Below are 72,089 nucleotides of genomic sequence, written 5' to 3' on the forward strand. Positions count from 1 at the left end.
ACTGGGCTTTAAAAGCCCGTGATTGGCCCAGAAACATCAGCAAATCCAATGAGGGGGCAGGAGTCTTCTGGGAACGTGATTGGAGTGACTATGGAGACCAGGTTCCAATCAGAAGTGAATACGCCCCACAGTATATAAGATAGCCCCGCCTAACCCCTAGCACAGTGTAGGGTCTTTGGGTATGTGCCACTTCGTCACTTCCCCGATGAAGGTCAGTACCTGGTCCCAGAATGTCATGATATAGGGAGAGGACCAGAACTTGTGGCAAAGAGAAGGTCTTTCCGCGGAACATAACGGACAATTATGAGCATCCTGAATCATTTTGTTTAGAGGTACATTAGGCATTCACAGGATACAGAAGTAAGTGTCGGCCTGTATAGTCCCCAAATATTAGCCCACATGGGTTTAACTGACAGCTAATAATGTAGTATTCTGTGGCTGAAGGTACATTAGGCATTCACAGGATACAGAAGTAAGTGTCAGCCTGTATAGGCCCCAAAAATTAGCTCACATGGGTTTAACTGACAGCAAAGAACGTACTGTATTTGATGGCTGGAGGTACATTAGGAATTCACAGTATACAGAAGTGTCGGCCTGTATAGGCCCCAAAATTAGCTCACATGGGTTTAACTGACACCAAAGAACGTAGTGTATTTGATGGCTGGAGGTACATTAGGCATTTCCAGTATACAGAAGTAAGTGTCGGCCTTTGTAGACCACAAAAATTAGCTCACATAGGTTTAACTGACAGCAAGGAACGTAGTTTTTAAAGGATGGAAGTACATTAGGCATTCACAGGATACAGAAGTAAGTGTCGGCCTGTATAGGCCCCAAAAATTAGCTCACATGGGTTTACCTGACTGCTAAGAACGTAGTATTCTGTGGCTAAAGGTACATTAGGCATTCACAGGATGCAGAAGCAAGTAGAAAATGTTAGGTGCCGACCCTAAATGCCAGTAAGCCAAGAAAGGTCCTGCCACATCCCTAAGGACATATGAGAAAAAAGTGTATCAAGTGGTATTGGTGTTCCAATACACCAGAGCCTAAATGAGCCCCACAGGGAACTGTGTATTCTGAGGAAACACCCAACCTGGGACTTTGTAGGCACTAGGCAGGAGTTACTTGGCATGAATAGATAAATAGAAGACCAATTTAATATATAATGATTTTATTAATACATGTGTACAAAATTGTTAAAAAAGACACAGATGCAAAGGCATCAAAAGACAGTCAATATAGAAAATATGTGATAAATAAAATTATGAACCATATCCTAGAGTAGTGGGGTCACCCAGGTCCAACATGTTTCGCCGACTCTGCAGACTCTGACTTAAAAAGGCTTTTTAGACACTTGGAGACCAAAATAGAGTCATTTTGACCAAAAACTTTTTTCAGGCCATTGGAGTCCAAATGGCCTGTTTTAGACAAATCAAGTCTAAAAATGGCTTTTTAAGGCTCTAAAAGACAAAAATACAGTCATTTTGACAAAAAAAATTTCAGACCTTTGGTGACCAAATGCCGTTATTTTGACTAACAAAAGGTTTTTAGACACTTGGAGACCAAAATAGAGTCATTTTGACCAAAACATTTTTTCAGGCCATTGGAGCCAAATGTCTAAAATCTTGTCTAAAACCGGCTTTTTAAGGCTCTAAAAGACAAATATATAGTCTTTTTGACTAAATTTTTTTTCTGACCTTTGGTGACCAAATGCAGTTATTTTGACTAAAAAAGGATTTTAGACACTTGGAGACAAAAATAGAGTCATTTTGACCAAAACATTTTTTTCAGGCCATTGGTGCCCAAATGGCCGGTTTTAGACAAATCTGGTCTAAAACTGGCTATTTAAGACACTAAAAGACAAAAATACATTCATTTTGACTAATTTTTTTTCAGACCTTTGGTGACCAAATGCAGTTATTTTGACTAGAAAAAGGCTTTTTAGACACTTGGAGACCAATATAGAGTCATTTTGACCAAAAAACTTTTTTTAGGCCATTGGAGCCAAATGTCTAAAATCTTGTCTAAAACCGGCTTTTAAGGCTCTAAAAGACAAAAAATATAGTCATTTAGACTAAAAAAAATTTCAGACCTTTGGTGACCAAATGCAGTTATTTTGACTATAAAAGGCTTTTTAGACACTTGGAGACCAAAATAGAGTCATTTTGACCGAAAATTTATTTTCAGGCCATTGGAGCCCAAATGGCCAGTTTTAGACAAATCTTGTCTTAAACCGGCTTTTTAAAGCTCTAAAAGACAAAAATACATTCATTTTGACTTAATTTTTTTCAGACCTTTGGTGACCAAATGCAGTTATTTTGACTAAAAAAGGCTTTTAAGACACTTGGAGACCAGAATAGAGTCATTTTGACCAAAAAATGTTTTTCTGGCCATTGGAGCCAAATGTCTAAAATCTTGTCTAAAACCAGCTTTTTAATGCTCTAAAAGACAAAAATATAGTCATTTGGACTAAAAAAAATTTCAGACCTTTGGTGACCAAATGCAGTTATTTTGACTACAAAAGGAGACCAAAACAGAGTCATTTTGACCAAAAAGTTTTTCAGGCCAAAATTTTTTTTCAGGCCATTTTTTTTTCAGGCCATTTTTTTTCCAGACCATTTTGACCAAAAAAATTTCAGGCGATTGGAGCCCAAATGGCCAGTTTTAGACAAATCTCTAAGGCTCTAAAAGACAAAAATACATTCATTTTGACTAAATCTATTTTTCAGACCTTTGGTGACCAAATGCAGTTATTTATGATAAAAAAGGCACTTTAGACACTTGGAGACCAAAATAGAGTCATTTTGACCAAAAAAAATTTCAGGCCATTGGAGCCAAAATGTCTAAAATCTTGTCTAAAACCGGCTTTTTAAAGCACTAAAAGACAAAAATACAGTCAATTTGAATACATTTTTTTTCAGACCTTTGGTGACCAAATGCATTTTGACTAGAAAAAGGCTTTTTAAACACTTGGAGACCAAAATAGAGTATTTTGACCAAAAAAACTTTTTTTCAGGCTATTGGAGCTCTATTTTGGTCTCCAAGTGTCTAAAAAGCCTTTTTTAGTCAAAATAACTGCATTTGGTCACCAAAGGTCTGAAAAAAATTAAGTCAAAATGAATGTATTTTTGTCTTTTAGAGCTTTAAAAAGCCGGTTTAAGACAAGATTTGTCTAAAACCGGCCATTTGGGCTCCAATGACCTGAAAAGAAATTTTCGGTCAAAATTACTCTATTTTGGTCTCCAAGTGTCTAAAAAGCCTTTTTTAGTCAAAATAACTGCATTTGGTCACCAAAGGTTTGAAAAACTTTTTTAGTCAAAATGACTGTATTTTTGTCTTTTAGAGTCTTAAAAAGCCAGTTTTAGACAAGATAACGGAATTTTGCTCTCCAATGGCCTTAAATTTTTTTGGTCAAAATGACTATTTTGGTCTCCAAGTGTCTAAAAATCCCTTTTTAGTCAAAATAACGGCATTTGGTCACCAAAGGTCTGAACATATTTTTTTGTCAAAATGACTGTATTTTTGTCTTTTAGAGCCTTAAAAAGCTGGGTTTAGACAAGATTTGTCTAAAACTGGCCATTTGGGCTCCAATGGCCTGAAAAGATATTTTCGGTCAAAATTACTCTATTTTGGTCTCCAAGTGTCTTAAAATCCTTTTTTAGTCAAAATAACTGCATTTGGTCACCAAAGGTCAGAAAATAAATTTAGTCAAAATGACTATATTTTTGTCTTTTAGAGCCTTAAAAAGCCGGTTTTAGACAAGATTTTAGACATTTGGCTCCAATGGCCTGCAAAAAATGTTTTGGTCAAAATGACTCTATTTTGGTCTCCAAGTGTCTAAAAACCTTTTGTTAGTCAAAATAACGGCATTTGGTCACCAAAGGTCTGAAAATTATTTTTGTCTTTTAGAGCCTTAAAAAGCTGTTTTTAGACTTGATTTGTCTAAAACAGGCCATTTGGGCTCCAATGGCCTGAAAAAAGTTTTTGGTCAAAATGACTCTATTTTGGTCTCCAAGTGTCTAAAAAGCCTTTTTAAGTCAGAGTCTGCAGAGTCGGCGAAACATGTTGGACCTGGGTGACCCCACTACTCTAGGATATGGTTCATTATTTTATTTATCACATATTTTATATATTGACTGTCTTTTGATGCCTTTATATCTGTGTCTTTTTTAACAATTTTGTACACATGTATTAATAAAATCATTATATATTAAATTGGTCTTCTATTTATCTATTTATCATGCCAAGTAACTCCTGCCTACAAAGTCCCAGGTTGGGTGTTTCCTCAGAATACACAGTTCCCTGTGGGGCTCATTTAGGCTCTGGTGTATTGGAACACCAATACTACTTGATACACTTTTTTCTCATATGTCCTTAGGGATGTGGCAGGACCTTTCTTGGCTTACTGGCATTTAGGGTCGGCACCTATCATTTTCTACTTGCTTCTGCATCCTGTGAATGCCTAATGTACCTTTAGCCACAGAATACTACGTTCTTAGCAGTCAGGTAAACCCATGTGAGCTAATTTTTGGGGCCTATACAGGCCGACACTTACTTCTGTATACTGTGTGAATGCCTGATGTACCTCTAGCCATCCAATAATACGTTCTTTGCTGTCAGTTAAACCCATGTGAGCTACGTTTTGGGGCCTAAACAGGCCGACACTTACTTCTGTATACTGTCAATGCCTGATGTACCTCCAGCCATCAAATACACTACGTTCTTTGGTGTCAGTTAAACCCATGTGAGCTAATTTTTTGGGCCTATACAGGCCGACACTTCTGTATACTGTGAATGCCTAATGTACATCCAGCCATCAAATACAGTACGTTCTTTGCTGTCAGTTAAACCCATGTGAGCTAATTTTTGGGGCCTATACAGGCTGACACTTACTTCTGTATCCTGTGAATTCCTAATGTACCTTCAGCCACAGAATACTACGTTATTAGCTGTCAGTTAAACCCATGTGGGCTAATTTTTGGGGACTATACAGGCTGCCACTTACTTCTGTATCCTGTGAATGCCTAATGTACCTTCAGCCTCCAAATACTACATACTTAGCTGTCAGGTAAACCCATGTGAGCTAATTTTTGGGGCCTATACATGCCGACACTTACTTCTGTATACTGTGTGAATGCCTAATGTACCTCTAAACAAAACGATTCAGGATGATCATAATTGTCCGTTATGTTCCGCGGAAAGACCTTCTCTTTGCCACAAGTTCTGGTCCTGTCCCTCTATCACGACATTCTGGGACCAGGTACTGACCTTCATCGGGGAAGTGACGAAGTGGCACATACCCAAATATATTGCTCCTGTTCGGTTACTGGGACAAACTTCGGGTGAATTAATGCTGACCTGGGCGGCGGGTCCCCCTCTCGGCCGGGCCCTCCTTCCCGGCCGGGCCCTCGGACCACGCCCGAAGTGCCCGACCACTCAGTCCGCCCCTGGGTACAGGAACTGGGCTTTAAAAGCCCGTGATTGGCCCAGAAACATCAGCAAAAGCCAATGAGGGGGCAGGAGTCTTCTGGGAACGTGATTGGAGTGACTACGGAGACCAGGTTCCAATCAGAAGTGAATATGCCCCACAGTATATAAGATAGCCCCGCCTAACCCCTAGCACAGTGTAGGGTCTTTGGGTATGTGCCACTTCCAGTACCTGGTCCCAGAATGTCGTGATAAAGGGAGAGGACCAGAACTTGTGGCAAAGAGAAGGTCTTTCCGCGGAACATAACGGACAATTATGAGCATCCTGAATCGTTTTGTTTAGAGGTACATTAGGCGTTCACAGGATACAGAAGTAAGTGTCGGCCTGTATAGTCCCCAAATATTAGCCCACATGGGTTTAACTGACAGCTAATAACGTAGTATTCTGTGGCTGAAGGTACATTAGGCATTCACAGGATACAGAAGTAAGTGTCAGCCTGTATAAGCCCCAAAAATTAGCTCACATGGGTTTAACTGACAGCAAAGAACGTACTGTATTTGATGGCTGGAGGTACATTAGGAATTCACAGTATACAGAAGTGTCGGCCTGTATAGGCCCCAAAATTAGCTCACATGGGTTTAACTGACAGCAAAGTACGTAGTGTATTTGATGGCTGGAGGTACATTAGGCATTTCCAGTATACAGAAGTAAGTGTCGGCCTTTGTAGACCACAAAAATTAGCTCACATAGGTTTAACTGACAGCAAGGAACGTAGTATTTAAAGGATGGAAGTACATTAGGCATTCACAGGATACAGAAGTAAGTGTCGGCCTGTATAGGCCCCAATAATTAGCTCACATGGGTTTACCTGACTGCTAAGAACGTAGTATTCTGTGGCTAAAGGTACATTAGGCATTCACAGGATGCAGAAGCAAGTAGAAAATGTTAGGTGCCGACCCTAAATGCCAGTAAGCTAAGAAAGGTCCTGCCACATCCCTAAGGACATATGAGAAAAAAGTGTATCAAGTGGTATTGGTGTTCCAATACACCAGAGCCTAAATGAGCCCCACAGGGAACTGTGTATTCTGAGGAAACACCCAACCTGGGACTTTGTAGGCACTAGGCAGGAGTTACTTGGCATGAATAGATAAATAGAAGACCAATTTAATATATAATGATTTTATTAATACATGTGTACAAAATTGTTAAAAAAGACACAGATGCAAAGGCATCAAAAGACAATCAATATAGAAAATATGTGATAAATAAAATTATGAACCATATCCTAGAGTAGTGGGGTCACCCAGGTCCAACATGTTTCGCCGACTCTGCAGACTCTGACTTAAAAAGGCTTTTTAGACACTTGGAGACCAAAATAGAGTCATTTTGACCAAAAACTTTTTTCAGGCCATTGGAGTCCAAATGGCCTGTTTTAGACAAATCAAGTCTAAAAACGGCTTTTTAAGGCTCTAAAAGACAAAAATACAGTCATTTTGACAAAAAAAATTTCAGACCTTTGGTGACCAAATGCCGTTATTTTGACTAACAAAAGGTTTTTAGACACTTGGAGACCAAAATAGAGTCATTTTGACCAAAACATTTTTTCAGGCCATTGGAGCCAAATGTCTAAAATCTTGTCTAAAACCGGCTTTTTAAGGCTCTAAAAGACAAATATATAGTCTTTTTGACTAAATTTTTTTTTCTGACCTTTGGTGACCAAATGCAGTTATTTTGACTTAAAAAGGATTTTAAGACACTTGGAGACAAAAATAGAGTCATTTTGACCAAAACATTTTTTTCAGGCCATTGGTGCCCAAATGGCCGGTTTTAGACAAATCTGGTCTAAAACTGGCTATTTAAGACACTAAAAGACAAAAATACATTCATTTTGACTAATTTTTTTTCAGACCTTTGGTGACCAAATGCAGTTATTTTGACTAGAAAAAGGCTTTTTAGACACTTGGAGACCAATATAGAGTCATTTTGACCAAAAAACTTTTTTTAGGCCATTGGAGCCAAATGTCTAAAATCTTGTCTAAAACCGGCTTTTAAGGCTCTAAAAGACAAAAAATATAGTCATTTAGATTAAAAAAAATTTCAGACCTTTGGTGACCAAATGCAGTTATTTTGACTATAAAAGGCTTTTTAGACACTTGGAGACCAAAATAGAGTCATTTTGACCGAAAATTTATTTTCAGGCCATTGGAGCCCAAATGGCCGGTTTTAGACAAATCTTGTCTTAAACCGGCTTTTTAAAGCTCTAAAAGACAAAAATACATTCATTTTGACTTAATTTTTTTCAGACCTTTGGTGACCAAATGCAGTTATTTTGACTAAAAAAGGCTTTTAAGACACTTGGAGACCAGAATAGAGTCATTTTGACCAAAAAATGTTTTTCTGGCCATTGGAGCCAAATGTCTAAAATCTTGTCTAAAACCAGCTTTTTAATGCTCTAAAAGACAAAAATATAGTCATTTGGACTAAAAAAAATTTCAGACCTTTGGTGACCAAATGCAGTTATTTTGACTACAAAAGGAGACCAAAACAGAGTCATTTTGACCAAAAAGTTTTTCAGGCCAAAATTTTTTTTCAGGCCATTTTTTTTTCAGGCCATTTTTTTTCCAGACCATTTTGACCAAAAAAATTTCAGGCGATTGGAGCCCAAATGGCCAGTTTTAGACAAATCTCTAAGGCTCTAAAAGACAAAAATACATTCATTTTGACTAAATCTATTTTTCAGACCTTTGGTGACCAAATGCAGTTATTTATGATAAAAAAGGCACTTTAGACACTTGGAGACCAAAATAGAGTCATTTTGAACAAAAAAAATTTCAGGCCATTGGAGCCAAAATGTCTAAAATCTTGTCTAAAACCGGCTTTTTAAAGCACTAAAAGACAAAAATACAGTCAATTTGAATACATTTTTTTTCAGACCTTTGGTGACCAAATGCATTTTGACTAGAAAAAGGCTTTTTAAACACTTGGAGACCAAAATAGAGTATTTTGACCAAAAAAACTTTTTTTCAGGCTATTGGAGCTCTATTTTGGTCTCCAAGTGTCTAAAAAGCCTTTTTTAGTCAAAATAACTGCATTTGGTCACCAAAGGTCTGAAAAAAATTAAGTCAAAATGAATGTATTTTTGTCTTTTAGAGCTTTAAAAAGCCGGTTTAAGACAAGATTTGTCTAAAACCGGCCATTTGGGCTCCAATGGCCTGAAAAGAAATTTTCGGTCAAAATTACTCTATTTTGGTCTCCAAGTGTCTAAAAAGCCTTTTTTAGTCAAAATAACTGCATTTGGTCACCAAAGGTTTGAAAAACTTTTTTAGTCAAAATGACTGTATTTTTGTCTTTTAGAGTCTTAAAAAGCCAGTTTTAGACAAGATAACGGCATTTTGCTCTCCAATGGCCTTAAATTTTTTTGGTCAAAATGACTATTTTGGTCTCCAAGTGTCTAAAAATCCCTTTTTAGTCAAAATAACGGCATTTGGTCACCAAAGGTCTGAACATATTTTTTTGTCAAAATGACTGTATTTTTGTCTTTTAGAGCCTTAAAAAGCTGGGTTTAGACAAGATTTGTCTAAAACTGGCCATTTGGGCTCCAATGGCCTGAAAAGATATTTTCGGTCAAAATTACTCTATTATGGTCTCCAAGTGTCTTAAAATCCTTTTTTAGTCAAAATAACTGCATTTGGTCACCAAAGGTCAGAAAAAAAATTTAGTCAAAATGACTATATTTTTGTCTTTTAGAGCCTTAAAAAGCCGGTTTTAGACAAGATTTTAGACATTTGGCTCCAATGGCCTGCAAAAAATGTTTTGGTCAAAATGACTCTATTTTGGTCTCCAAGTGTCTAAAAACCTTTTGTTAGTCAAAATAACGGCATTTGGTCACCAAAGGTCTGAAAATTATTTTTGTCTTTTAGAGCCTTAAAAAGCTGTTTTTAGACTTGATTTGTCTAAAACAGGCCATTTGGGCTCCAATGGCCTGAAAAAAGTTTTTGGTCAAAATGACTCTATTTTGGTCTCCAAGTGTCTAAAAAGCCTTTTTAAGTCAGAGTCTGCAGAGTCGGCGAAACATGTTGGACCTGGGTGACCCCACTACTCTAGGATATGGTTCATTATTTTATTTATCACATATTTTATATATTGACTGTCTTTTGATGCCTTTGCATCTGTGTCTTTTTTAACAATTTTGTACACATGTATTAATAAAATCATTATATATTAAATTGGTCTTCTATTTATCTATTTATCATGCCAAGTAACTCCTGCCTACAAAGTCCCAGGTTGGGTGTTTCCTCAGAATACACAGTTCCCTGTGGGGCTCATTTAGGCTCTGGTGTATTGGAACACCAATACTACTTGATACACTTTTTTCTCATATGTCCTTAGGGATGTGGCAGGACCTTTCTTGGCTTACTGGCATTTAGGGTCGGCACCTATCATTTTCTACTTGCTTCTGCATCCTGTGAATGCCTAATGTACCTTTAGCCACAGAATACTACGTTCTTAGCAGTCAGGTAAACCCATGTGAGCTAATTTTTGGGGCCTATACAGGCCGACACTTACTTCTGTATACTGTGTGAATGCCTGATGTACCTCTAGCCATCCAATAATACGTTCTTTGCTGTCAGTTAAACCCATGTGAGCTACGTTTTGGGGCCTAAACAGGCCGACACTTACTTCTGTATACTGTCAATGCCTGATGTACCTCCAGCCATCAAATACACTACGTTCTTTGGTGTCAGTTAAACCCATGTGAGCTAATTTTTTGGGCCTATACAGGCCGACACTTCTGTATACTGTGAATGCCTAATGTACATCCAGCCATCAAATACAGTACGTTCTTTGCTGTCAGTTAAACCCATGTGAGCTAATTTTTGGGGCCTATACAGGCTGACACTTACTTCTGTATCCTGTGAATTCCTAATGTACCTTCAGCCACAGAATACTACGTTATTAGCTGTCAGTTAAACCCATGTGGGCTAATTTTTGGGGACTATACAGGCTGCCACTTACTTCTGTATCCTGTGAATGCCTAATGTACCTTCAGCCTCCAAATACTACATACTTAGCTGTCAGGTAAACCCATGTGAGCTAATTTTTGGGGCCTATACATGCCGACACTTACTTCTGTATACTGTGTGAATGCCTAATGTACCTCTAAACAAAACGATTCAGGATGATCATAATTGTCCGTTATGTTCCGCGGAAAGACCTTCTCTTTGCCACAAGTTCTGGTCCTGTCCCTCTATCACGACATTCTGGGACCAGGTACTGACCTTCATCGGGGAAGTGACGAAGTGGCACATACCCAAATATATTGCTCCTGTTCGGTTACTGGGACAAACTTCGGGTGAATTAATGCTGACCTGGGCGGCGGGTCCCCCTCTCGGCCGGGCCCTCCTTCCCGGCCGGGCCCTCGGACCACGCCCGAAGTGCCCGACCACTCAGTCCGCCCCTGGGTACAGGAACTGGGCTTTAAAAGCCCGTGATTGGCCCAGAAACATCAGCAAAAGCCAATGAGGGGGCAGGAGTCTTCTGGGAACGTGATTGGAGTGACTACGGAGACCAGGTTCCAATCAGAAGTGAATACGCCCCACAGTATATAAGATAGCCCCGCCTAACCCCTAGCACAGTGTAGGGTCTTTGGGTATGTGCCACTTCCAGTACCTGGTCCCAGAATGTCGTGATAAAGGGAGAGGACCAGAACTTGTGGCAAAGAGAAGGTCTTTCCGCGGAACATAACGGACAATTATGAGCATCCTGAATCGTTTTGTTTAGAGGTACATTAGGCATTCACAGGATACAGAAGTAAGTGTCGGCCTGTATAGTCCCCAAATATTAGCCCACATGGGTTTAACTGACAGCTAATAACGTAGTATTCTGTGGCTGAAGGTACATTAGGCATTCACAGGATACAGAAGTAAGTGTCAGCCTGTATAAGCCCCAAAAATTAGCTCACATGGGTTTAACTGACAGCAAAGAACGTACTGTATTTGATGGCTGGAGGTACATTAGGAATTCACAGTATACAGAAGTGTCGGCCTGTATAGGCCCCAAAATTAGCTCACATGGGTTTAACTGACAGCAAAGTACGTAGTGTATTTGATGGCTGGAGGTACATTAGGCATTTCCAGTATACAGAAGTAAGTGTCGGCCTTTGTAGACCACAAAAATTAGCTCACATAGGTTTAACTGACAGCAAGGAACGTAGTATTTAAAGGATGGAAGTACATTAGGCATTCACAGGATACAGAAGTAAGTGTCGGCCTGTATAGGCCCCAATAATTAGCTCACATGGGTTTACCTGACTGCTAAGAACGTAGTATTCTGTGGCTAAAGGTACATTAGGCATTCACAGGATGCAGAAGCAAGTAGAAAATGTTAGGTGCCGACCCTAAATGCCAGTAAGCCAAGAAAGGTCCTGCCACATCCCTAAGGACATATGAGAAAAAAGTGTATCAAGTGGTATTGGTGTTCCAATACACCAGAGCCTAAATGAGCCCCACAGGGATCTGTGTATTCTGAGGAAACACCCAACCTGGGACTTTGTAGGCACTAGGCAGGAGTTACTTGGCATGAATAGATAAATAGAAGACCAATTTAATATATAATGATTTTATTAATACATGTGTACAAAATTGTTAAAAAAGACACAGATGCAAAGGCATCAAAAGACAATCAATATAGAAAATATGTGATAAATAAAATTATGAACCATATCCTAGAGTAGTGGGGTCACCCAGGTCCAACATGTTTCGCCGACTCTGCAGACTCTGACTTAAAAAGGCTTTTTAGACACTTGGAGACCAAAATAGAGTCATTTTGACCAAAAACTTTTTTCAGGCCATTGGAGTCCAAATGGCCTGTTTTAGACAAATCAAGTCTAAAAACGGCTTTTTAAGGCTCTAAAAGACAAAAATACAGTCATTTTGACAAAAAAAATTTCAGACCTTTGGTGACCAAATGCCGTTATTTTGACTAACAAAAGGTTTTTAGACACTTGGAGACCAAAATAGAGTCATTTTGACCAAAACATTTTTTCAGGCCATTGGAGCCAAATGTCTAAAATCTTGTCTAAAACCAGCTTTTTAAGGCTCTAAAAGACAAATATATAGTCTTTTTGACTAAATTTTTTTTCTGACCTTTGGTGACCAAATGCAGTTATTTTGACTTAAAAAGGATTTTAAGACACTTGGAGACAAAAATAGAGTCATTTTGACCAAAACATTTTTTTCAGGCCATTGGTGCCCAAATGGCCGGTTTTAGACAAATCTGGTCTAAAACTGGCTTTTTAAGACACTAAAAGACAAAAATACATTCATTTTGACTAATTTTTTTTCAGACCTTTGGTGACCAAATGCAGTTATTTTGACTAGAAAAAGGCTTTTTAGACACTTGGAGACCAATATAGAGTCATTTTGACCAAAAAACTTTTTTTAGGCCATTGGAGCCAAATGTCTAAAATCTTGTCTAAAACCGGCTTTTAAGGCTCTAAAAGACAAAAAATATAGTCATTTAGACTAAAAAAAATTTCAGACCTTTGGTGACCAAATGCAGTTATTTTGACTATAAAAGGCACTTTAGACACTTGGAGACCAAAATAGAGTCATTTTGACCAAAAAAAATTTCAGGCCATTGGAGCCAAAATGTCTAAAATCTTGTCTAAAACCGGCTTTTTAAAGCACTAAAAGACAAAAATACAGTCAATTTGAATACATTTTTTTCAGACCTTTGGTGACCAAATGCATTTTGACTAGAAAAAGGCTTTTTAAACACTTGGAGACCAAAATAGAGTATTTTGACCAAAAAAACTTTTTTTCAGGCTATTGGAGCTCTATTTTGGTCTCCAAGTGTCTAAAAAGCCTTTTTTAGTCAAAATAACTGCATTTGGTCACCAAAGGTCTGAAAAAAATTAAGTCAAAATGAATGTATTTTTGTCTTTTAGAGCTTTAAAAAGCCGGTTTAAGACAAGATTTGTCTAAAACCGGCCATTTGGGCTCCAATGGCCTGAAAAGAAATTTTCGGTCAAAATTACTCTATTTTGGTCTCCAAGTGTCTAAAAAGCCTTTTTTAGTCAAAATAACTGCATTTGGTCACCAAAGGTTTGAAAAACTTTTTTAGTCAAAATGACTGTATTTTTGTCTTTTAGAGTCTTAAAAAGCCAGTTTTAGACAAGATAACGGCATTTTGCTCTCCAATGGCCTTAAATTTTTTTTGGTCAAAATGACTATTTTGGTCTCCAAGTGTCTAAAAATCCCTTTTTAGTCAAAATAACGGCATTTGGTCACCAAAGGTCTGAACATATTTTTTTTGTCAAAATGACTGTATTTTTGTCTTTTAGAGCCTTAAAAAGCTGGGTTTAGACAAGATTTGTCTAAAACTGGCCATTTGGGCTCCAATGGCCTGAAAAGATATTTTCGGTCAAAATTACTCTATTTTGGTCTCCAAGTGTCTTAAAATCCTTTTTTAGTCAAAATAACTGCATTTGGTCACCAAAGGTCAGAAAAAAAATTTAGTCAAAATGACTATATTTTTGTCTTTTAGAGCCTTAAAAAGCCGGTTTTAGACAAGATTTTAGACATTTGGCTCCAATGGCCTGCAAAAAATGTTTTGGTCAAAATGACTCTATTTTGGTCTCCAAGTGTCTAAAAACCTTTTGTTAGTCAAAATAACGGCATTTGGTCACCAAAGGTCTGAAAATTATTTTTGTCAAAATGACTGTATTTTTGTCTTTTAGAGCCTTAAAAAGCTGTTTTTAGACTTGATTTGTCTAAAACAGGCCATTTGGGCTCCAATGGCCTGAAAAAAGTTTTTGGTCAAAATGACTCTATTTTGGTCTCCAAGTGTCTAAAAAGCCTTTTTAAGTCAGAGTCTGCAGAGTCGGCGAAACATGTTGGACCTGGGTGACCCCACTACTCTAGGATATGGTTCATTATTTTATTTATCACATATTTTATATATTGACTGTCTTTTGATGCCTTTGCATCTGTGTCTTTTTTAACAATTTTGTACACATGTATTAATAAAATCATTATATATTAAATTGGTCTTCTATTTATCTATTTATCATGCCAAGTAACTCCTGCCTACAAAGTCCCAGGTTGGGTGTTTCCTCAGAATACACAGTTCCCTGTGGGACTCATTTAGGCTCTGGTGCATTGGAACACCAATACTACTTGATACACTTTTTTCTCATATGTCCTTAGGGATGTGGCAGGACCTTTCTTGGCTTACTGGCATTTAGGGTCGGCACCTATCATTTTCTACTTGCTTCTGCATCCTGTGAATGCCTAATGTACCTTTAGCCACAGAATACTACGTTCTTAGCAGTCAGGTAAACCCATGTGAGCTAATTTTTGGGGCCTATACAGGCCGACACTTACTTCTGTATACTGTGTGAATGCCTGATGTACCTCTAGCCATCCAATAATACGTTCTTTGCTGTCAGTTAAACCCATGTGAGCTACGTTTTGGGGCCTAAACAGGCCGACACTTACTTCTGTATACTGTCAATGCCTGATGTACCTCCAGCCATCAAATACACTACGTTCTTTGGTGTCAGTTAAACCCATGTGAGCTAATTTTTTGGGCCTATACAGGCCGACACTTCTGTATACTGTGAATGCCTAATGTACATCCAGCCATCAAATACAGTACGTTCTTTGCTGTCAGTTAAACCCATGTGAGCTAATTTTTGGGGCCTATACAGGCTGACACTTACTTCTGTATCCTGTGAATTCCTAATGTACCTTCAGCCACAGAATACTACGTTATTAGCTGTCAGTTAAACCCATGTGGGCTAATTTTTGGGGACTATACAGGCTGACACTTACTTTTGTATCCTGTGAATAACTAATGTACCTTCAGCCTCCAAATACTACATACTTAGCTGTCAGGTAAACCCATGTGAGCTAATTTTTGGGGCCTATACATGCCGACACTTACTTCTGTATACTGTGTGAATGCCTAATGTACCTCTAAACAAAACGATTCAGGATGATCATAATTGTCCGTTATGTTCCGCGGAAAGACCTTCTCTTTGCCACAAGTTCTGGTCCTGTCCCTATATCACGACATTCTTGGACCAGGTACTGACCTTCATCGGGGAAGTGACGAAGTGGCACATACCCAAATATATTGCTCCTGTTCGGTTACTGGGACAAACTTCGGGTGAATTAATGCTGACCTGGGCGGCGGGTCCCCCTCTCGGCCGGGCCCTCCTTCCCGGCCGGGCCCTCGGACCACGCCCGAAGTGCCCGACCGCTCAGTCCGCCCCTGGGTACAGGAACTGGGCTTTAAAAGCCCGTGATTGGCCCAGAAACATCAGCAAATCCAATGAGGGGGCAGGAGTCTTCTGGGAACGTGATTGGAGTGACTATGGAGACCAGGTTCCAATCAGAAGTGAATACGCCCCACAGTATATAAGATAGCCCCGCCTAACCCCTAGCACAGTGTAGGGTCTTTGGGTATGTGCCACTTCGTCACTTCCCCGATGAAGGTCAGTACCTGGTCCCAGAATGTCATGATATAGGGAGAGGACCAGAACTTGTGGCAAAGAGAAGGTCTTTCCGCGGAACATAACGGACAATTATGAGCATCCTGAATCATTTTGTTTAGAGGTACATTAGGCATTCACAGGATACAGAAGTAAGTGTCGGCCTGTATAGTCCCCAAATATTAGCCCACATGGGTTTAACTGACAGCTAATAATGTAGTATTCTGTGGCTGAAGGTACATTAGGCATTCACAGGATACAGAAGTAAGTGTCAGCCTGTATAGGCCCCAAAAATTAGCTCACATGGGTTTAACTGACAGCAAAGAACGTACTGTATTTGATGGCTGGAGGTACATTAGGAATTCACAGTATACAGAAGTGTCGGCCTGTATAGGCCCCAAAATTAGCTCACATGGGTTTAACTGACACCAAAGAACGTAGTGTATTTGATGGCTGGAGGTACATTAGGCATTTCCAGTATACAGAAGTAAGTGTCGGCCTTTGTAGACCACAAAAATTAGCTCACATAGGTTTAACTGACAGCAAGGAACGTAGTATTTAAAGGATGGAAGTACATTAGGCATTCACAGGATACAGAAGTAAGTGTCGGCCTGTATAGGCCCCAAAAATTAGCTCACATGGGTTTACCTGACTGCTAAGAACGTAGTATTCTGTGGCTAAAGGTACATTAGGCATTCACAGGATGCAGAAGCAAGTAGAAAATGTTAGGTGCCGACCCTAAATGCCAGTAAGCCAAGAAAGGTCCTGCCACATCCCTAAGGACATATGAGAAAAAAGTGTATCAAGTGGTATTGGTGTTCCAATACACCAGAGCCTAAATGAGCCCCACAGGGAACTGTGTATTCTGAGGAAACACCCAACCTGGGACTTTGTAGGCACTAGGCAGGAGTTACTTGGCATGAATAGATAAATAGAAGACCAATTTAATATATAATGATTTTATTAATACATGTGTACAAAATTGTTAAAAAAGACACAGATGCAAAGGCATCAAAAGACAGTCAATATAGAAAATATGTGATAAATAAAATTATGAACCATATCCTAGAGTAGTGGGGTCACCCAGGTCCAACATGTTTCGCCGACTCTGCAGACTCTGACTTAAAAAGGCTTTTTAGACACTTGGAGACCAAAATAGAGTCATTTTGACCAAAAACTTTTTTCAGGCCATTGGAGTCCAAATGGCCTGTTTTAGACAAATCAAGTCTAAAAATGGCTTTTTAAGGCTCTAAAAGACAAAAATACAGTCATTTTGACAAAAAAAATTTCAGACCTTTGGTGACCAAATGCCGTTATTTTGACTAACAAAAGGTTTTTAGACACTTGGAGACCAAAATAGAGTCATTTTGACCAAAACATTTTTTCAGGCCATTGGAGCCAAATGTCTAAAATCTTGTCTAAAACCGGCTTTTTAAGGCTCTAAAAGACAAATATATAGTCTTTTTGACTAAATTTTTTTTCTGACCTTTGGTGACCAAATGCAGTTATTTTGACTAAAAAAGGATTTTAGACACTTGGAGACAAAAATAGAGTCATTTTGACCAAAACATTTTTTTCAGGCCATTGGTGCCCAAATGGCCGGTTTTAGACAAATCTGGTCTAAAACTGGCTATTTAAGACACTAAAAGACAAAAATACATTCATTTTGACTAATTTTTTTTCAGACCTTTGGTGACCAAATGCAGTTATTTTGACTAGAAAAAGGCTTTTTAGACACTTGGAGACCAATATAGAGTCATTTTGACCAAAAAACTTTTTTTAGGCCATTGGAGCCAAATGTCTAAAATCTTGTCTAAAACCGGCTTTTAAGGCTCTAAAAGACAAAAAATATAGTCATTTAGACTAAAAAAAATTTCAGACCTTTGGTGACCAAATGCAGTTATTTTGACTATAAAAGGCTTTTTAGACACTTGGAGACCAAAATAGAGTCATTTTGACCGAAAATTTATTTTCAGGCCATTGGAGCCCAAATGGCCAGTTTTAGACAAATCTTGTCTTAAACCGGCTTTTTAAAGCTCTAAAAGACAAAAATACATTCATTTTGACTTAATTTTTTTCAGACCTTTGGTGACCAAATGCAGTTATTTTGACTAAAAAAGGCTTTTAAGACACTTGGAGACCAGAATAGAGTCATTTTGACCAAAAAATGTTTTTCTGGCCATTGGAGCCAAATGTCTAAAATCTTGTCTAAAACCAGCTTTTTAATGCTCTAAAAGACAAAAATATAGTCATTTGGACTAAAAAAAATTTCAGACCTTTGGTGACCAAATGCAGTTATTTTGACTACAAAAGGAGACCAAAACAGAGTCATTTTGACCAAAAAGTTTTTCAGGCCAAAATTTTTTTTCAGGCCATTTTTTTTTCAGGCCATTTTTTTTCCAGACCATTTTGACCAAAAAAATTTCAGGCGATTGGAGCCCAAATGGCCAGTTTTAGACAAATCTCTAAGGCTCTAAAAGACAAAAATACATTCATTTTGACTAAATCTATTTTTCAGACCTTTGGTGACCAAATGCAGTTATTTATGATAAAAAAGGCACTTTAGACACTTGGAGACCAAAATAGAGTCATTTTGACCAAAAAAAATTTCAGGCCATTGGAGCCAAAATGTCTAAAATCTTGTCTAAAACCGGCTTTTTAAAGCACTAAAAGACAAAAATACAGTCAATTTGAATACATTTTTTTTCAGACCTTTGGTGACCAAATGCATTTTGACTAGAAAAAGGCTTTTTAAACACTTGGAGACCAAAATAGAGTATTTTGACCAAAAAAACTTTTTTTCAGGCTATTGGAGCTCTATTTTGGTCTCCAAGTGTCTAAAAAGCCTTTTTTAGTCAAAATAACTGCATTTGGTCACCAAAGGTCTGAAAAAAATTAAGTCAAAATGAATGTATTTTTGTCTTTTAGAGCTTTAAAAAGCCGGTTTAAGACAAGATTTGTCTAAAACCGGCCATTTGGGCTCCAATGGCCTGAAAAGAAATTTTCGGTCAAAATTACTCTATTTTGGTCTCCAAGTGTCTAAAAAGCCTTTTTTAGTCAAAATAACTGCATTTGGTCACCAAAGGTTTGAAAAACTTTTTTAGTCAAAATGACTGTATTTTTGTCTTTTAGAGTCTTAAAAAGCCAGTTTTAGACAAGATAACGGAATTTTGCTCTCCAATGGCCTTAAATTTTTTTGGTCAAAATGACTATTTTGGTCTCCAAGTGTCTAAAAATCCCTTTTTAGTCAAAATAACGGCATTTGGTCACCAAAGGTCTGAACATATTTTTTTGTCAAAATGACTGTATTTTTGTCTTTTAGAGCCTTAAAAAGCTGGGTTTAGACAAGATTTGTCTAAAACTGGCCATTTGGGCTCCAATGGCCTGAAAAGATATTTTCGGTCAAAATTACTCTATTTTGGTCTCCAAGTGTCTTAAAATCCTTTTTTAGTCAAAATAACTGCATTTGGTCACCAAAGGTCAGAAAATAAATTTAGTCAAAATGACTATATTTTTGTCTTTTAGAGCCTTAAAAAGCCGGTTTTAGACAAGATTTTAGACATTTGGCTCCAATGGCCTGCAAAAAATGTTTTGGTCAAAATGACTCTATTTTGGTCTCCAAGTGTCTAAAAACCTTTTGTTAGTCAAAATAACGGCATTTGGTCACCAAAGGTCTGAAAATTATTTTTGTCTTTTAGAGCCTTAAAAAGCTGTTTTTAGACTTGATTTGTCTAAAACAGGCCATTTGGGCTCCAATGGCCTGAAAAAAGTTTTTGGTCAAAATGACTCTATTTTGGTCTCCAAGTGTCTAAAAAGCCTTTTTAAGTCAGAGTCTGCAGAGTCGGCGAAACATGTTGGACCTGGGTGACCCCACTACTCTAGGATATGGTTCATTATTTTATTTATCACATATTTTATATATTGACTGTCTTTTGATGCCTTTACATCTGTGTCTTTTTTAACAATTTTGTACACATGTATTAATAAAATCATTATATATTAAATTGGTCTTCTATTTATCTATTTATCATGCCAAGTAACTCCTGCCTACAAAGTCCCAGGTTGGGTGTTTCCTCAGAATACACAGTTCCCTGTGGGGCTCATTTAGGCTCTGGTGTATTGGAACACCAATACTACTTGATACACTTTTTTCTCATATGTCCTTAGGGATGTGGCAGGACCTTTCTTGGCTTACTGGCATTTAGGGTCGGCACCTATCATTTTCTACTTGCTTCTGCATCCTGTGAATGCCTAATGTACCTTTAGCCACAGAATACTACGTTCTTAGCAGTCAGGTAAACCCATGTGAGCTAATTTTTGGGGCCTATACAGGCCGACACTTACTTCTGTATACTGTGTGAATGCCTGATGTACCTCTAGCCATCCAATAATACGTTCTTTGCTGTCAGTTAAACCCATGTGAGCTACGTTTTGGGGCCTAAACAGGCCGACACTTACTTCTGTATACTGTCAATGCCTGATGTACCTCCAGCCATCAAATACACTACGTTCTTTGGTGTCAGTTAAACCCATGTGAGCTAATTTTTTGGGCCTATACAGGCCGACACTTCTGTATACTGTGAATGCCTAATGTACATCCAGCCATCAAATACAGTACGTTCTTTGCTGTCAGTTAAACCCATGTGAGCTAATTTTTGGGGCCTATACAGGCTGACACTTACTTCTGTATCCTGTGAATGCCTAATGTACCTTCAGCCTCCAAATACTACATACTTAGCTGTCAGGTAAACCCATGTGAGCTAATTTTTGGGGCCTATACATGCCGACACTTACTTCTGTATACTGTGTGAATGCCTAATGTACCTCTAAACAAAACGATTCAGGATGATCATAATTGTCCGTTATGTTCCGCGGAAAGACCTTCTCTTTGCCACAAGTTCTGGTCCTGTCCCTCTATCACGACATTCTGGGACCAGGTACTGACCTTCATCGGGGAAGTGACGAAGTGGCACATACCCAAATATATTGCTCCTGTTCGGTTACTGGGACAAACTTCGGGTGAATTAATGCTGACCTGGGCGGCGGGTCCCCCTCTCGGCCGGGCCCTCCTTCCCGGCCGGGCCCTCGGACCACGCCCGAAGTGCCCGACCACTCAGTCCGCCCCTGGGTACAGGAACTGGGCTTTAAAAGCCCGTGATTGGCCCAGAAACATCAGCAAAAGCCAATGAGGGGGCAGGAGTCTTCTGGGAACGTGATTGGAGTGACTACGGAGACCAGGTTCCAATCAGAAGTGAATATGCCCCACAGTATATAAGATAGCCCCGCCTAACCCCTAGCACAGTGTAGGGTCTTTGGGTATGTGCCACTTCCAGTACCTGGTCCCAGAATGTCGTGATAAAGGGAGAGGACCAGAACTTGTGGCAAAGAGAAGGTCTTTCCGCGGAACATAACGGACAATTATGAGCATCCTGAATCGTTTTGTTTAGAGGTACATTAGGCATTCACAGGATACAGAAGTAAGTGTCGGCCTGTATAGTCCCCAAATATTAGCCCACATGGGTTTAACTGACAGCTAATAACGTAGTATTCTGTGGCTGAAGGTACATTAGGCATTCACAGGATACAGAAGTAAGTGTCAGCCTGTATAAGCCCCAAAAATTAGCTCACATGGGTTTAACTGACAGCAAAGAACGTACTGTATTTGATGGCTGGAGGTACATTAGGAATTCACAGTATACAGAAGTGTCGGCCTGTATAGGCCCCAAAATTAGCTCACATGGGTTTAACTGACAGCAAAGTACGTAGTGTATTTGATGGCTGGAGGTACATTAGGCATTTCCAGTATACAGAAGTAAGTGTCGGCCTTTGTAGACCACAAAAATTAGCTCACATAGGTTTAACTGACAGCAAGGAACGTAGTATTTAAAGGATGGAAGTACATTAGGCATTCACAGGATACAGAAGTAAGTGTCGGCCTGTATAGGCCCCAATAATTAGCTCACATGGGTTTACCTGACTGCTAAGAACGTAGTATTCTGTGGCTAAAGGTACATTAGGCATTCACAGGATGCAGAAGCAAGTAGAAAATGTTAGGTGCCGACCCTAAATGCCAGTAAGCTAAGAAAGGTCCTGCCACATCCCTAAGGACATATGAGAAAAAAGTGTATCAAGTGGTATTGGTGTTCCAATACACCAGAGCCTAAATGAGCCCCACAGGGAACTGTGTATTCTGAGGAAACACCCAACCTGGGACTTTGTAGGCACTAGGCAGGAGTTACTTGGCATGAATAGATAAATAGAAGACCAATTTAATATATAATGATTTTATTAATACATGTGTACAAAATTGTTAAAAAAGACACAGATGCAAAGGCATCAAAAGACAATCAATATAGAAAATATGTGATAAATAAAATTATGAACCATATCCTAGAGTAGTGGGGTCACCCAGGTCCAACATGTTTCGCCGACTCTGCAGACTCTGACTTAAAAAGGCTTTTTAGACACTTGGAGACCAAAATAGAGTCATTTTGACCAAAAACTTTTTTCAGGCCATTGGAGTCCAAATGGCCTGTTTTAGACAAATCAAGTCTAAAAACGGCTTTTTAAGGCTCTAAAAGACAAAAATACAGTCATTTTGACAAAAAAAATTTCAGACCTTTGGTGACCAAATGCCGTTATTTTGACTAACAAAAGGTTTTTAGACACTTGGAGACCAAAATAGAGTCATTTTGACCAAAACATTTTTTCAGGCCATTGGAGCCAAATGTCTAAAATCTTGTCTAAAACCGGCTTTTTAAGGCTCTAAAAGACAAATATATAGTCTTTTTGACTAAATTTTTTTTTCTGACCTTTGGTGACCAAATGCAGTTATTTTGACTTAAAAAGGATTTTAAGACACTTGGAGACAAAAATAGAGTCATTTTGACCAAAACATTTTTTTCAGGCCATTGGTGCCCAAATGGCCGGTTTTAGACAAATCTGGTCTAAAACTGGCTATTTAAGACACTAAAAGACAAAAATACATTCATTTTGACTAATTTTTTTTCAGACCTTTGGTGACCAAATGCAGTTATTTTGACTAGAAAAAGGCTTTTTAGACACTTGGAGACCAATATAGAGTCATTTTGACCAAAAAACTTTTTTTAGGCCATTGGAGCCAAATGTCTAAAATCTTGTCTAAAACCGGCTTTTAAGGCTCTAAAAGACAAAAAATATAGTCATTTAGATTAAAAAAAATTTCAGACCTTTGGTGACCAAATGCAGTTATTTTGACTATAAAAGGCTTTTTAGACACTTGGAGACCAAAATAGAGTCATTTTGACCGAAAATTTATTTTCAGGCCATTGGAGCCCAAATGGCCGGTTTTAGACAAATCTTGTCTTAAACCGGCTTTTTAAAGCTCTAAAAGACAAAAATACATTCATTTTGACTTAATTTTTTTCAGACCTTTGGTGACCAAATGCAGTTATTTTGACTAAAAAAGGCTTTTAAGACACTTGGAGACCAGAATAGAGTCATTTTGACCAAAAAATGTTTTTCTGGCCATTGGAGCCAAATGTCTAAAATCTTGTCTAAAACCAGCTTTTTAATGCTCTAAAAGACAAAAATATAGTCATTTGGACTAAAAAAAATTTCAGACCTTTGGTGACCAAATGCAGTTATTTTGACTACAAAAGGAGACCAAAACAGAGTCATTTTGACCAAAAAGTTTTTCAGGCCAAAATTTTTTTTCAGGCCATTTTTTTTTCAGGCCATTTTTTTTCCAGACCATTTTGACCAAAAAAATTCAGGCGATTGGAGCCCAAATGGCCAGTTTTAGACAAATCTCTAAGGCTCTAAAAGACAAAAATACATTCATTTTGACTAAATCTATTTTTCAGACCTTTGGTGACCAAATGCAGTTATTTATGATAAAAAAGGCACTTTAGACACTTGGAGACCAAAATAGAGTCATTTTGAACAAAAAAAATTTCAGGCCATTGGAGCCAAAATGTCTAAAATCTTGTCTAAAACCGGCTTTTTAAAGCACTAAAAGACAAAAATACAGTCAATTTGAATACATTTTTTTTCAGACCTTTGGTGACCAAATGCATTTTGACTAGAAAAAGGCTTTTTAAACACTTGGAGACCAAAATAGAGTATTTTGACCAAAAAAACTTTTTTTCAGGCTATTGGAGCTCTATTTTGGTCTCCAAGTGTCTAAAAAGCCTTTTTTAGTCAAAATAACTGCATTTGGTCACCAAAGGTCTGAAAAAAATTAAGTCAAAATGAATGTATTTTTGTCTTTTAGAGCTTTAAAAAGCCGGTTTAAGACAAGATTTGTCTAAAACCGGCCATTTGGGCTCCAATGGCCTGAAAAGAAATTTTCGGTCAAAATTACTCTATTTTGGTCTCCAAGTGTCTAAAAAGCCTTTTTTAGTCAAAATAACTGCATTTGGTCACCAAAGGTTTGAAAAACTTTTTTAGTCAAAATGACTGTATTTTTGTCTTTTAGAGTCTTAAAAAGCCAGTTTTAGACAAGATAACGGCATTTTGCTCTCCAATGGCCTTAAATTTTTTTGGTCAAAATGACTATTTTGGTCTCCAAGTGTCTAAAAATCCCTTTTTAGTCAAAATAACGGCATTTGGTCACCAAAGGTCTGAACATATTTTTTTGTCAAAATGACTGTATTTTTGTCTTTTAGAGCCTTAAAAAGCTGGGTTTAGACAAGATTTGTCTAAAACTGGCCATTTGGGCTCCAATGGCCTGAAAAGATATTTTCGGTCAAAATTACTCTATTATGGTCTCCAAGTGTCTTAAAATCCTTTTTTAGTCAAAATAACTGCATTTGGTCACCAAAGGTCAGAAAAAAAATTTAGTCAAAATGACTATATTTTTGTCTTTTAGAGCCTTAAAAAGCCAGTTTTAGACAAGATTTTAGACATTTGGCTCCAATGGCCTGCAAAAAATGTTTTGGTCAAAATGACTCTATTTTGGTCTCCAAGTGTCTAAAAACCTTTTGTTAGTCAAAATAACGGCATTTGGTCACCAAAGGTCTGAAAATTATTTTTGTCTTTTAGAGCCTTAAAAAGCTGTTTTTAGACTTGATTTGTCTAAAACAGGCCATTTGGGCTCCAATGGCCTGAAAAAAGTTTTTGGTCAAAATGACTCTATTTTGGTCTCCAAGTGTCTAAAAAGCCTTTTTAAGTCAGAGTCTGCAGAGTCGGCGAAACATGTTGGACCTGGGTGACCCCACTACTCTAGGATATGGTTCATTATTTTATTTATCACATATTTTATATATTGACTGTCTTTTGATGCCTTTGCATCTGTGTCTTTTTTAACAATTTTGTACACATGTATTAATAAAATCATTATATATTAAATTGGTCTTCTATTTATCTATTTATCATGCCAAGTAACTCCTGCCTACAAAGTCCCAGGTTGGGTGTTTCCTCAGAATACACAGTTCCCTGTGGGGCTCATTTAGGCTCTGGTGTATTGGAACACCAATACTACTTGATACACTTTTTTCTCATATGTCCTTAGGGATGTGGCAGGACCTTTCTTGGCTTACTGGCATTTAGGGTCGGCACCTATCATTTTCTACTTGCTTCTGCATCCTGTGAATGCCTAATGTACCTTTAGCCACAGAATACTACGTTCTTAGCAGTCAGGTAAACCCATGTGAGCTAATTTTTGGGGCCTATACAGGCCGACACTTACTTCTGTATACTGTGTGAATGCCTGATGTACCTCTAGCCATCCAATAATACGTTCTTTGCTGTCAGTTAAACCCATGTGAGCTACGTTTTGGGGCCTAAACAGGCCGACACTTACTTCTGTATACTGTCAATGCCTGATGTACCTCCAGCCATCAAATACACTACGTTCTTTGGTGTCAGTTAAACCCATGTGAGCTAATTTTTTGGGCCTATACAGGCCGACACTTCTGTATACTGTGAATGCCTAATGTACATCCAGCCATCAAATACAGTACGTTCTTTGCTGTCAGTTAAACCCATGTGAGCTAATTTTTGGGGCCTATACAGGCTGACACTTACTTCTGTATCCTGTGAATTCCTAATGTACCTTCAGCCACAGAATACTACGTTATTAGCTGTCAGTTAAACCCATGTGGGCTAATTTTTGGGGACTATACAGGCTGCCACTTACTTCTGTATCCTGTGAATGCCTAATGTACCTTCAGCCTCCAAATACTACATACTTAGCTGTCAGGTAAACCCATGTGAGCTAATTTTTGGGGCCTATACATGCCGACACTTACTTCTGTATACTGTGTGAATGCCTAATGTACCTCTAAACAAAACGATTCAGGATGATCATAATTGTCCGTTATGTTCCGCGGAAAGACCTTCTCTTTGCCACAAGTTCTGGTCCTGTCCCTCTATCACGACATTCTGGGACCAGGTACTGACCTTCATCGGGGAAGTGACGAAGTGGCACATACCCAAATATATTGCTCCTGTTCGGTTACTGGGACAAACTTCGGGTGAATTAATGCTGACCTGGGCGGCGGGTCCCCCTCTCGGCCGGGCCCTCCTTCCCGGCCGGGCCCTCGGACCACGCCCGAAGTGCCCGACCACTCAGTCCGCCCCTGGGTACAGGAACTGGGCTTTAAAAGCCCGTGATTGGCCCAGAAACATCAGCAAAAGCCAATGAGGGGGCAGGAGTCTTCTGGGAACGTGATTGGAGTGACTACGGAGACCAGGTTCCAATCAGAAGTGAATACGCCCCACAGTATATAAGATAGCCCCGCCTAACCCCTAGCACAGTGTAGGGTCTTTGGGTATGTGCCACTTCCAGTACCTGGTCCCAGAATGTCGTGATAAAGGGAGAGGACCAGAACTTGTGGCAAAGAGAAGGTCTTTCCGCGGAACATAACGGACAATTATGAGCATCCTGAATCGTTTTGTTTAGAGGTACATTAGGCATTCACAGGATACAGAAGTAAGTGTCGGCCTGTATAGTCCCCAAATATTAGCCCACATGGGTTTAACTGACAGCTAATAACGTAGTATTCTGTGGCTGAAGGTACATTAGGCATTCACAGGATACAGAAGTAAGTGTCAGCCTGTATAAGCCCCAAAAATTAGCTCACATGGGTTTAACTGACAGCAAAGAACGTACTGTATTTGATGGCTGGAGGTACATTAGGAATTCACAGTATACAGAAGTGTCGGCCTGTATAGGCCCCAAAATTAGCTCACATGGGTTTAACTGACAGCAAAGTACGTAGTGTATTTGATGGCTGGAGGTACATTAGGCATTTCCAGTATACAGAAGTAAGTGTCGGCCTTTGTAGACCACAAAAATTAGCTCACATAGGTTTAACTGACAGCAAGGAACGTAGTATTTAAAGGATGGAAGTACATTAGGCATTCACAGGATACAGAAGTAAGTGTCGGCCTGTATAGGCCCCAATAATTAGCTCACATGGGTTTACCTGACTGCTAAGAACGTAGTATTCTGTGGCTAAAGGTACATTAGGCATTCACAGGATGCAGAAGCAAGTAGAAAATGTTAGGTGCCGACCCTAAATGCCAGTAAGCCAAGAAAGGTCCTGCCACATCCCTAAGGACATATGAGAAAAAAGTGTATCAAGTGGTATTGGTGTTCCAATACACCAGAGCCTAAATGAGCCCCACAGGGATCTGTGTATTCTGAGGAAACACCCAACCTGGGACTTTGTAGGCACTAGGCAGGAGTTACTTGGCATGAATAGATAAATAGAAGACCAATTTAATATATAATGATTTTATTAATACATGTGTACAAAATTGTTAAAAAAGACACAGATGCAAAGGCATCAAAAGACAATCAATATAGAAAATATGTGATAAATAAAATTATGAACCATATCCTAGAGTAGTGGGGTCACCCAGGTCCAACATGTTTCGCCGACTCTGCAGACTCTGACTTAAAAAGGCTTTTTAGACACTTGGAGACCAAAATAGAGTCATTTTGACCAAAAACTTTTTTCAGGCCATTGGAGTCCAAATGGCCTGTTTTAGACAAATCAAGTCTAAAAACGGCTTTTTAAGGCTCTAAAAGACAAAAATACAGTCATTTTGACAAAAAAAATTTCAGACCTTTGGTGACCAAATGCCGTTATTTTGACTAACAAAAGGTTTTTAGACACTTGGAGACCAAAATAGAGTCATTTTGACCAAAACATTTTTTCAGGCCATTGGAGCCAAATGTCTAAAATCTTGTCTAAAACCAGCTTTTTAAGGCTCTAAAAGACAAATATATAGTCTTTTTGACTAAATTTTTTTTCTGACCTTTGGTGACCAAATGCAGTTATTTTGACTTAAAAAGGATTTTAAGACACTTGGAGACAAAAATAGAGTCATTTTGACCAAAACATTTTTTTCAGGCCATTGGTGCCCAAATGGCCGGTTTTAGACAAATCTGGTCTAAAACTGGCTTTTTAAGACACTAAAAGACAAAAATACATTCATTTTGACTAATTTTTTTTCAGACCTTTGGTGACCAAATGCAGTTATTTTGACTAGAAAAAGGCTTTTTAGACACTTGGAGACCAATATAGAGTCATTTTGACCAAAAAACTTTTTTTAGGCCATTGGAGCCAAATGTCTAAAATCTTGTCTAAAACCGGCTTTTAAGGCTCTAAAAGACAAAAAATATAGTCATTTAGACTAAAAAAAATTTCAGACCTTTGGTGACCAAATGCAGTTATTTTGACTATAAAAGGCACTTTAGACACTTGGAGACCAAAATAGAGTCATTTTGACCAAAAAAAATTTCAGGCCATTGGAGCCAAAATGTCTAAAATCTTGTCTAAAACCGGCTTTTTAAAGCACTAAAAGACAAAAATACAGTCAATTTGAATACATTTTTTTCAGACCTTTGGTGACCAAATGCATTTTGACTAGAAAAAGGCTTTTTAAACACTTGGAGACCAAAATAGAGTATTTTGACCAAAAAAACTTTTTTTCAGGCTATTGGAGCTCTATTTTGGTCTCCAAGTGTCTAAAAAGCCTTTTTTAGTCAAAATAACTGCATTTGGTCACCAAAGGTCTGAAAAAAATTAAGTCAAAATGAATGTATTTTTGTCTTTTAGAGCTTTAAAAAGCCGGTTTAAGACAAGATTTGTCTAAAACCGGCCATTTGGGCTCCAATGGCCTGAAAAGAAATTTTCGGTCAAAATTACTCTATTTTGGTCTCCAAGTGTCTAAAAAGCCTTTTTTAGTCAAAATAACTGCATTTGGTCACCAAAGGTTTGAAAAACTTTTTTAGTCAAAATGACTGTATTTTTGTCTTTTAGAGTCTTAAAAAGCCAGTTTTAGACAAGATAACGGCATTTTGCTCTCCAATGGCCTTAAATTTTTTTTGGTCAAAATGACTATTTTGGTCTCCAAGTGTCTAAAAATCCCTTTTTAGTCAAAATAACGGCATTTGGTCACCAAAGGTCTGAACATATTTTTTTTGTCAAAATGACTGTATTTTTGTCTTTTAGAGCCTTAAAAAGCTGGGTTTAGACAAGATTTGTCTAAAACTGGCCATTTGGGCTCCAATGGCCTGAAAAGATATTTTCGGTCAAAATTACTCTATTTTGGTCTCCAAGTGTCTTAAAATCCTTTTTTAGTCAAAATAACTGCATTTGGTCACCAAAGGTCAGAAAAAAAATTTAGTCAAAATGACTATATTTTTGTCTTTTAGAGCCTTAAAAAGCCGGTTTTAGACAAGATTTTAGACATTTGGCTCCAATGGCCTGCAAAAAATGTTTTGGTCAAAATGACTCTATTTTGGTCTCCAAGTGTCTAAAAACCTTTTGTTAGTCAAAATAACGGCATTTGGTCACCAAAGGTCTGAAAATTATTTTTGTCAAAATGACTGTATTTTTGTCTTTTAGAGCCTTAAAAAGCTGTTTTTAGACTTGATTTGTCTAAAACAGGCCATTTGGGCTCCAATGGCCTGAAAAAAGTTTTTGGTCAAAATGACTCTATTTTGGTCTCCAAGTGTCTAAAAAGCCTTTTTAAGTCAGAGTCTGCAGAGTCGGCGAAACATGTTGGACCTGGGTGACCCCACTACTCTAGGATATGGTTCATTATTTTATTTATCACATATTTTATATATTGACTGTCTTTTGATGCCTTTGCATCTGTGTCTTTTTTAACAATTTTGTACACATGTATTAATAAAATCATTATATATTAAATTGGTCTTCTATTTATCTATTTATCATGCCAAGTAACTCCTGCCTACAAAGTCCCAGGTTGGGTGTTTCCTCAGAATACACAGTTCCCTGTGGGACTCATTTAGGCTCTGGTGCATTGGAACACCAATACTACTTGATACACTTTTTTCTCATATGTCCTTAGGGATGTGGCAGGACCTTTCTTGGCTTACTGGCATTTAGGGTCGGCACCTATCATTTTCTACTTGCTTCTGCATCCTGTGAATGCCTAATGTACCTTTAGCCACAGAATACTACGTTCTTAGCAGTCAGGTAAACCCATGTGAGCTAATTTTTGGGGCCTATACAGGCCGACACTTACTTCTGTATACTGTGTGAATGCCTGATGTACCTCTAGCCATCCAATAATACGTTCTTTGCTGTCAGTTAAACCCATGTGAGCTACGTTTTGGGGCCTAAACAGGCCGACACTTACTTCTGTATACTGTCAATGCCTGATGTACCTCCAGCCATCAAATACACTACGTTCTTTGGTGTCAGTTAAACCCATGTGAGCTAATTTTTTGGGCCTATACAGGCCGACACTTCTGTATACTGTGAATGCCTAATGTACATCCAGCCATCAAATACAGTACGTTCTTTGCTGTCAGTTAAACCCATGTGAGCTAATTTTTGGGGCCTATACAGGCTGACACTTACTTCTGTATCCTGTGAATTCCTAATGTACCTTCAGCCACAGAATACTACGTTATTAGCTGTCAGTTAAACCCATGTGGGCTAATTTTTGGGGACTATACAGGCTGACACTTACTTTTGTATCCTGTGAATAACTAATGTACCTTCAGCCTCCAAATACTACATACTTAGCTGTCAGGTAAACCCATGTGAGCTAATTTTTGGGGCCTATACATGCCGACACTTACTTCTGTATACTGTGTGAATGCCTAATGTACCTCTAAACAAAACGATTCAGGATGATCATAATTGTCCGTTATGTTCCGCGGAAAGACCTTCTCTTTGCCACAAGTTCTGGTCCTGTCCCTATATCACGACATTCTTGGACCAGGTACTGACCTTCATCGGGGAAGTGACGAAGTGGCACATACCCAAATATATTGCTCCTGTTCGGTTACTGGGACAAACTTCGGGTGAATTAATGCTGACCTGGGCGGCGGGTCCCCCTCTCGGCCGGGCCCTCCTTCCCGGCCGGGCCCTCGGACCACGCCCGAAGTGCCCGACCGCTCAGTCCGCCCCTGGGTACAGGAACTGGGCTTTAAAAGCCCGTGATTGGCCCAGAAACATCAGCAAATCCAATGAGGGGGCAGGAGTCTTCTGGGAACGTGATTGGAGTGACTATGGAGACCAGGTTCCAATCAGAAGTGAATACGCCCCACAGTATATAAGATAGCCCCGCCTAACCCCTAGCACAGTGTAGGGTCTTTGGGTATGTGCCACTTCGTCACTTCCCCGATGAAGGTCAGTACCTGGTCCCAGAATGTCATGATATAGGGAGAGGACCAGAACTTGTGGCAAAGAGAAGGTCTTTCCGCGGAACATAACGGACAATTATGAGCATCCTGAATCATTTTGTTTAGAGGTACATTAGGCATTCACAGGATACAGAAGTAAGTGTCGGCCTGTATAGTCCCCAAATATTAGCCCACATGGGTTTAACTGACAGCTAATAATGTAGTATTCTGTGGCTGAAGGTACATTAGGCATTCACAGGATACAGAAGTAAGTGTCAGCCTGTATAGGCCCCAAAAATTAGCTCACATGGGTTTAACTGACAGCAAAGAACGTACTGTATTTGATGGCTGGAGGTACATTAGGAATTCACAGTATACAGAAGTGTCGGCCTGTATAGGCCCCAAAATTAGCTCACATGGGTTTAACTGACACCAAAGAACGTAGTGTATTTGATGGCTGGAGGTACATTAGGCATTTCCAGTATACAGAAGTAAGTGTCGGCCTTTGTAGACCACAAAAATTAGCTCACATAGGTTTAACTGACAGCAAGGAACGTAGTATTTAAAGGATGGAAGTACATTAGGCATTCACAGGATACAGAAGTAAGTGTCGGCCTGTATAGGCCCCAAAAATTAGCTCACATGGGTTTACCTGACTGCTAAGAACGTAGTATTCTGTGGCTAAAGGTACATTAGGCATTCACAGGATGCAGAAGCAAGTAGAAAATGTTAGGTGCCGACCCTAAATGCCAGTAAGCCAAGAAAGGTCCTGCCACATCCCTAAGGACATATGAGAAAAAAGTGTATCAAGTGGTATTGGTGTTCCAATACACCAGAGCCTAAATGAGCCCCACAGGGAACTGTGTATTCTGAGGAAACACCCAACCTGGGACTTTGTAGGCACTAGGCAGGAGTTACTTGGCATGAATAGATAAATAGAAGACCAATTTAATATATAATGATTTTATTAATACATGTGTACAAAATTGTTAAAAAAGACACAGATGCAAAGGCATCAAAAGACAGTCAATATAGAAAATATGTGATAAATAAAATTATGAACCATATCCTAGAGTAGTGGGGTCACCCAGGTCCAACATGTTTCGCCGACTCTGCAGACTCTGACTTAAAAAGGCTTTTTAGACACTTGGAGACCAAAATAGAGTCATTTTGACCAAAAACTTTTTTCAGGCCATTGGAGTCCAAATGGCCTGTTTTAGACAAATCAAGTCTAAAAATGGCTTTTTAAGGCTCTAAAAGACAAAAATACAGTCATTTTGACAAAAAAAATTTCAGACCTTTGGTGACCAAATGCCGTTATTTTGACTAACAAAAGGTTTTTAGACACTTGGAGACCAAAATAGAGTCATTTTGACCAAAACATTTTTTCAGGCCATTGGAGCCAAATGTCTAAAATCTTGTCTAAAACCGGCTTTTTAAGGCTCTAAAAGACAAATATATAGTCTTTTTGACTAAATTTTTTTTCTGACCTTTGGTGACCAAATGCAGTTATTTTGACTAAAAAAGGATTTTAGACACTTGGAGACAAAAATAGAGTCATTTTGACCAAAACATTTTTTTCAGGCCATTGGTGCCCAAATGGCCGGTTTTAGACAAATCTGGTCTAAAACTGGCTATTTAAGACACTAAAAGACAAAAATACATTCATTTTGACTAATTTTTTTTCAGACCTTTGGTGACCAAATGCAGTTATTTTGACTAGAAAAAGGCTTTTTAGACACTTGGAGACCAATATAGAGTCATTTTGACCAAAAAACTTTTTTTAGGCCATTGGAGCCAAATGTCTAAAATCTTGTCTAAAACCGGCTTTTAAGGCTCTAAAAGACAAAAAATATAGTCATTTAGACTAAAAAAAATTTCAGACCTTTGGTGACCAAATGCAGTTATTTTGACTATAAAAGGCTTTTTAGACACTTGGAGACCAAAATAGAGTCATTTTGACCGAAAATTTATTTTCAGGCCATTGGAGCCCAAATGGCCAGTTTTAGACAAATCTTGTCTTAAACCGGCTTTTTAAAGCTCTAAAAGACAAAAATACATTCATTTTGACTTAATTTTTTTCAGACCTTTGGTGACCAAATGCAGTTATTTTGACTAAAAAAGGCTTTTAAGACACTTGGAGACCAGAATAGAGTCATTTTGACCAAAAAATGTTTTTCTGGCCATTGGAGCCAAATGTCTAAAATCTTGTCTAAAACCAGCTTTTTAATGCTCTAAAAGACAAAAATATAGTCATTTGGACTAAAAAAAATTTCAGACCTTTGGTGACCAAATGCAGTTATTTTGACTACAAAAGGAGACCAAAACAGAGTCATTTTGACCAAAAAGTTTTTCAGGCCAAAATTTTTTTTCAGGCCATTTTTTTTTCAGGCCATTTTTTTTCCAGACCATTTTGACCAAAAAAATTTCAGGCGATTGGAGCCCAAATGGCCAGTTTTAGACAAATCTCTAAGGCTCTAAAAGACAAAAATACATTCATTTTGACTAAATCTATTTTTCAGACCTTTGGTGACCAAATGCAGTTATTTATGATAAAAAAGGCACTTTAGACACTTGGAGACCAAAATAGAGTCATTTTGACCAAAAAAAATTTCAGGCCATTGGAGCCAAAATGTCTAAAATCTTGTCTAAAACCGGCTTTTTAAAGCACTAAAAGACAAAAATACAGTCAATTTGAATACATTTTTTTTCAGACCTTTGGTGACCAAATGCATTTTGACTAGAAAAAGGCTTTTTAAACACTTGGAGACCAAAATAGAGTATTTTGACCAAAAAAACTTTTTTTCAGGCTATTGGAGCTCTATTTTGGTCTCCAAGTGTCTAAAAAGCCTTTTTTAGTCAAAATAACTGCATTTGGTCACCAAAGGTCTGAAAAAAATTAAGTCAAAATGAATGTATTTTTGTCTTTTAGAGCTTTAAAAAGCCGGTTTAAGACAAGATTTGTCTAAAACCGGCCATTTGGGCTCCAATGGCCTGAAAAGAAATTTTCGGTCAAAATTACTCTATTTTGGTCTCCAAGTGTCTAAAAAGCCTTTTTTAGTCAAAATAACTGCATTTGGTCACCAAAGGTTTGAAAAACTTTTTTAGTCAAAATGACTGTATTTTTGTCTTTTAGAGTCTTAAAAAGCCAGTTTTAGACAAGATAACGGAATTTTGCTCTCCAATGGCCTTAAATTTTTTTGGTCAAAATGACTATTTTGGTCTCCAAGTGTCTAAAAATCCCTTTTTAGTCAAAATAACGGCATTTGGTCACCAAAGGTCTGAACATATTTTTTTGTCAAAATGACTGTATTTTTGTCTTTTAGAGCCTTAAAAAGCTGGGTTTAGACAAGATTTGTCTAAAACTGGCCATTTGGGCTCCAATGGCCTGAAAAGATATTTTCGGTCAAAATTACTCTATTTTGGTCTCCAAGTGTCTTAAAATCCTTTTTTAGTCAAAATAACTGCATTTGGTCACCAAAGGTCAGAAAATAAATTTAGTCAAAATGACTATATTTTTGTCTTTTAGAGCCTTAAAAAGCCGGTTTTAGACAAGATTTTAGACATTTGGCTCCAATGGCCTGCAAAAAATGTTTTGGTCAAAATGACTCTATTTTGGTCTCCAAGTGTCTAAAAACCTTTTGTTAGTCAAAATAACGGCATTTGGTCACCAAAGGTCTGAAAATTATTTTTGTCTTTTAGAGCCTTAAAAAGCTGTTTTTAGACTTGATTTGTCTAAAACAGGCCATTTGGGCTCCAATGGCCTGAAAAAAGTTTTTGGTCAAAATGACTCTATTTTGGTCTCCAAGTGTCTAAAAAGCCTTTTTAAGTCAGAGTCTGCAGAGTCGGCGAAACATGTTGGACCTGGGTGACCCCACTACTCTAGGATATGGTTCATTATTTTATTTATCACATATTTTATATATTGACTGTCTTTTGATGCCTTTACATCTGTGTCTTTTTTAACAATTTTGTACACATGTATTAATAAAATCATTATATATTAAATTGGTCTTCTATTTATCTATTTATCATGCCAAGTAACTCCTGCCTACAAAGTCCCAGGTTGGGTGTTTCCTCAGAATACACAGTTCCCTGTGGGGCTCATTTAGGCTCTGGTGTATTGGAACACCAATACTACTTGATACACTTTTTTCTCATATGTCCTTAGGGATGTGGCAGGACCTTTCTTGGCTTACTGGCATTTAGGGTCGGCACCTATCATTTTCTACTTGCTTCTGCATCCTGTGAATGCCTAATGTACCTTTAGCCACAGAATACTACGTTCTTAGCAGTCAGGTAAACCCATGTGAGCTAATTTTTGGGGCCTATACAGGCCGACACTTACTTCTGTATACTGTGTGAATGCCTGATGTACCTCTAGCCATCCAATAATACGTTCTTTGCTGTCAGTTAAACCCATGTGAGCTACGTTTTGGGGCCTAAACAGGCCGACACTTACTTCTGTATACTGTCAATGCCTGATGTACCTCCAGCCATCAAATACACTACGTTCTTTGGTGTCAGTTAAACCCATGTGAGCTAATTTTTTGGGCCTATACAGGCCGACACTTCTGTATACTGTGAATGCCTAATGTACATCCAGCCATCAAATACAGTACGTTCTTTGCTGTCAGTTAAACCCATGTGAGCTAATTTTTGGGGCCTATACAGGCTGACACTTACTTCTGTATCCTGTGAATGCCTAATGTACCTTCAGCCTCCAAATACTACATACTTAGCTGTCAGGTAAACCCATGTGAGCTAATTTTTGGGGCCTATACATGCCGACACTTACTTCTGTATACTGTGTGAATGCCTAATGTACCTCTAAACAAAACGATTCAGGATGATCATAATTGTCCGTTATGTTCCGCGGAAAGACCTTCTCTTTGCCACAAGTTCTGGTCCTGTCCCTCTATCACGACATTCTGGGACCAGGTACTGACCTTCATCGGGGAAGTGACGAAGTGGCACATACCCAAATATATTGCTCCTGTTCGGTTACTGGGACAAACTTCGGGTGAATTAATGCTGACCTGGGCGGCGGGTCCCCCTCTCGGCCGGGCCCTCCTTCCCGGCCGGGCCCTCGGACCACGCCCGAAGTGCCCGACCACTCAGTCCGCCCCTGGGTACAGGAACTGGGCTTTAAAAGCCCGTGATTGGCCCAGAAACATCAGCAAAAGCCAATGAGGGGGCAGGAGTCTTCTGGGAACGTGATTGGAGTGACTACGGAGACCAGGTTCCAATCAGAAGTGAATATGCCCCACAGTATATAAGATAGCCCCGCCTAACCCCTAGCACAGTGTAGGGTCTTTGGGTATGTGCCACTTCCAGTACCTGGTCCCAGAATGTCGTGATAAAGGGAGAGGACCAGAACTTGTGGCAAAGAGAAGGTCTTTCCGCGGAACATAACGGACAATTATGAGCATCCTGAATCGTTTTGTTTAGAGGTACATTAGGCATTCACAGGATACAGAAGTAAGTGTCGGCCTGTATAGTCCCCAAATATTAGCCCACATGGGTTTAACTGACAGCTAATAACGTAGTATTCTGTGGCTGAAGGTACATTAGGCATTCACAGGATACAGAAGTAAGTGTCAGCCTGTATAAGCCCCAAAAATTAGCTCACATGGGTTTAACTGACAGCAAAGAACGTACTGTATTTGATGGCTGGAGGTACATTAGGAATTCACAGTATACAGAAGTGTCGGCCTGTATAGGCCCCAAAATTAGCTCACATGGGTTTAACTGACAGCAAAGTACGTAGTGTATTTGATGGCTGGAGGTACATTAGGCATTTCCAGTATACAGAAGTAAGTGTCGGCCTTTGTAGACCACAAAAATTAGCTCACATAGGTTTAACTGACAGCAAGGAACGTAGTATTTAAAGGATGGAAGTACATTAGGCATTCACAGGATACAGAAGTAAGTGTCGGCCTGTATAGGCCCCAATAATTAGCTCACATGGGTTTACCTGACTGCTAAGAACGTAGTATTCTGTGGCTAAAGGTACATTAGGCATTCACAGGATGCAGAAGCAAGTAGAAAATGTTAGGTGCCGACCCTAAATGCCAGTAAGCTAAGAAAGGTCCTGCCACATCCCTAAGGACATATGAGAAAAAAGTGTATCAAGTGGTATTGGTGTTCCAATACACCAGAGCCTAAATGAGCCCCACAGGGAACTGTGTATTCTGAGGAAACACCCAACCTGGGACTTTGTAGGCACTAGGCAGGAGTTACTTGGCATGAATAGATAAATAGAAGACCAATTTAATATATAATGATTTTATTAATACATGTGTACAAAATTGTTAAAAAAGACACAGATGCAAAGGCATCAAAAGACAATCAATATAGAAAATATGTGATAAATAAAATTATGAACCATATCCTAGAGTAGTGGGGTCACCCAGGTCCAACATGTTTCGCCGACTCTGCAGACTCTGACTTAAAAAGGCTTTTTAGACACTTGGAGACCAAAATAGAGTCATTTTGACCAAAAACTTTTTTCAGGCCATTGGAGTCCAAATGGCCTGTTTTAGACAAATCAAGTCTAAAAACGGCTTTTTAAGGCTCTAAAAGACAAAAATACAGTCATTTTGACAAAAAAAATTTCAGACCTTTGGTGACCAAATGCCGTTATTTTGACTAACAAAAGGTTTTTAGACACTTGGAGACCAAAATAGAGTCATTTTGACCAAAACATTTTTTCAGGCCATTGGAGCCAAATGTCTAAAATCTTGTCTAAAACCGGCTTTTTAAGGCTCTAAAAGACAAATATATAGTCTTTTTGACTAAATTTTTTTTTCTGACCTTTGGTGACCAAATGCAGTTATTTTGACTTAAAAAGGATTTTAAGACACTTGGAGACAAAAATAGAGTCATTTTGACCAAAACATTTTTTTCAGGCCATTGGTGCCCAAATGGCCGGTTTTAGACAAATCTGGTCTAAAACTGGCTATTTAAGACACTAAAAGACAAAAATACATTCATTTTGACTAATTTTTTTTCAGACCTTTGGTGACCAAATGCAGTTATTTTGACTAGAAAAAGGCTTTTTAGACACTTGGAGACCAATATAGAGTCATTTTGACCAAAAAACTTTTTTTAGGCCATTGGAGCCAAATGTCTAAAATCTTGTCTAAAACCGGCTTTTAAGGCTCTAAAAGACAAAAAATATAGTCATTTAGACTAAAAAAAATTTCAGACCTTTGGTGACCAAATGCAGTTATTTTGACTATAAAAGGCTTTTTAGACACTTGGAGACCAAAATAAAGTCATTTTGACCGAAAATTTATTTTCAGGCCATTGGAGCCCAAATGGCCGGTTTTAGACAAATCTTGTCTTAAACCGGCTTTTTAAAGCTCTAAAAGACAAAAATACATTCATTTTGACTTAATTTTTTTCAGACCTTTGGTGACCAAATGCAGTTATTTTGACTAAAAAAGGCTTTTAAGACACTTGGAGACCAGAATAGAGTCATTTTGACCAAAAAATGTTTTTCTGGCCATTGGAGCCAAATGTCTAAAATCTTGTCTAAAACCAGCTTTTTAATGCTCTAAAAGACAAAAATATAGTCATTTGGACTAAAAAAAATTTCAGACCTTTGGTGACCAAATGCAGTTATTTTGACTACAAAAGGAGACCAAAACAGAGTCATTTTGACCAAAAAGTTTTTCAGGCCAAAATTTTTTTTCAGGCCATTTTTTTTTCAGGCCATTTTTTTTCCAGACCATTTTGACCAAAAAAATTTCAGGCGATTGGAGCCCAAATGGCCAGTTTTAGACAAATCTCTAAGGCTCTAAAAGACAAAAATACATTCATTTTGACTAAATCTATTTTTCAGACCTTTGGTGACCAAATGCAGTTATTTATGATAAAAAAGGCACTTTAGACACTTGGAGACCAAAATAGAGTCATTTTGACCAAAAAAAATTTCAGGCCATTGGAGCCAAAATGTCTAAAATCTTGTCTAAAACCGGCTTTTTAAAGCACTAAAAGACAAAAATACAGTCAATTTGAATACATTTTTTTTCAGACCTTTGGTGACCAAATGCATTTTGACTAGAAAAAGGCTTTTTAAACACTTGGAGACCAAAATAGAGTATTTTGACCAAAAAAACTTTTTTTCAGGCTATTGGAGCTCTATTTTGGTCTCCAAGTGTCTAAAAAGCCTTTTTTAGTCAAAATAACTGCATTTGGTCACCAAAGGTCTGAAAAAAATTAAGTCAAAATGAATGTATTTTTGTCTTTTAGAGCTTTAAAAAGCCGGTTTAAGACAAGATTTGTCTAAAACCGGCCATTTGGGCTCCAATGGCCTGAAAAGAAATTTTCGGTCAAAATTACTCTATTTTGGTCTCCAAGTGTCTAAAAAGCCTTTTTTAGTCAAAATAACTGCATTTGGTCACCAAAGGTTTGAAAAACTTTTTTAGTCAAAATGACTGTATTTTTGTCTTTTAGAGTCTTAAAAAGCCAGTTTTAGACAAGATAACGGCATTTTGCTCTCCAATGGCCTTAAATTTTTTTGGTCAAAATGACTATTTTGGTCTCCAAGTGTCTAAAAATCCCTTTTTAGTCAAAATAACGGCATTTGGTCACCAAAGGTCTGAACATATTTTTTTGTCAAAAGGACTGTATTTTTGTCTTTTAGAGCCTTAAAAAGCTGGGTTTAGACAAGATTTGTCTAAAACTGGCCATTTGGGCTCCAATGGCCTGAAAAGATATTTTCGGTCAAAATTACTCTATTTTGGTCTCCAAGTGTCTTAAAATCCTTTTTTAGTCAAAATAACTGCATTTGGTCACCAAAGGTCAGAAAAAAAATTTAGTCAAAATGACTATATTTTTGTCTTTTAGAGCCTTAAAAAGCCGGTTTTAGACAAGATTTTAGACATTTGGCTCCAATGGCCTGCAAAAAATGTTTTGGTCAAAATGACTCTATTTTGGTCTCCAAGTGTCTAAAAACCTTTTGTTAGTCAAAATAACGGCATTTGGTCACCAAAGGTCTGAAAATTATTTTTGTCTTTTAGAGCCTTAAAAAGCTGTTTTTAGACTTGATTTGTCTAAAACAGGCCATTTGGGCTCCAATGGCCTGAAAAAAGTTTTTGGTCAAAATGACTCTATTTTGGTCTCCAAGTGTCTAAAAAGCCTTTTTAAGTCAGAGTCTGCAGAGTCGGCGAAACATGTTGGACCTGGGTGACCCCACTACTCTAGGATATGGTTCATTATTTTATTTATCACATATTTTATATATTGACTGTCTTTTGATGCCTTTGCATCTGTGTCTTTTTTAACAATTTTGTACACATGTATTAATAAAATCATTATATATTAAATTGGTCTTCTATTTATCTATTTATCATGCCAAGTAACTCCTGCCTACAAAGTCCCAGGTTGGGTGTTTCCTCAGAATACACAGTTCCCTGTGGGGCTCATTTAGGCTCTGGTGTATTGGAACACCAATACTACTTGATACACTTTTTTCTCATATGTCCTTAGGGATGTGGCAGGACCTTTCTTGGCTTACTGGCATTTAGGGTCGGCACCTATCATTTTCTACTTGCTTCTGCATCCTGTGAATGCCTAATGTACCTTTAGCCACAGAATACTACGTTCTTAGCAGTCAGGTAAACCCATGTGAGCTAATTTTTGGGGCCTATACAGGCCGACACTTACTTCTGTATACTGTGTGAATGCCTGATGTACCTCTAGCCATCCAATAATACGTTCTTTGCTGTCAGTTAAACCCATGTGAGCTACGTTTTGGGGCCTAAACAGGCCGACACTTACTTCTGTATACTGTCAATGCCTGATGTACCTCCAGCCATCAAATACACTACGTTCTTTGGTGTCAGTTAAACCCATGTGAGCTAATTTTTTGGGCCTATACAGGCCGACACTTCTGTATACTGTGAATGCCTAATGTACATCCAGCCATCAAATACAGTACGTTCTTTGCTGTCAGTTAAACCCATGTGAGCTAATTTTTGGGGCCTATACAGGCTGACACTTACTTCTGTATCCTGTGAATTCCTAATGTACCTTCAGCCACAGAATACTACGTTATTAGCTGTCAGTTAAACCCATGTGGGCTAATTTTTGGGGACTATACAGGCTGCCACTTACTTCTGTATCCTGTGAATGCCTAATGTACCTTCAGCCTCCAAATACTACATACTTAGCTGTCAGGTAAACCCATGTGAGCTAATTTTTGGGGCCTATACATGCCGACACTTACTTCTGTATACTGTGTGAATGCCTAATGTACCTCTAAACAAAACGATTCAGGATGATCATAATTGTCCGTTATGTTCCGCGGAAAGACCTTCTCTTTGCCACAAGTTCTGGTCCTGTCCCTCTATCACGACATTCTGGGACCAGGTACTGACCTTCATCGGGGAAGTGACGAAGTGGCACATACCCAAATATATTGCTCCTGTTCGGTTACTGGGACAAACTTCGGGTGAATTAATGCTGACCTGGGCGGCGGGTCCCCCTCTCGGCCGGGCCCTCCTTCCCGGCCGGGCCCTCGGACCACGCCCGAAGTGCCCGACCACTCAGTCCGCCCCTGGGTACAGGAACTGGGCTTTAAAAGCCCGTGATTGGCCCAGAAACATCAGCAAAAGCCAATGAGGGGGCAGGAGTCTTCTGGGAACGTGATTGGAGTGACTACGGAGACCAGGTTCCAATCAGAAGTGAATACGCCCCACAGTATATAAGATAGCCCCGCCTAACCCCTAGCACAGTGTAGGGTCTTTGGGTATGTGCCACTTCCAGTACCTGGTCCCAGAATGTCGTGATAAAGGGAGAGGACCAGAACTTGTGGCAAAGAGAAGGTCTTTCCGCGGAACATAACGGACAATTATGAGCATCCTGAATCGTTTTGTTTAGAGGTACATTAGGCATTCACAGGATACAGAAGTAAGTGTCGGCCTGTATAGTCCCCAAATATTAGCCCACATGGGTTTAACTGACAGCTAATAACGTAGTATTCTGTGGCTGAAGGTACATTAGGCATTCACAGGATACAGAAGTAAGTGTCAGCCTGTATAAGCCCCAAAAATTAGCTCACATGGGTTTAACTGACAGCAAAGAACGTACTGTATTTGATGGCTGGAGGTACATTAGGAATTCACAGTATACAGAAGTGTCGGCCTGTATAGGCCCCAAAATTAGCTCACATGGGTTTAACTGACAGCAAAGTACGTAGTGTATTTGATGGCTGGAGGTACATTAGGCATTTCCAGTATACAGAAGTAAGTGTCGGCCTTTGTAGACCACAAAAATTAGCTCACATAGGTTTAACTGACAGCAAGGAACGTAGTATTTAAAGGATGGAAGTACATTAGGCATTCACAGGATACAGAAGTAAGTGTCGGCCTGTATAGGCCCCAATAATTAGCTCACATGGGTTTACCTGACTGCTAAGAACGTAGTATTCTGTGGCTAAAGGTACATTAGGCATTCACAGGATGCAGAAGCAAGTAGAAAATGTTAGGTGCCGACCCTAAATGCCAGTAAGCCAAGAAAGGTCCTGCCACATCCCTAAGGACATATGAGAAAAAAGTGTATCAAGTGGTATTGGTGTTCCAATACACCAGAGCCTAAATGAGCCCCACAGGGATCTGTGTATTCTGAGGAAACACCCAACCTGGGACTTTGTAGGCACTAGGCAGGAGTTACTTGGCATGAATAGATAAATAGAAGACCAATTTAATATATAATGATTTTATTAATACATGTGTACAAAATTGTTAAAAAAGACACAGATGCAAAGGCATCAAAAGACAATCAATATAGAAAATATGTGATAAATAAAATTATGAACCATATCCTAGAGTAGTGGGGTCACCCAGGTCCAACATGTTTCGCCGACTCTGCAGACTCTGACTTAAAAAGGCTTTTTAGACACTTGGAGACCAAAATAGAGTCATTTTGACCAAAAACTTTTTTCTGGCCATTGGAGTCCAAATGGCCTGTTTTAGACAAATCAAGTCTAAAAACGGCTTTTTAAGGCTCTAAAAGACAAAAATTCAGTCATTTTGACAAAAAAAATTTCAGACCTTTGGTGACCAAATGCCGTTATTTTGACTAACAAAAGGTTTTTAGACACTTGGAGACCAAAATAGAGTCATTTTGACCAAAACATTTTTTCTGGCCATTGGAGCCAAATGTCTAAAATCTTGTCTAAAACCAGCTTTTTAAGGCTCTAAAAGACAAATATATAGTCTTTTTGACTAAATTTTTTTTCTGACCTTTGGTGACCAAATGCAGTTATTTTGACTTAAAAAGGATTTTAAGACACTTGGAGACAAAAATAGAGTCATTTTGACCAAAACATTTTTTTCAGGCCATTGGTGCCCAAATGGCCGGTTTTAGACAAATCTGGTCTAAAACTGGCTTTTTAAGACACTAAAAGACAAAAATACATTCATTTTGACTAATTTTTTTTCAGACCTTTGGTGACCAAATGCAGTTATTTTGACTAGAAAAAGGCTTTTTAGACACTTGGAGACCAATATAGAGTCATTTTGACCAAAAAACTTTTTTTAGGCCATTGGAGCCAAATGTCTAAAATCTTGTCTAAAACCGGCTTTTAAGGCTCTAAAAGACAAAAAATATAGTCATTTAGACTAAAAAAAATTTCAGACCTTTGGTGATCAAATGCAGTTATTTTGACTATTAAAGGCACTTTAGACACTTGGAGACCAAAATAGAGTCATTTTGACCAAAAAAAATTTCAGGCCATTGGAGCCAAAATGTCTAAAATCTTGTCTAAAACCGGCTTTTTAAAGCACTAAAAGACAAAAATACAGTCAATTTGAATACATTTTTTTTCAGACCTTTGGTGACCAAATGCATTTTGACTAGAAAAAGGCTTTTTAAACACTTGGAGACCAAAATAGAGTATTTTGACCAAAAAAACTTTTTTTCAGGCTATTGGAGCTCTATTTTGGTCTCCAAGTGTCTAAAAAGCCTTTTTTAGTCAAAATAACTGCATTTGGTCACCAAAGGTCTGAAAAAAATTAAGTCAAAATGAATGTATTTTTGTCTTCTAGAGCTTTAAAAAGCCGGTTTAAGACAAGATTTGTCTAAAACCGGCCATTTGGGCTCCAATGGCCTGAAAAGAAATTTTCGGTCAAAATTACTCTATTTTGGTCTCCAAGTGTCTAAAAAGCCTTTTTTAGTCAAAATAACTGCATTTGGTCACCAAAGGTTTGAAAAACTTTTTTAGTCAAAATGACTGTATTTTTGTCTTTTAGAGTCTTAAAAAGCCAGTTTTAGACAAGATAACGGCATTTTGCTCTCCAATGGCCTTAAATTTTTTTGGTCAAAATGACTATTTTGGTCTCCAAGTGTCTAAAAATCCCTTTTTAGTCAAAATAACGGCATTTGGTCACCAAAGGTCTGAACATATTTTTTTTGTCAAAATGACTGTATTTTTGTCTTTTAGAGCCTTAAAAAGCTGGGTTTAGACAAGATTTGTCTAAAACTGGCCATTTGGGCTCCAATGGCCTGAAAAGATATTTTCGGTCAAAATTACTCTATTTTGGTCTCCAAGTGTCTTAAAATCCTTTTTTAGTCAAAATAACTGCATTTGGTCACCAAAGGTCAGAAAATAAATTTAGTCAAAATGACTATATTTTTGTCTTTTAGAGCCTTAAAAAGCCGGTTTTAGACAAGATTTTAGACATTTGGCTCCAATGGCCTGCAAAAAATGTTTTGGTCAAAGTGACTCTATTTTGGTCTCCAAGTGTCTAAAAACCTTTTGTTAGTCAAAATAACGGCATTTGGTCACCAAAGGTCTGAAAATTATTTTTGTCAAAATGACTGTATTTTTGTCTTTTAGAGCCTTAAAAAGCTGTTTTTAGACTTGATTTGTCTAAAACAGGCCATTTGGGCTCCAATGGCCTGAAAAAAGTTTTTGGTCAAAATGACTCTATTTTGGTCTCCAAGTGTCTAAAAAGCCTTTTTAAGTCAGAGTCTGCAGAGTCGGCGAAACATGTTGGACCTGGGTGACCCCACTACTCTAGGATATGGTTCATTATTTTATTTATCACATATTTTATATATTGACTGTCTTTTGATGCCTTTGCATCTGTGTCTTTTTTAACAATTTTGTACACATGTATTAATAAAATCATTATATATTAAATTGGTCTTCTATTTATCTATTTATCATGCCAAGTAACTCCTGCCTACAAAGTCCCAGGTTGGGTGTTTCCTCAGAATACACAGTTCCCTGTGGGGCTCATTTAGGCTCTGGTGTATTGGAACACCAATACTACTTGATACACTTTTTTCTCATATGTCCTTAGGGATGTGGCAGGACCTTTCTTGGCTTACTGGCATTTAGGGTCAGCACCTATCATTTTCTACTTGCTTCCGCATCCTGTGAATGCCTAATGTACCTTCAGCCACAGAATACTACGTTCTTAGCAGTCAGGTAAACCCATGTGAGCTAATTTTTGGGGCCTATACAGGCCGACACTTACTTCTGTATACTGTGTGAATGCCTGATGTACCTCTAGCCATCCAATAATACGTTCTTTGCTGTCAGTTAAACCCATGTGAGCTACGTTTTGGGGCCTAAACAGGCCGACACTTACTTCTGTATACTGTCAATGCCTGATGTACCTCCAGCCATCAAATACACTACGTTCTTTGGTGTCAGTTAAACCCATGTGAGCTAATTTTTTGGGCCTATACAGGCCGACACTTCTGTATACTGTGAATGCCTAATGTACATCCAGCCATCAAATACAGTACGTTCTTTGCTGTCAGTTAAACCCATGTGAGCTAATTTTTGGGGCCTATACAGGCTGACACTTACTTCTGTATCCTGTGAATTCCTAATGTACCTTCAGCCACAGAATACTACATTATTAGCTGTCAGTTAAACCCATGTGGGCTAATTTTTGGGGACTATACAGGCTGACACCTACTTCTGTATCCTGTGAATGCCTAATGTACCTTCAGCCTCCAAATACTACATACTTAGCTGTCAGGTAAACCCATGTGAGCTAATATTTGGGGACTATACAGGCCGACACTTACTTCTGTATCCTGTGTGAATGCCTAATGTACCTCTAAACAAAACGATTCAGGATGCTCATAATTGTCCGTTATGTTCCGCGGAAAGACCTTCTCTTTGCCACAAGTTCTGGTCCTCTCCCTTTATCACGACATTCTGGGACCAGGTACTGACCTTCATCGGGGAAGTGACGAAGTGGCACATACCCAAAGACCCTACACTGTGCTAGGGGTTAGGCGGGGCTATCTTATATACTGTGGGGCGTATTCACTTCTGATTGGAACCTGGTCTCCGTAGTCACTCCAATCACGTTCCCAGAAGACTCCTGCCCCCTCATTGGCTTTTGCTGATGTTTCTGGGCCAATCACAGGCTTTTAAAGCCCAGTTCCTGTACCCAGGGGCGGACTGAGCGGTCGGGCACTTCGGGCGTGGTCCGAGGGCCCGGCCGGGAAGGAGGGCCCGGCCGAGAGGGGGACCCGCCGCCCAGGTCAGCATTAATTCACCCGAAGTTTGTCCCAGTAACCGAACAGGAGCAATATATTTGGGTATGTGCCACTTCGTCACTTCCCCGATGAAGGTCAGTACCTGGTCCCAGAATGTCGTGAAGGACATATGAGAAAAAAGTGTATCAAGTGGTATTGGTGTTCCAATACACCAGAGCCTAAATGAGCCCCACAGGGAACTGTGTATTCTGAGGAAACACCCAACCTGGGACTTTGTAGGCACTAGGCAGGAGTTACTTGGCATGAATAGATAAATAGAAGACCAATTTAATATATAATGATTTTATTAATACATGTGTACAAAATTGTTAAAAAAGACACAGATGCAAAGGCATCAAAAGACAGTCAATATAGAAAATATGTGATAAATAAAATTATGAACCATATCCTAGAGTAGTGGGGTCACCCAGGTCCAACATGTTTCGCCGACTCTGCAGACTCTGACTTAAAAAGGCTTTTTAGACACTTGGAGACCAAAATAGAGTCATTTTGACCAAAAACTTTTTTCAGGCCATTGGAGTCCAAATGGCCTGTTTTAGACAAATCAAGTCTAAAAACGGCTTTTTAAGGCTCTAAAAGACAAAAATACAGTCATTTTGACAAAAAAAATTTCAGACCTTTGGTGACCAAATGCCGTTATTTTGACTAACAAAAGGTTTTTAGACACTTGGAGACCAAAATAGAGTCATTTTGACCAAAACATTTTTTCAGGCCATTGGAGCCAAATGTCTAAAATCTTGTCTAAAACCGGCTTTTTAAAGCTCTAAAAGACAAATATATAGTCTTTTTGACTAAATGTTTTTTTCTGACCTTTGGTGACCAAATGCAGTTATTTTGACTAAAAAAGGATTTTAAGACACTTGGAGACAAAAATAGAGTCATTTTGACCAAAACATTTTTTTCAGGCCATTGGTGCCCAAATGGCCGGTTTTAGACAAATCTGGTCTAAAACTGGCTTTTTAAGACACTAAAAGACAAAAATACATTCATTTTGACTAATTTTTTTTCAGACCTTTGGTGACCAAATGCAGTTATTTTGACTAGAAAAAGGCTTTTTAGACACTTGGAGACCAATATAGAGTCATTTTGACCAAAAAACTTTTTTTAGGCCATTGGAGCCAAATGTCTAAAATCTTGTCTAAAACCGGCTTTTAAGGCTCTAAAAGACAAAAAATATAGTCATTTAGACTAAAAAAACAATTTCAGACCTTTGGTGACCAAATGCAGTTATTTTGACTATAAAAGGCTTTTTAGACACTTGGAGACCAAAATAGAGTCATTTTGACCGAAAATTTATTTTCAGGCCATTGGAGCCCAAATGGCCGGTTTTAGACAAATCTTGTCTTAAACCGGCTTTTTAAAGCTCTAAAAGACAAAAATACATTCATTTTGACTTAATTTTTTTTAGACCTTTGGTGACCAAATGCAGTTATTTTGACTAAAAAAGGCTTTTAAGACACTTGGAGACCAGAATAGAGTCATTTTGACCAAAAAATGTTTTTCAGGCCATTGGAGCCAAATGACTAAAATCTTGTCTAAAACCAGCTTTTTAATGCTCTAAAAGACAAAAATATAGTCATTTGGACTAAAAAAATTTCAGACCTTTGGTGACCACATGCAGTTATTTTGACTACAAAAGGAGACCAAAACAGAGTCATTTTGACCAAAAAATTTTTCAGGCCAAATTTTTTTTTCAGGCCATTTTTTTTCAGGCCATTTTTTTTCCAGACCATTTTGACCCAAAAAATTTTTCAGGCGATTGGAGCCCAAATGGCCAGTTTTAGACAAATCTCTAAGGCTCTAAAAGACAAAAATACATTAATTTTGACTAAATCTATTTTTCAGACCTTTGGTGACCAAATGCAGTTATTTATGATAAAAAAAGGCACTTTAGACACTTGGAGACCAAAATAGAGTCATTTTGACCAAAAAAAATTTCAGGCCATTGGAGCCAAAATGTCTAAAATCTTGTCTAAAACCGGCTTTTTAAAGCACTAAAAGACAAAAATACAGTCAATTTGAATACATTTTTTTTCAGACCTTTGGTGACCAAATGCATTTTGACTAAAAAAAGGCTTTTTAAACACTTGGAGACCAAAATAGAGTATTTTGACCAAAAAAACTTTTTTTCAGGCTATTGGAGCTCTATTTTGGTCTCCAAGTGTCTAAAAAGCCTTTTTTAGTCAAAATAACTGCATTTGGTCACCAAAGGTCTGAAAAAAATTAAGTCAAAATGAATGTATTTTTGTCTTTTAGAGCTTTAAAAAGCCGGTTTAAGACAAGATTTGTCTAAAACCGGCCATTTGGGCTCCAATGGCCTGAAAAGAAATTTTCGGTCAAAATTACTCTATTTTGGTCTCCAAGTGTCTAAAAAGCCTTTTTTAGTCAAAATAACTGCATTTGGTCACCAAAGGTTTGAAAAACTTTTTTAGTCAAAATGACTGTATTTTTGTCTTTTAGAGTCTTAAAAAGCCAGTTTTAGACAAGATAACGGCATTTTGCTCTCCAATGGCCTGAAAATTTTTTTGGTCAAAATGACTATTTTGGTCTCCAAGTGTCTAAAAATCCTTTTTTAGTCAAAATAACGGCATTTGGTCACCAAAGGTCTGAACATATTTTTTTTGTCAAAATGACTGTATTTTTGTCTTTTAGAGCCTTAAAAAGCTGGGTTTAGACAAGATTTGTCTAAAACTGGCCATTTGGGCTCCAATGGCCTGAAAAGATATTTTCGGTCAAAATTACTCTATTTTGGTCTCCAAGTGTCTTAAAATCCTTTTTTAGTCAAAATAACTGCATTTGGTCACCAAAGGTCAGAAAAAAAATTTAGTCAAAATGACTATATTTTTGTCTTTTAGAGCCTTAAAAAGCCGGTTTTAGACAAGATTTTAGACATTTGGCTCCAATGGCCTGCAAAAAATGTTTTGGTCAAAATGACTCTATTTTGGTCTCCAAGTGTCTAAAAACCTTTTGTTAGTCAAAATAACGGCATTTGGTCACCAAAGGTCTGAAAATTATTTTTGTCAAAATGACTGTATTTTTGTCTTTTAGAGCCTTAAAAAGCTGTTTTTAGACTTGATTTGTCTAAAACAGGCCATTTGGGCTCCAATGGCCTGAAAAAAGTTTTTGGTCAAAATGACTCTATTTTGGTCTCCAAGTGTCTAAAAAGCCTTTTTAAGTCAGAGTCTGCAGAGTCGGCGAAACATGTTGGACCTGGGTGACCCCACTACTCTAGGATATGGTTCATTATTTTATTTATCACATATTTTATATATTGACTGTCTTTTGATGCCTTTGCATCTGTGTCTTTTTTAACAATTTTGTACACATGTATTAATAAAATCATTATATATTAAATTGGTCTTCTATTTATCTATTTATCATGCCAAGTAACTCCTGCCTACAAAGTCCCAGGTTGGGTGTTTCCTCAGAATACACAGTTCCCTGTGGGGCTCATTTAGGCTCTGGTGTATTGGAACACCAATACTACTTGATACACTTTTTTCTCATATGTCCTTAGGGATGTGGCAGGACCTTTCTTGGCTTACTGGCATTTAGGGTCAGCACCTATCATTTTCTACTTGCTTCTGCATCCTGTGAATGCCTAATGTACCTTCAGCCACAGAATACTACGTTCTTAGCAGTCAGGTAAACCCATGTGAGCTAATTTTTGGGGCCTATACAGGCCGACACTTACTTCTGTATACTGTGTGAATGCCTGATGTACCTCTAGCCATCCAATAATACGTTCTTTGCTGTCAGTTAAACCCATGTGAGCTACGTTTTGGGGCCTAAACAGGCCGACACTTACTTCTGTATACTGTCAATGCCTGATGTACCTCCAGCCATCAAATACACTACGTTCTTTGGTGTCAGTTAAACCCATGTGAGCTAATTTTTTGGGCCTATACAGGCCGACACTTCTGTATACTGTGAATGCCTAATGTACATCCAGCCATCAAATACAGTACGTTCTTTGCTGTCAGTTAAACCCATGTGAGCTAATTTTTGGGGCCTATACAGGCTGACACTTACTTCTGTATCCTGTGAATTCCTAATGTACCTTCAGCCACAGAATACTACGTTATTAGCTGTCAGTTAAACCCATGTGGGCTAATTTTTGGGGACTATACAGGCTGACACTTACTTCTGTATCCTGTGAATGCCTAATGTACCTTCAGCCTCCAAATACTACATACTTAGCTGTCAGGTAAACCCATGTGAGCTTATTTTTGGGGCCTATACATGCCGACACTTACTTCTGTATACTGTGTGAATGCCTAATGTACCTCTAAACAAAATGATTCAGGATGATCATAATTGTCCGTTATGTTCCGTGGAAAGACCTTCTCTTTGCCACAAGTTCTGGTCCTGTCCCTATATCACGACATTCTGGGACCAGGTACTGACCTTCATCGGGGAAGTGACGAAGTGGCACATACCCAAATATATTGCTCCTGTTCGGTTACTGGGACAAACTTCGGGTGAATTAATGCTGACCTGGGCGGTGGGTTCCCCCTGTCGGCCGGGCCCTCCTTCCCGGCCGGGCCCTCGGACCACGCCCGAAGTGCCCGACCGCTCAGTCCGCCCCTGGGTACAGGAACTGGGCTTTAAAAGCCCGTGATTGGCCCAGAAACATCAGCAAAAGCCAATGAGGGGGCAGGAGTCTTCTGGGAACGTGATTGGAGTGACTACGGAGACCAGGTTCCAATCAGAAGTGAATACGCCCCACAGTATATAAGATAGCCCCGCCTAACCCCTAGCACAGTGTAGGGTCTTTGGGTATGTGCCACTTCGTCACTTCCCCGATGAAGGTCAGTACCTGGTCCCAGATTGTCGTGATATAGGGAGAGGACCAGAACTTGTGGCAAAGAGAAGGTCTTTCCGTGGAACATAACGGACAATTATGAGCATCCTGAATCGTTTTGTTTAGAGGTACATTAGGCATTCACAGGATACAGAAGTAAGTGTCGGCCTGTATAGTCCCCAAATATTAGCCCACATGGGTTTAACTGACAGCTAATAACGTAGTATTCTGTGGCTGAAGGTACATTAGGCATTCACAGGATACAGAAGTAAGTGTCAGCCTGTATAAGCCCCAAAAATTAGCTCACATGGGTTTAACTGACAGCAAAGAACGTACTGTATTTGATGGCTGGAGGTACATTAGGAATTCACAGTATACAGAAGTGTCGGCCTGTATAGGCCCCAAAATTATCTCACATGGGTTTAACTGACAGCAAAGAACGTAGTGTATTTGATGGCTGGAGGTACATTAGGCATTTCCAGTATACAGAAGTAAGTGTCGGCCTTTGTAGACCACAAAAATTAGCTCACATAGGTTTAACTGACAGCAAGGAACGTAGTATTTAAAGGATGGAAGTACATTAGGCATTCACAGGAGACAGAAGTAAGTGTCGGCCTGTATAGGCCCCAAAAATTAGCTCACATGGGTTTACCTGACTGCTAAGAACGTAGTATTCTGTGGCTAAAGGTACATTAGGCATTCACAGGATGCAGAAGTAAGTAGAAAATGTTAGGTGCCAACCCTACATGCCAGTAAGCCAAGAAAGGTCCTGCCACATCCCTAAGGACATATGAGAAAAAAGTGTATCAAGTGGTATTGGTGTTCCAATACACCAGAGCCTAAATGAGCCCCACAGGGAACTGTGTATTCTGAGGAAACACCCAACCTGGGACTTTGTAGGCACTAGGCAGGAGTTACTTGGAATGAATAGATAAATAGAAGACCAATTTAATATATAATGATTTTATTAATACATGTGTACAAAATTGTTAAAAAAGACACAGATGCAAAGGCATCAAAAGACAGTCAATATAGAAAATATGTGATAAATAAAATTATGAACCATATCCTAGAGTAGTGGGGTCACCCAGGTCCAACATGTTTCGCCGACTCTGCAGACTCTGACTTAAAAAGGCTTTTTAGACACTTGGAGACCAAAATAGAGTCATTTTGACCAAAAACTTTTTTCAGGCCATTGGAGTCCAAATGGCCTGTTTTAGACAAATCAAGTCTAAAAACGGCTTTTTAAGGCTCTAAAAGACAAAAATACAGTCATTTTGACAAAAAAAATTTCAGACCTTTGGTGACCAAATGCCGTTATTTTGACTAACAAAAGGTTTTTAGACACTTGGAGACCAAAATAGAGTCATTTTGACCAAAACATTTTTTCAGGCCATTGGAGCCAAATGTCTAAAATCTTGTCTAAAACCGGCTTTTTAAGGCTCTAAAAGACAAATATATAGTCTTTTTGACTAAATTTTTTTTCTGACCTTTGGTGACCAAATGCAGTTATTTTGACTAAAAAATGATTTTAAGACACTTGGAGACAAAAATAGTCATTTTGACCAAAACATTTTTTTCAGGCCATTGGTGCCCAAATGGCCGGTTTTAGACAAATCTGGTCTAAAACTGGCTTTTTAAGACACTAAAAGACAAAAATACATTCATTTTGACTAATTTTTTTTCAGACCTTTGGTGACCAAATGCAGTTATTTTGACTAGAAAAAGGCTTTTTTGACACTTGGAGACCAATATAGAGTCATTTTGACCAAAAAACTTTTTTTAGGCCATTGGAGCCAAATGTCTAAAATCTTGTCTAAAACCGGCTTTTAAGGCTCTAAAAGACAAAAAATATAGTCATTTAGACTAAAAAAACAATTTCAGACCTTTGGTGACCAAATGCAGTTATTTTGACTATAAAAGGCTTTTTAGACACTTGGAGACCAAAATAGAGTCATTTTGACCGAAAATTTATTTTCAGGCCATTGGAGCCCAAATGGCCGGTTTTAGACAAATCTTGTCTTAAACCTGCTTTTTAATGCTCTAAAAGACAAAAATATAGTCATTTGGACTAAAAAAATTTCAGACCTTTGGTGACCAAATGCAGTTATTTTGACTACAAAAGGAGACCAAAACAGAGTCATTTTGACCAAAAAATTTTTCAGGCCAAAATTTTTTTTCAGGCCATTTTTTTCCAGACCATTTTGACCAAAAAATGTTTTCAGGCGATTGGAGCCCAAATGGCCAGTTTTAGACAAATCTCTAAGGCTCTAAAAGACAAAAATACATTCATTTTGACTAAATCTATTTTTCAGGCCTTTGGTGACCAAATGCAGTTATTTATAATAAAAAAGTCACTTTAGACACTTGGAGACCAAAATAGAGTCATTTTGACCAAAAAAATGTCAGGCCATTGGAGCCAAAATGTCTAAAATCTTGTCTAAAACCGGCTTTTTAAAGCACTAAAAGACAAAAATACAGTCAATTTGAATACATTTTTTTTTCAGACCTTTGGTGACCAAATGCATTTTGACTAGAAAAAGGCTTTTTAAACACTTGGAGACCAAAATAGAGTAATTTTGACCAAAAAAACTTTTTTTCATTCTATTGGAGCTCTATTTTGGTCTCCAAGTGTCTAAAAAGCCTTTTGTAGTCAAAATAACTGCATTTGGTCACCAAAGGTCTGAAAAAAATTAAGTCAAAATGAATGTATTTTTGTCTTTTAGAGCTTTAAAAAGCCGGTTTAAGACAAGATTTGTCTAAAACCGGCCATTTGGGCTCCAATGGCCTGAAAAGAAATTTTCGGTCAAAATTACTCTATTTTGGTCTCCAAGTTGTCTAAAAAGCCTTTTTTAGTCAAAATAACTGCATTTGGTCACCAAAGGTTTGAAAAACTTTTTTAGTCAAAATGACTGTATTTTTGTCTTTTAGAGTCTTAAAAAGCCAGTTTTAGACAAGATAACGGCATTTTGCTCTCCAATGGCCTGAAAATTTTTTTGGTCAAAATGACTATTTTGGTCTCCAAGTGTCTAAAAATTCTTTTTTAGTCAAAATAACGGCATTTGGTCACCAAAGGTCTGAACATATTTTTTTGTCAAAATGACTGTATTTTTGTCTTTTAGAGCCTTAAAAAGCTGGGTTTAGACAAGATTTGTCTAAAACTGGCCATTTGGGCTCCAATGGCCTGAAAAGATATTTTCGGTCAAAATTACTCTATTTTGGTCTCCAAGTGTCTTAAAATCCTTTTTTAGTCAAAATAACTGCATTTGGTCACCAAAGGTCAGAAAATAAATTTAGTCAAAATGACTATATTTTTGTCTTTTAGAGCCTTAAAAAGCCGGTTTTAGACAAGATTTTAGACATTTGGCTCCAATGGCCTGCAAAAAATGTTTTGGTCAAAATGACTCTATTTTGGTCTCCAAGTGTCTAAAAACCTTTTGTTAGTCAAAATAACGGCATTTGGTCACCAAAGGTCTGAAAATTATTTTTGTCAAAATGACTGTATTTTTGTCTTTTAGAGCCTTAAAAAGCTGTTTTTAGACTTGATTTGTCTAAAACAGGCCATTTGGGCTCCAATGGCCTGAAAAAAGTTTTTGGTCAAAATGACTCTATTTTGGTCTCCAAGTGTCTAAAAAGCCTTTTTAAGTCAGAGTCTGCAGAGTCGGCGAAACATGTTGGACCTGGGTGACCCCACTACTCTAGGATATGGTTCATTATTTTATTTATCACATATTTTATATATTGACTGTCTTTTGATGCCTTTGCATCTGTGTCTTTTTTAACAATTTTGTACACATGTATTAATAAAATCATTATATATTAAATTGGTCTTCTATTTATCTATTTATCATGCCAAGTAACTCCTGCCTACAAAGTCCCAGGTTGGGTGTTTCCTCAGAATACACAGTTCCCTGTGGGGCTCATTTAGGCTCTGGTGTATTGGAACACCAATACTACTTGATACACTTTTTTCTCATATGTCCTTAGGGATGTGGCAGGACCTTTCTTGGCTTACTGGCATTTAGGGTCGGCACCTATCATTTTCTAGTTGCTTCTGCATCCTGTGAATGCCTAATGTACCTTTAGCCACAGAATACTACGTTCTTAGCAGTCAGGTAAACCCATGTGAGCTAATTTTTGGGGCCTATACAGGCCGACACTTACTTCTGTATACTGTGTGAATGCCTGATGTACCTCTAGCCATCCAATAATACGTTCTTTGCTGTCAGTTAAACCCATGTGAGCTACGTTTTGGGGCCTAAACAGGCCGACACTTACTTCTGTATTCTGTCAATGCCTGATGTACCTCCAGCCATCAAATACACTACGTTCTTTGGTGTCAGTTAAACCCATGTGAGCTAATTTTTTGGGCCTATACAGGCCGACACTTCTGTATACTGTGAATGCCTAATGTACATCCAGCCATCAAATACAGTACGTTCTTTGCTGTCAGTTAAACCCATGTGAGCTAATTTTTGGGGCCTATACAGGCTGACACTTACTTCTGTATCCTGTGAATTCCTAATGTACCTTCAGCCACAGAATACTACGTTATTAGCTGTCAGTTAAACCCATGTGGGCTAATTTTTGGGGACTATACAGGCTGACACTTACTTCTGTATCCTGTGAATGCCTAATGTACCTTCAGCCTCCAAATACTACATACTTAGCTGTCAGGTAAACCCATGTGAGCTAATTTTTGGGGCCTATACATGCCGACACTTACTTCTGTATACTGTGTGAATGCCTAATGTACCTCTAAACAAAACGATTCAGGATGATCATAATTGTCCGGTATGTTCCGCGGAAAGACCTTCTCTTTGCCACAAGTTCTGGTCCTGTCCCTATATCACGACATTCTGGGACCAGGTACTGACCTTCATCGGGGAAGTGACGAAGTGGCACATACCCAAATATATTGCTCCTGTTCGGTTACTGGGACAAACTTCGGGTGAATTAATGCTGACCTGGGCGGCAGGTCCCCCTCTCGGCCGGGCCCTCCTTCCCGGCCGGGCCCTCGGACCACGCCCGAAGTGCCCGACCGCTCAGTCCGCCCCTGGGTACAGGAACTGGGCTTTAAAAGCCCGTGATTGGCCCAGAAACATCAGCAAAAGCCAATGAGGGGGCAGGAGTCTTCTGGGAACGTGATTGGAGTGACTACGGAGACCAGGTTCCAATCAGAAGTGAATACGCCCCACAGTATATAAGATAGCCCCGCCTAACCCCTAGCACAGTGTAGGGTCTTTGGGTATGTGCCACTTCGTCACTTCCCCGATGAAGGTCAGTACCTGGTCCCAGAATGTCGTGATATAGGGAGAGGACCAGAACTTGTGGCAAAGAGAAGGTCTTTCCGCGGAACATAACGGACAATTATGAGCATCCTGAATCGTTTTGTTTAGAGGTACATTAGGCATTCACAGGATACAGAAGTAAGTGTCGGCCTGTATAGTCCCCAAATATTAGCCCACATGGGTTTAACTGACAGCTAATAACGTAGTATTCTGTGGCTGAAGGTACATTAGGCATTCACAGGATACAGAAGTAAGTGTCAGCCTGTATAAGCCCCAAAAATTAGCTCACATGGGTTTAACTGACAGCAAAGAACGTACTGTATTTGATGGCTGGAGGTACATTAGGAATTCACAGTATACAGAAGTGTCGGCCTGTATAGGCCCCAAAATTAGCTCACATGGGTTTAACTGACAGCAAAGAACGTAGTGTATTTGATGGCTGGAGGTACATTAGGCATTTCCAGTATACAGAAGTAAGTGTCGGCCTTTGTAGACCACAAAAATTAGCTCACATAGGTTTAACTGACAGCAAGGAACGTAGTATTTAAAGGATGGAAGTACATTAGGCATTCACAGGAGACAGAAGTAAGTGTCGGCCTGTATAGGCCCCAAAAATTAGCTCACATGGGTTTACCTGACTGCTAAGAACGTAGTATTCTGTGGCTAAAGGTACATTAGGCATTCACAGGATGCAGAAGTAAGTAGAAAATGTTAGGTGCCAACCCTAAATGCCAGTAAGCCAAGAAAGGTCCTGCCACATCCCTAAGGACATATGAGAAAAAAGTGTATCAAGTGGTATTGGTGTTCCAATACACCAGAGCCTAAATGAGCCCCACAGGGAACTGTGTATTCTGAGGAAACACCCAACCTGGGACTTTGTAGGCACTAGGCAGGAGTTACTTGGAATGAATAGATAAATAGAAGACCAATTTAATATATAATGATTTTATTAATACATGTGTACAAAATTGTTAAAAAAGACACAGATGCAAAGGCATCAAAAGACAGTCAATATAGAAAATATGTGATAAATAAAATTATGAACCATATCCTAGAGTAGTGGGGTCACCCAGGTCCAACATGTTTCGCCGACTCTGCAGACTCTGACTTAAAAAGGCTTTTTAGACACTTGGAGACCAAAATAGAGTCATTTTGACCAAAAACTTTTTTCAGGCCATTGGAGTCCAAATGGCCTGTTTTAGACAAATCAAGTCTAAAAACGGCTTTTTAAGGCTCTAAAAGACAAAAATACAGTCATTTTGACAAAAAAATTTCAGACCTTTGGTGACCAAATGCCGTTATTTTGACTAACAAAAGGTTTTTAGACACTTGGAGACCAAAATAGAGTCATTTTGACCAAAACATTTTTTGCAGGCCATTGGAGCCAAATGTCTAAAATCTTGTCTAAAACCGGCTTTTTAAGGCTCTAAAAGACAAATATATAGTCTTTTTGACTAAATTTTTTTTCTGACCTTTGGTGACCAAATGCAGTTATTTTGACTAAAAAATGATTTTAAGACACTTGGAGACAAAAATAGTCATTTTGACCAAAACATTTTTTTCAGGCCATTGGTGACCAAATGGCCGGTTTTAGACAAATCTGGTCTAAAACTGGCTTTTTAAGACACTAAAAGACAAAAATACATTCATTTTGACTAATTTTTTTTCAGACCTTTGGTGACCAAATGCAGTTATTTTGACTAGAAAAAGGCTTTTTAGACACTTGGAGACCAATATAGAGTCATTTTGACCAAAAAACTTTTTTTAGGCCATTGGAGCCAAATGTCTAAAATCTTGTCTAAAACCGGCTTTTAAGGCTCTAAAAGACAAAAAATATAGTCATTTAGACTAAAAATACAATTTCAGACCTTTGGTGACCAAATGCAGTTATTTTGACTATAAAAGGCTTTTTAGACACTTGGAGACCAAAATAGAGTCATTTTGACCGAAAATTTATTTTCAGGCCATTGGAGCACAAATGGCCGGTTTTAGACAAATCTTGTCTTAAACCTGCTTTTTAATGCTCTAAAAGACAAAAATATAGTCATTTGGACTAAAAAAATTTCAGACCTTTGGTGACCAAATGCAGTTATTTTGACTACAAAAGGAGACCAAAACAGAGTCATTTTGACCAAAAAATTTTTCAGGCCAAAATTTTTTTTCAGGCCATTTTTTTTCAGGCCATTTTTTTCCAGACCATTTTGACCAAAAAATTTTTTCAGGCGATTGGAGCCCAAATGGCCAGTTTTAGACAAATCTCTAAGGCTCTAAAAGACAAAAATACATTCATTTTGACTAAATCTATTTTTCAGGCCTTTGGTGACCAAATGCAGTTATTTATAATAAAAAAGTCACTTTAGACACTTGGAGACCAAAATAGAGTCATTTTGACCAAAAAAATGTCAGGCCATTGGAGCCAAAATGTCTAAAATCTTGTCTAAAACCGGCTTTTTAAAGCACTAAAAGACAAAAATACAGTCAATTTGAATACATTTTTTTTCAGACCTTTGGTGACCAAATGCATTTTGACTAGAAAAAGGCTTTTTAAACACTTGGAGACCAAAATAGAGTAATTTTGACCAAAAAAACTTTTTTTCATTCTATTGGAGCTCTATTTTGGTCTCCAAGTGTCTAAAAAGCCTTTTTTAGTCAAAATAACTGCATTTGGTCACCAAAGGTCTGAAAAAAATTAAGTCAAAATGAATGTATTTTTGTCTTTTAGAGCTTTAAAAAGCCGGTTTAAGACAAGATTTGTCTAAAACCGGCCATTTGGGCTCCAATGGCCTGAAAAGAAATTTTCGGTCAAAATTACTCTATTTTGGTCTCCAAGTGTCTAAAAAGCCTTTTTTAGTCAAAATAACTGCATTTGGTCACCAAAGGTTTGAAAAACTTTTTTAGTCAAAATGACTGTATTTTTGTCTTTTAGAGTCTTAAAAAGCCAGTTTTAGACAAGATAACGGCATTTTGCTCTCCAATGGCCTGAAAATTTTTTTGGTCAAAATGACTATTTTGGTCTCCAAGTGTCTAAAAATCCTTTTTTAGTCAAAATAACGGCATTTGGTCACCAAAGGTCTGAACATATTTTTTTTTGTCAAAATGACTGTATTTTTGTCTTTTAGAGCCTTAAAAAGCTGGGTTTAGACAAGATTTGTCTAAAACTGGCCATTTGGGCTCCAATGGCCTGAAAAGATATTTTCGGTCAAAATTACTCTATTTTGGTCTCCAAGTGTCTTAAAATCCTTTTTTAGTCAAAATAACTGCATTTGGTCACCAAAGGTCAGAAAAAAAAGTTAGTCAAAATGACTATATTTTTGTCTTTTAGAGCCTTAAAAAAACGGTTTTAGACAAGATTTTAGACATTTGGCTCCAATGGCCTGCAAAAAATGTTTTGGTCAAAATGACTCTATTTTGGTCTCCAAGTGTCTAAAAACCTTTTGTTAGTCAAAATAACGGCATTTGGTCACCAAAGGTCTGAAAATTATTTTTGTCAAAATGACTGTATTTTTGTCTTTTAGAGCCTTAAAAAGCTGTTTTTAGACTTGATTTGTCTAAAACAGGCCATTTGGGCTCCAATGGCCTGAAAAAAGTTTTTGGTCAAAATGACTCTATTTTGGTCTCCAAGTGTCTAAAAAGCCTTTTTAAGTCAGAGTCTGCAGAGTCGGCGAAACATGTTGGACCTGGGTGACCCCACTACTCTAGGATATGGTTCATTATTTTATTTATCACATATTTTATATATTGACTGTCTTTTGATGCCTTTGCATCTGTGTCTTTTTTAACAATTTTGTACACATGTATTAATAAAATCATTATATATTAAATTGGTCTTCTATTTATCTATTTATCATGCCAAGTAACTCCTGCCTACAAAGTCCCAGGTTGGGTGTTTCCTCAGAATACACAGTTTCCTGTGGGGCTCATTTAGGCTCTGGTGTATTGGAACACCAATACTACTTGATACACTTTTTTCTCATATGTCCTTAGGGATGTGGCAGGACCTTTCTTGGCTTACTGGCATTTAGGGTCGGCACCTATCATTTTCTACTTGCTTCTGCATCCTGTGAATGCCTAATGTACCTTTAGGCACAGAATACTACGTTCTTAGCAGTCAGGTAAACCCATGTGAGCTATTTTTTGGGGCCTATACAGGCCGACACTTACTTCTGTATACTGTGTGAATGCCTGATGTACCTCTAGCCATCCAATAATACGTTCTTTGCTGTCAGTTAAACCCATGTGAGCTACGTTTTGGGGCCTAAACAGGCCGACACTTACTTCTGTATACTGTCAATGCCTGATGTACCTCCAGCCATCAAATACACTACGTTCTTTGGTGTCAGTTAAACCCATGTGAGCTAATTTTTTGGGCCTATACAGGCCGACACTTCTGTATACTGTGAATGCCTAATGTACATCCAGCCATCAAATACAGTACGTTCTTTGCTGTCAGTTAAACCCATGTGAGCTAATTTTTGGGGCCTATACAGGCTGACACTTACTTCTGTATCCTGTGAATTCCTAATGTACCTTCAGCCACAGAATACTACGTTATTAGCTGTCAGTTAAACCCATGTGGGCTAATTTTTGGGGACTATACAGGCTGACACTTACTTCTGTATCCTGTGAATGCCTAATGTACCTTCAGCCTCCAAATACTACATACTTAGCTGTCAGGTAAACCCATGTGAGCTTATTTTTGGGGCCTATACATGCCGACACTTACTTCTGTATACTGTGTGAATGCCTAATGTACCTCTAAACAAAATGATTCAGGATGATCATAATTGTCCGTTATGTTCCGCGGAAAGACCTTCTCTTTGCCACAAGTTCTGGTCCTGTCCCTATATCACGACATTCTGGGACCAGGTACTGACCTTCATCGGGGAAGTGACGAAGTGGCACATACCCAAATATATTGCTCCTGTTCGGTTACTGGGACAAACTTCGGGTGAATTAATGCTGACCTGGGCGGTGGGTCCCCCTCCCGGCCGGGCCCTCGGACCACGCCCGAAGTGCCCGACCGCTCAGTCCGCCCCTGGGTACAGGAACTGGGCTTTAAAAGCCCGTGATTGGCCCAGAAACATCAGCAAAAGCCAATGAGGGGGCAGGAGTCTTCTGGGAACGTGATTGGAGTGACTACAGAGACCAGGTTCCAATCAGAAGTGAATACGCCCCACAGTATATAAGATAGCCCCGCCTAACCCCTAGCACAGTGTAGGGTCTTTGGGTATGTGCCACTTCGTCACTTCCCCGATGAAGGTCAGTACCTGGTCCCAGAATGTCGTGATATAGGGAGAGGACCAGAACTTGTGGCAAAGAGAAGGTGTTTCCGCGGAACATAACGGACAATTATGAGCATCCTGAATCGTTTTGTTTAGAGGTACATTAGGCATTCACAGGATACAGAAGTAAGTGTCGGCCTGTATAGTCCCCAAATATTAGCCCACATGGGTTTAACTGACAGCTAATAACGTAGTATTCTGTGGCTGAAGGTACATTAGGCATTCACAGGATACAGAAGTAAGTGTCAGCCTGTATAAGCCCCAAAAATTAGCTCACATGGGTTTAACTGACAGCAAAGAACGTACTGTATTTGATGGCTGGAGGTACATTAGGAATTCACAGTATACAGAAGTGTCGGCCTGTATAGGCCCCAAAATTAGCTCACATGGGTTTAACTGACAGCAAAGAACGTAGTGTATTTGATGGCTGGAGGTACATTAGGCATTTCCAGTATACAGAAGTAAGTGTCGGCCTTTGTAGACCACAAAAATTAGCTCACATAGGTTTAACTGACAGCAAGGAACGTAGTATTTAAAGGATGGAAGTACATTAGGCATTCACAGGAGACAGAAGTAAGTGTCTGCCTGTATAGGCCCCAAAAATTAGCTCACATGGGTTTACCTGACTGCTAAGAACGTAGTATTCTGTGGCTAAAGGTACATTAGGCATTCACAGGATGCAGAAGTAAGTAGAAAATGTTAGGTGCCAACCCTAAATGCCAGTAAGCCAAGAAAGGTCCTGCCACATCCCTAAGGACATATGAGAAAAAAGTGTATCAAGTGGTATTGGTGTTCCAATACACCAGAGCCTAAATGAGCCCCACAGGGAACTGTGTATTCTGAGGAAACACCCAACCTGGGACTTTGTAGGCACTAGGCAGGAGTTACTTGGAATGAATAGATAAATAGAAGACCAATTTAATATATAATGATTTTATTAATACATGTGTACAAAATTGTTAAAAAAGACACAGATGCAAAGGCATCAAAAGACAGTCAATATAGAAAATATGTGATAAATAAAATTATGAACCATATCCTAGAGTAGTGGGGTCACCCAGGCCCAACATGTTTCGCCGACTCTGCAGACTCTGACTTAAAAAGGCTTTTTAGACACTTGGAGACCAAAATAGAGTCATTTTGACCAAAAACTTTTTTCAGGCCATTGGAGTCCAAATGGCCTGTTTTAGACAAATCAAGTCTAAAAACGGCTTTTTAAGGCTCTAAAAGACAAAAATACAGTCATTTTGACAAAAAAATTTCAGACCTTTGGTGACCAAATGCCGTTATTTTGACTAACAAAAGGTTTTTAGACACTTGGAGACCAAAATAGAGTCATTTTGACCAAAACATTTTTTCAGGCCATTGGAGCCAAATGTCTAAAATCTTGTCTAAAACCGGCTTTTTAAGGCTCTAAAAGACAAATATATAGTCTTTTTGACTAAATTTTTTTTCTGACCTTTGGTGACCAAATGCAGTTATTTTGACTAAAAAATGATTTTAAGACACTTGGAGACAAAAATAGTCATTTTGACCAAAACATTTTTTTCAGGCCATTGGTGCCCAAATGGCCGGTTTTAGACAAATCTGGTCTAAAACTGGCTTTTTAAGACACTAAAAGACAAAAATACATTCATTTTGACTAATTTTTTTTCAGACCTTTGGTGACCAAATGCAGTTATTTTGACTAGAAAAAGGCTTTTTAGACACTTGGAGACCAATATAGAGTCATTTTGACCAAAAAACTTTTTTTAGGCCATTGGAGCCAAATGTCTAAAATCTTGTCTAAAACCGGCTTTTAAGGCTCTAAAAGACAAAAAATATAGTCATTTAGACTAAAAAAACAATTTCAGACCTTTGGTGACCAAATGCAGTTATTTTGACTATAAAAGGCTTTTTAGACACTTGGAGACCAAAATAGAGTCATTTTGACCGAAAATTTATTTTCAGGCCATTGGAGCCCAAATGGCCGGTTTTAGACAAATCTTGTCTTAAACCTGCTTTTTAATGCTCTAAAAGACAAAAATATAGTCATTTGGACTAAAAAAATTTCAGACCTTTGGTGACCAAATGCAGTTATTTTGACTACAAAAGGAGACCAAAACAGAGTCATTTTGAACAAAAAATTTTTCAGGCCAAAATTTTTTTTCAGGCCATTTTTTTTCAGGCCATTTTTTTCCAGACCATTTTGACCAAAAAATTTTTTCAGGCGATTGGAGCCCAAATGGCCAGTTTTAGCAAATCTCTAAGGCTCTAAAAGACAAAAATACATTCATTTTGACTAAATCTATTTTTCAGGCCTTTGGTGACCAAATGCAGTTATTTATAATAAAAAAGTCACTTTAGACACTTGGAGACCAAAATAGAGTCATTTTGACCAAAAAAATGTCAGGCCATTGGAGCCAAAATGTCTAAAATCTTGTCTAAAACCGGCTTTTTAAAGCACTAAAAGACAAAAATACAGTCAATTTGAATACATTTTTTTTTCAGACCTTTGGTGACCAAATGCATTTTGACTAGAAAAAGGCTTTTTAAACACTTGGAGACCAAAATAGAGTAATTTTGACCAAAAAAACTTTTTTTCATTCTATTGGAGCTCTATTTTGGTCTCCAAGTGTCTAAAAAGCCTTTTTTAGTCAAAATAACTGCATTTGGTCACCAAAGGTCTAAAAAAATTAAGTCAAAATGAATGTATTTTTGTCTTTTAGAGCTTTAAAAAGCCGGTTTAAGACAAGATTTGTCTAAAACCGGCCATTTGGGCTCCAATGGCCTGAAAAGAAATTTTCAGTCAAAATTACTCTATTTTGGTCTCCAAGTGTCTAAAAAGCCTTTTTTAGTCAAAATAACTGCATTTGGTCACCAAAGGTTTGAAAAACTTTTTTAGTCAAAATGACTGTATTTTTGTCTTTTAGAGTCTTAAAAAGCCAGTTTTAGACAAGATAACGGCATTTTGCTCTCCAATGGCCTGAAAATTTTTTTGGTCAAAATGACTATTTTGGTCTCCAAGTGTCTAAAAATCCTTTTTTAGTCAAAATAACGGCATTTGGTCACCAAAGGTCTGAACATATTTTTTTGTCAAAATGACTGTATTTTTGTCTTTTAGAGCCTTAAAAAGCTGGGTTTAGACAAGATTTGTCTAAAACTGGCCATTTGGGCTCCAATGGCCTGAAAAGATATTTTCGGTCAAAATTACTCTATTTTGGTCTCCAAGTGTCTTAAAATCCTTTTTTAGTCAAAATAACTGCATTTGGTCACCAAAGGTCAGAAAAAAAATTTAGTCAAAATGACTATATTTTTGTCTTTTAGAGCCTTAAAAAGCCGGTTTTAGACAAGATTTTAGACATTTGGCTCCAATGGCCTGCAAAAAATGTTTTGGTCAAAATGACTCTAATTTGGTCTCCAAGTGTCTAAAAACCTTTTGTTAGTCAAAATAACGGCATTTGGTCACCAAAGGTCTGAAAATTATTTTTGTCAAAATGACTGTATTTTTGTCTTTTAGAGCCTTAAAAAGCTGTTTTTAGACTTGATTTGTCTAAAACAGGCCATTTGGGCTCCAATGGCCTGAAAAAAGTTTTTGGTCAAAATGACTCTATTTTGGTCTCCAAGTGCCTAAAAAGCCTTTTTAAGTCAGAGTCTGCAGAGTCGGCGAAACATGTTGGACCTGGGTGACCCCACTACTCTAGGATATGGTTCATTATTTTATTTATCACATATTTTATATATTGACTGTCTTTTGATGCCTTTGCATCTGTGTCTTTTTTAACAATTTTGTACACATGTATTAATAAAATCATTATATATTAAATTGGTCTTCTATTTATCTATTTATCATGCCAAGTAACTCCTGCCTACAAAGTCCCAGGTTGGGTGTTTCCTCAGAATACACAGTTCCCTGTGGGGCTCATTTAGGCTCTGGTGTATTGGAACACCAATACTACTTGATACACTTTTTTCTCATATGTCCTTAGGGATGTGGCAGGACCTTTCTTGGCTTACTGGCATTTAGGGTCGGCACCTATCATTTTCTACTTGCTTCTGCATCCTGTGAATGCCTAATGTACCTTTAGCCACAGAATACTACGTTCTTAGCAGTCAGGTAAACCCATGTGAGCTAATTTTTGGGGCCTATACAGGCCGACACTTACTTCTGTATACTGTGTGAATGCCTGATGTACCTCTAGCCATGCAATAATACGTTCTTTGCTGTCAGTTAAACCCATGTGAGCTACGTTTTGGGGCCTAAACAGGCCGACACTTACTTCTGTATACTGTCAATGCCTGATGTACCTCCAGCCATCAAATACACTACATTCTTTGGTGTCAGTTAAACCCATGTGAGCTAATTTTTTGGGCCTATACAGGCCGACACTTACTTCTGTATCCTCTGAATGCCTAATGTACTTCCATCCTTTAAATACTATGTTCCTTGCTGTCAGTTAAACCTATGTGAGCTAATTTTTGGGGTCTATAAAGGCCGACACTTACTTCTGTATACAGGAAATGCGTAATGTACCTCCAGCCATCAAATACACCACGTTCTTTGCTGTCAGTTAAACCCATGTGAGCTAATTTTTGGGGCCTATACAGGCCGACACTTCTGTATACTGTGAATGCCTAATGTACATCCAGCCATCAAATACAGTACGTTCTTTGCTGTCAGTTAAACCCATGTGAGCTAATTTTTGGGGCCTATACAGGCTGACACTTACTTCTGTATCCTGTGAATTCCTAATGTACCTTCAGCCACAGAATACTACGTTATTAGCTGTCAGTTAAACCCATGTGGGCTAATTTTTGGGGACTATACATGCCGACACTTACTTCTGTATACTGTGTGAATGCCTAATGTACCTCTAAACAAAACGATTCAGGATGATCATAATTGTCCGTTATGTTCCGCGGAAAGACCTTCTCTTTGCCACAAGTTCTGGTCCTGTCCCTATATCACGACATTCTGGGACCAGGTACTGACCTTCATTGGGGAAGTCACGAAGTGGCACATACCCAAATATATTGCTCCTGTTCGGTTACTGGGACAAACTTCGGGTGAATTAATGCTGACCTGGGCGGCGGGTCTTCCTCTCGGCTGGGCCCTCCTTCCCGGCCGGGCCCTCGGACCACGCCCGAAGTGCCCGACCGCTCAGTCCGCCCCTGGGTACAGGAACTGGGCTTTAAAAGCCCGTGATTGGCCCAGAAACATCAGCAAAAGCCAATGAGGGGGCAGGAGTCTTCTGGGAACATGATTGGAGTGACTACGGAGACCAGGTTCCAATCAGAAGTGAATACGCCCCACAGTATATAAGATAGCCCCGCCTAACCCCTAGCAAAGTCTTTGGGTATGTGCCACTTCGTCACTTCCCCGATGAAGGTCAGTACCTGGTCCCAGAATGTCGTGATATAGGGAGAGGACCAGAACTTGTGGCAAAGAGAAGGTCTTTCCGCGGAACATAACGGACAATTATGAGCATCCTGAATCATTTTGTTTAGAGGTACATTAGGCATTCACAGGATACAGAAGTAAGTGTCGGCCTGTATAGTCCCCAAATATTAGCCCACATGGGTTTAACTGACAGCTAATAACGTAGTATTCTGTGGCTGAAGGTACATTAGGCATTCACAGGATACAGAAGTAAGTGTCAGCCTGTATAGGCCCCAAAAATTAGCTCACATGGGTTTAACTGACAGCAAAGAACGTACTGTATTTGATGGCTGGAGGTACATTAGGAATTCACAGTATACAGAAGTGTCGGCCTGTATAGGCCCCAAAATTAGCTCACATGGGTTTAACTGACAGCAAAGAACGTAGTGTATTTGATGGCTGGAGGTACATTAGGCATTTCCAGTATACAGAAGTAAGTGTCGGCCTTTGTAGACCACAAAAATTAGCTCACATAGGTTTAACTGACAGCAAGGAACGTAGTATTTAAAGGATGGAAGTACATTAGGCATTCACAGGATACAGAAGTAAGTGTCGGCCTGTATAGGCCCCAAAAATTAGCTCACATGGGTTTACCTGACTGCTAAGAACGTAGTATTCTGTGGCTAAAGGTACATTAGGCATTCACAGGATGCAGAAGCAAGTAGAAAATGTTAGGTGCCGACCCTAAATGCCAGTAAGCCAAGAAAGGTCCTGCCACATCCCTAAGGACATATGAGAAAAAAGTGTATCAAGTAGTATTGGTGTTCCAATACACCAGAGCCTAAATGAGCCCCACAGGGAACTGTGTATTCTGAGGAAACACCCAACCTGGGACTTTGTAGGCACTAGGCAGGAGTTACTTGGCATGAATAGATAAATAGAAGACCAATTTAATATATAATGATTTTATTAATACATGTGTACAAAATTGTTAAAAAAGACACAGATGCAAAGGCATCAAAAGACAGTCAATATAGAAAATATGTGATAAATAAAATTATGAACCATATCCTAGAGTAGTGGGGTCACCCAGGTCCAACATGTTTCGCCGACTCTGCAGACTCTGACTTAAAAAGGCTTTTTAGACACTTGGAGACCAAAATAGAGTCATTTTGACCAAAAACTTTTTTCAGGCCATTGGAGTCCAAATGGCCTGTTTTAGACAAATCAAGTCTAAAAACGGCTTTTTAAGGCTCTAAAAGACAAAAATACAGTCATTTTGACAAAAAAAATTTCAGACCTTTGGTGACCAAATGCCGTTATTTTGACTAACAAAAGGTTTTTAGACACTTGGAGACCAAAATAGAGTCATTTTGACCAAAACATTTTTTCAGGCCATTGGAGCCAAATGTCTAAAATCTTGTCTAAAACCGGCTTTTTAAGGCTCTAAAAGACAAATATATAGTCTTTTTGACTAAATTTTTTTTCTGACCTTTGGTGACCAAATGCAGTTATTTTGACTAAAAAAGGATTTTAGACACTTGGAGACAAAAATAGAGTCATTTTGACCAAAACATTTTTTTCAGGCCATTGGTGCCCAAATGGCCGGTTTTAGACAAATCTGGTCTAAAACTGGCTTTTTAAGACACTAAAAGACAAAAATAAATTCATTTTGACTAATTTTTTTTCAGACCTTTGGTGACCAAATGCAGTTATTTTGACTAGAAAAAGGCTTTTTAGACACTTGGAGACCAATATAGAGTCATTTTGACCAAAAAACTTTTTTTAGGCCATTGGAGCCAAATGTCTAAAATCTTGTCTAAAACCGGCTTTTAAGGCTCTAAAAGACAAAAAATATAGTCATTTAGACTATAAAAACAATTTCAGACCTTTGGTGACCAAATGCAGTTATTTTGACTATAAAAGGCTTTTTAGACACTTGGAGACCAAAATAGAGTCATTTTGACCGAAAATTTATTTTCAGGCCATTGGAGCCCAAATGGCCGGTTTTAGACAAATCTTGTCTTAAACCTGCTTTTTAATGCTCTAAAAGACAAAAATATAGTCATTTGGACTAAAAAAAATTTCAGACCTTTGGTGACCAAATGCAGTTATTTTGACTACAAAAGGAGACCAAAACAGAGTCATTTTGACCAAAAAATTTTTCAGGCCAAAATTTTTTTTCAGGCCATTTTTTTCAGGCCATTTTTTTTCCAGACCATTTTGACCAAAAATTTTTTTCAGGCGATTGGAGCCCAAATGGCCAGTTTTAGACAAATCTCTAAGGCTCTAAAAGACAAAAATACATTCATTTTGACTAAATCTATTTTTCAGGCCTTTGGTGACCAAATGCAGTTATTTATAATAAAAAAGTCACTTTAGACACTTGGAGACCAAAATAGAGTCATTTTGACCAAAAAAATTTCAGGCCATTGGAGCCAAAATGTCTAAAATCTTGTCTAAAACCGGCTTTTTAAAGCACTAAAAGACAAAAATACAGTCAATTTGAATACATTTTTTTCAGACCTTTGGTGACCAAATGCATTTTGACTAGAAAAAGGCTTTTTAAACACTTGGAGACCAAAATAGAGTAATTTTGACCAAAAAAACTTTTTTTCATTCTATTGGAGCTCTATTTTGGTCTCCAAGTGTCTAAAAAGCCTTTTTTAGTCAAAATAACTGCATTTGGTCACCAAAGGTCTGAAAAAAATTAAGTCAAAATGAATGTATTTTTGTCTTTTAGAGCTTTAAAAAGCCGGTTTAAGACAAGATTTGTCTAAAACCGGCCATTTGGGCTCCAGTGGCCTGAAAAGAAATTTTCGGTCAAAATTACTCTATTTTGGTCTCCAAGTGTCTAAAAAGCCTTTTTTAGTCAAAATAACTGCATTTGGTCACCAAAGGTTTGAAAAACTTTTTTAGTCAAAATGACTGTATTTTTGTCTTTTAGAGTCTTAAAAAGCCAGTTTTAGACAAGATAACGGCATTTTGCTCTCCAATGGCCTGAAAATTTTTTTGGTCAAAATGACTATTTTGGTCTCCAAGTGTCTAAAAATCCTTTTTTAGTCAAAATAACGGCATTTGGTCACCAAAGGTCTGAACATATTTTTTTTGTCAAAATGACTGTATTTTTGTCTTTTAGAGCCTTAAAAAGCTGGGTTTAGACAAGATTTGTCTAAAACTGGCCATTTGGGCTCCAATGGCCTGAAAAGATATTTTCGGTCAAAATTACTCTATTTTGGTCTCCAAGTGTCTTAAAATCCTTTTTTAGTCAAAATAACTGCATTTGGTCACCAAAGGTCAGAAAAAAAATTTAGTCAAAATGACTATATTTTTGTCTTTTAGAGCCTTAAAAAGCCAGTTTTAGACAAGATTTTAGACATTTGGCTCCAATGGCCTGCAAAAAATGTTTTGGTCAAAATGACTCTATTTTGGTCTCCAAGTGTCTAAAAACCTTTTGTTAGTCAAAATAACGGCATTTGGTCACCAAAGGTCTGAAAATTATTTTTGTCAAAATGACTGTATTTTTGTCTTTTAGAGCCTTAAAAAGCTGTTTTTAGACTTGATTTGTCTAAAACAGGCCATTTGGGCTCCAATGGCCTGAAAAAAGTTTTTGGTCAAAATGACTCTATTTTGGTCTCCAAGTGTCTAAAAAGCCTTTTTAAGTCAGAGTCTGCAGAGTCGGCGAAACATGTTGGACCTGGGTGACACCACTACTCTAGGATATGGTTCATTATTTTATTTATCACATATTTTATATATTGACTGTCTTTTGATGCCTTTGCATCTGTGTCTTTTTTAACAATTTTGTACACATGTATTAATAAAATCATTATATATTAAATTGGTCTTCTATTTATCTATTTATCATGCCAAGTAACTCCTGCCTACAAAGTCCCAGGTTGGGTGTTTCCTCAGAATACACAGTTCCCTGTGGGGCTCATTTAGGCTCTGGTGTATTGGAACACCAATACTACTTGATACACTTTTTTCTCATATGTCCTTAGGGATGTGGCAGGACCTTTCTTGGCTTACTGGCATTTAGGGTCGGCACCTATCATTTTCTACTTGCTTCTGCATCCTGTGAATGCCTAATGTACCTTTAGCCACAGAATACTACGTTCTTAGCAGTCAGGTAAACCCATGTGAGCTAATTTTTGGGGCCTATACAGGCCGACACTTACTTCTGTATACTGTGTGAATGCCTGATGTACCTCTAGCCATCCAATAATACGTTCTTTGCTGTCAGTTAAACCCATGTGAGCTACGTTTTGGGGCCTAAACAGGCCGACACTTAC

This window comes from Pelophylax lessonae, assembly GCF_965119305.1.
Source record: "Pelophylax lessonae genome assembly, chromosome: 3".
Lineage (NCBI taxonomy): Eukaryota > Metazoa > Chordata > Amphibia > Anura > Ranidae > Pelophylax > Pelophylax lessonae.